This window comes from Aedes albopictus, chromosome 1 (genome assembly GCF_035046485.1).
Source record: "Aedes albopictus strain Foshan chromosome 1, AalbF5, whole genome shotgun sequence".
Lineage (NCBI taxonomy): Eukaryota > Metazoa > Arthropoda > Insecta > Diptera > Culicidae > Aedes > Aedes albopictus.
In genome coordinates, this window is record NC_085136.1 from 140,108,990 (window position 1) to 140,169,937 (window position 60,948).

At 42.7% G+C, this 60,948-nt stretch overlaps 1 protein-coding gene across 1 annotated transcript; it reads left to right on the forward strand.

The window, feature by feature from the left end:
• The first annotated feature begins 44,580 nt into the window (after positions 1–44,580).
• LOC134289564 (uncharacterized) lies at positions 44,581–49,488 on the forward strand. Its single transcript, XM_062855550.1, has 2 exons — positions 44,581–45,088; positions 45,143–49,488. Exons 1-2 carry the CDS (start codon positions 44,581–44,583, stop codon positions 49,486–49,488), a joined length of 4,854 nt encoding a protein of 1,617 aa, XP_062711534.1.
• The last annotated feature ends 11,460 nt before the right edge of the window (positions 49,489–60,948 follow it).

The window sequence follows — 60,948 nt, forward strand, 5'->3', positions numbered from 1 at the left end:
GGAGATTTTTATTTTATAATAACGGTCTGGGGAGCACCGTGAAGGCTGTACTAAATATCAGCTAAGCATACAACTCTTAGCTGGTGGTCTTTTTCATCGATTGACCCGTGGAAGCATGAGGGCTAGATATGTTGGACACTCTCCTTATCGAATCACCGTTTTGCAACCCAATGTCTTTTCCTATACCTCTTCTTTTTCATATTTTGCAGAGAAGATCAACTTTATTAATCGAACCAACACCCCAACTTCTGCAGGGACGACACCCAACTAAACGGAAGCGACTAAACATCCATAATGAGCCCGACGCTTGTGGGAAGTTATCTCTCTTCCTGGAGCGTGACTTTTCTCCCGTGCCTCGCCCACCACCGCTGATGGTGAGTCTTGTCGCGGAAAATAACGCGGTTGATTCAATTTAATGGATTTTCCAGCGTCTCCCCACTACTGCTGCTGCTGTCCACTTTGGTTATACTTTCGCGTGGCATCTTTGGAGCCGGAACGTCCATCCCGCGCGGAAATGCACCGCTGATTTCCTGAATTAATTAGCTGTCAATATTGAGGGGGATAATTATTCATTCACTGTTCCATCGCAAAGTGGCGCCTCGTGTCTTTCGCTTTCTTTCGAGGAAATTGTCTCTTGCGGAGGATTTTTTTTCTCTCTCTGGAAACCCTTCGTTTGCCATTTCGTCTCGATTCAATGAAGGGAAAAACTTTCTGACCCATGACACATTTTAAGACCGAAACATTATTTTCCCTGCAGTGTGGCCCCTGGGATTGGCGGTGGAGATGGGTCGATTAACAAGAAATGCATTACCAAGAGACGAGAGTTTATTCAGAAAACTCATCTCGAAACAGTTCAGTACACAATGCAAGGACGCATGTCAAAGTTTTTCTTTATCGTGTGAATAAGCTCTATACATTCCTCGTTTTATTTTTTCATTCGAAAAGCTTTCAAGCGTTGATTTTTCTTTTCAGAAACTTTTGCCAAATGGTAGCAAAGTCCATTGAATCCATCGTGGAATGCGCCAGAAAAAGGAACGCGAATTGGAGTCAAGTCTATTTCCATTGAAAGACATATTTCCAGAGCATTTCGTCGTCCTCAGCCAATCTAGAAGTATTACAAGCCCCCTCAGTACAATGTAATTAAATGTGGAAATTCTGAAAAGTAACTCAACTGGAACCAATTTCCAGACTCCAGAAACAACCTACAATAGATTATCTTTTCAAGCCGTGGCACTGAACCGTGGCATATGGTCGTTCTCTGTCGTCTTCTGGGGTTTAGTTGGGTACGTTTCATGTTACGAACTACATAAATATAATCGACAAAGGACGAAACTGCCCCTACTGGGTTGATGGTGCACGACGACGACGACAACGACGATGGTGAAGGCGAATGACCGGAAAAATTTTTGGACCATCAATGAGCTGGAAAATGATTACGTTTTATTAGATCGGAGAAAATCGTGTGCAGCGGATGTTCTTGATCCAATACAATGTGCAACTGCTTTACGAAGGTTTCATATCAATGAAATAGTGGAATTTGAACATTTAGTTTTTCATAACTAGAATGTACTAACAGAGAAATGGAATTCGTAGCCAACTGTTAGACGCATCATATTTTATTTATACCGTCTACCCTCGTTGGTTTGACCGCATCTAATCTGAACACTTCTTAATTTGACCCCTGCTTATCTGCACATCGTTCAAACTAAAAAAGGTTCAAACGTCATTCTGCTTATGGAACGGGGTGAAACGGAACGCAGAATCAAAACAAAACTGCAAAAAGGGTTACCATCCGTGTGTTTTTCGATGCCGACAGGGTAACTAGAAGTTTAAATTAAAAATGAACCTCGATGGTTTGCATGAGGTGTCGTTCAAACCAACGGGGGTAGACGGTAACCAACTGTTCGCGCAGAACGTTAACGGTGCAGAGCCCTACCATCATTAACCACTACAATTAATAATCATTAACACAACGTAGACCTAGTTTGACACGTTCTTTTTGTATGTTGTTTTTACGTTAATAAATATGTGAACTATTGTGAATTTAATGTCTTTGCCGTACGAAATAGAGCCATCCATCTACCACTTGCTCGATCACCAACCTTACCCAGAGATAGGAACACTCACTTGTAAGGAGTTACACGCACAAAAAAATCCGTTCCGATATACGTAAATAAGACTGATGTAGCCTTAGTTCACGAGAGTTGACACCATCACAATGACACATATTGCCCATTTTACTGGTATTTCACCAAATTTGCTGGTATGTCTGAAACATACTGAAAAAAACTTGGGTTGGGTAGAAATTTGTTTATGTATGGTGACTTCAATGTTACAGCTGATGGAGCGACATTTCGGCCGAATAGAGACTATTATTTTAGTCTAAGAAAAAAAAGAAGTTTGTGATTCAAGCCTAAATTATTGCAAAAAGTCGGACTCCTGTTTAGATAACGGATTGTGTAACGTCACCAAGATCTAAGATGTGACGCTTATAGAACTAAAAGAGCAAAGAATATCAACGGGTACCAACCAGCACAGAATCCAGGAAACAGTGGAAACCAAGCAACAAGAAGGATGAAGAGGCCTCAGAACACTGAAGCTGAACGAAACGAGGTAAGTAGACGAGCAACTGGATGAAAACAGGAAATCAACAATAGGTGGGACAAGACAGCACGCGCCAGGATCAGGTGGCACCATCCGGGCCGGATGGTGGTCAGGATGACGGAATTGTGGGAATAACATCCTGAGCATTCCAATATGCTCTCCCTATTACACATGGCCGCCCGATAATTATCCTATCTAGCGAGGAGAAAGCTTACGAGGACAACATCAGTGTTTAACAGCCATAGCAAACGTTCGGGTGTGTTTGATTTGCTTCACGGAATAGAGTGTTAAACTTCGATAGTTGTGTTTGGATAATAGCGCGAAACCGAAATTGCCATCCAGAACGCGTATTTCCTACATGTATGACGGCTGATGATTGTGGAGTTCGCAAAAAAAAAAAATGAAATTTTGGTGAAATTTGAACCGATTGTCCATTTTACCCCCAAAGTCTGATTATTTTAAAATAATTTCCATTTTTTTTTTACAAAACTCTTTTTTTCCGGCCAAATATATTTTTCTATGTGGTATTTATTGGCTTAGTGTGTAAAACTTGTGTTTGCGCAACACTACAATACATACAATTGCCCTACTGAGAACCTCACACCCATTGTAATATACATCACACACAATTAGCAGTCAAATAAAGAGTATCAAGTATGCCTCCACCATGGCTGGACGGGAAATAACTGTCGTTTCATTTATTCAACCACAACATAGGAAATATCTCTGGCCGGTATGCCAACAACTTGTAATAATTTGGAAATAACTTACGAGAAAACCTTAGCAATGGTAAGCAGATTTTACATCATTTCCGATTTTTCACATGATTTTTTAAGTTTTTGTCATTTTGAAGAGGTTTAGGGGTATTAGGGGTATAATGGACACCCTAAACCCGGTAAAACATAATATATTATAAGTTGACTTATAACTTAAACTTGTTTCCTACGTCTTTCAATCATTTACAGCAGGTAGAATGTGCACTGTGTCCTCCGGAAAGTAGGGGGTTGGTGTCAGCCCGCAAAAAACATTGTAGCGGAAAATCAGCAACAGAATAATACGAACCGAGACCAACGGCAACGACCCCAGTGAGCAAAAAGGACTTGCGATTGGAAACTCGGTCCGTGGAACTGCCGATCTCTCAACTTCATTGGGAGCACCCGCATACTCGCCGATCTACTGAAGGACCGCGGGTTCGGCATCGTAGCGCTTCAGGAGGTGTGTTGGACAGGATCCATGGTGCGAACGTTTAGAGGTAATCATACCATCTACCAGAGCTGCGGCAACACACGCGAGCTGGGAACAGCTTTCATAGTGATGGGGGATATGCAGAGGCGCGTGATCGGTTGGTGGCCGATCGACGAAAGAATGTGCAGGTTGAGGATCAAGGGCCGATTCTTCAACTTCAGCATAATAAACGTGCACAGCCCACACTCCGGAAGTACAAGGACGCCTTTACGCGCAGCTCGAACGCGAGTACGATTGCTGCCCAAGCCACGACGTCAAGATCATCATAGGAGATTTGAACGCTCAGGTAGGCCAGGAGGAGGAATTCAGACCGACGATTGGTAAGTTCAGCGCCCACCAGCAGGCGAATGAAAACGGCCTACGACTCATTGATTTCGCCGCCTCCAAAAATACGGAATCTCAAATCGACCACGTTCTGATTGACGGACGGCACTTCTCCGACATTATCGACGTCAGGACCTATCGTGGCGCCAACATCGACTCCGACCGCTATCTAGTGATGGTCAAACTGCGCCCAAAACTCTCCGTCATCAACAATGTACGGTACCGGCGACCGCCACGGTACAACCTAGAGCGACTGAAGCAACCGGATGTCGCCTCAGCATACACGCAGAATCTCGAGGCCGCGTTGCCAGACGAGGGCGAGCTCGATGAGGCCCCTCTAGAGGACTGCTGGAGTACAGTGAAAGCTGCCATCAACGACACAGCAGAGAGCACCATCGGGTACATGGAATGGAATCGGCGGAACGAATGGTTCGACGAAGAGTGCAGAACGGTTTTGGAGGAGAAGAACGCAGCGAGGGCGGTAATGCTGCAGCAAGGGAATCGACAGAACGTGGAACGTTACAAACAGAAGCGGAAACAGCAGACCCGCCTCTTTCGGGAGAAAAGGCGCCGCCAGAAAGAAGCGGAGTGTGAAGAAATGGAACTGCTGTGCCGTTCCCAAGAAACACGGAAGTTCTATCAGAAGCTCAACGCATCCCGCAACGGCTTCGTGCCGCGAGCCGAAATATGCAGCGATAAAGACGGAGGCCTCTTGACGGATGGACGTGAGATGATCGAAAGGTAGAAGCAGCACTTCGATCAGCACCTGAACGGCGTGGAGAACGTAGATACGGGAGCCCACGGCAACGGAAGAAACGACGACGCCAGTGCAGCGGAGGACGGAAATGAACCAACTCCCACGCTGAGGGAAGTTAAGGATGCCATTCACCAGCTCAAAACCAACAAAGCAGCTGGTAAGGATGGTATCGCAGCTGAATTCATCAAGATGGGCCCAGAAAAGTTGGCCACCTGTCTGCATCGGCTGATAGTCAGGATCTGGGAAACCGAACTGCTACCGGAGGAGTGAAAGGAAGGGGTTATCTGCCCCATTCACAAGAAAGGCGGCTATTTGGAATGTGAGAACTTCAGGGCGATCACTATTTTGAATGCTGCCTACAAAGTGCTATCCCAGTTCATCTTCCGTCGTCTGTCACCTAAAATTAATGAGTTCGTGAGAAGTTATCAGGCTGGCTTCATCGACGGCCGGTCGACAACGTACCAGATCTTTACCGTACGGCAAATCCTCCAGAAATGCCGTGAGTTTCAAGTCCCAACGCATCACCGGTTCATCGACTTCAAAGCGGCATACGACAGTATCGACCGCGCAGAGCTATGGAGAATCATGGACGAAAACGGATTTCCTGGGAAGCTGACTAGACTGATTTAAGCAACGATGGACGGTGTGTAAAACTGCGTAAGGGTTTTGGGTGAACTATCCGGTTCATTTGAATCTCGCCGGGAACTGAGACAAGGTGATGGACTCTCATACCTATTGTTCAAAATCACTCTGGAAGGCGTGATGCGACGAGCCGGGCTCAACAGCCGGGGAAGCGCGCCCACCTGCCTGAAACGCGAAGCAGCAAAGTTCGGACTGGTGGTAAATGCCTCAAAAATAAAATACATGCTGGTAGGTGGAACCGAACACGACCGGATCCGTCTGGGTAGTAATGTTACGATAGACGGGGATACTTTCGAGGTGGTGGAGGAATTCGTCTACCTCGGATCCTTACTGACGGCTGACAACAACGTGAGCCGTGAAATTCGGAGGTACATCATCAGCGGAAGTCTGGCCTACTACGGGCTCCAGAAGAAACTGCGGTCGAAACAGATTCACCCACGCACCAAATGCACCATGTACAAAACGCTAATAAGACCGGTGGTCCTCTACGGACACGAGACATGGACTATGCTCGAGGAGGACCTGCAAGCACTCGGTGTTTTCGAGCGACGCGTACTAAGGACGATCTCCGGCGGTGTTCAGGAGAACGGTGTGTGGTGGAGAAGGATGAACCACGAGCTCGCTGCACCTTACGGCGCACTCAGCATCCAGAAGGTGACCAAAGCCGGAAGGATACGGTGGGCAGGGCACGTTGCAACAATGCCGGACAATAACCCTGCAAAGCTGGTGTTTGCTACTGATCCGGTTGGCACAAGAAGGCGTGGAGCGCAGAGAGCACGATGGGCGGATCAGGTGAAGCGTGACCTGGCGAGCATTGGCGCGACCGTGGATGGAGAGCGGCAGCCACAAGCCGAGTATTGTGGCGTACTATTGTTGATTGTGTCTTGTCTTAAATGTGATGTTGAACAAATAAATGTAATGTCCTTGAAAAATCTGGCATTTCGTCGAACATAGGGCTAGAAACGCCTTCGCAGTAGTAACGCAGATGTGTTCATCAAACCGAAGCTTGTTAGGGTAAAAGGGTATAATGCGCCCCACCGGGGCAAAACGCCCCTCTTCATTTTCTAGCGATTCAAGCGCTTTTCGCATGCGTGATCGATTAGAAATCTTAAATATTGAAGAATTATTGCCATCAAGCTGGTCCGTTAGTGGATTGGTACAGAAAAGCAATAAAAAAATCAAAAAGTCTGAAATCGAGGCTTTTGGCGTAATATTTTACCTCTTGTGAGCTGACTTCCTTGTAAACGAAGCTAGTTCTGTTCGTTTGTGTTACTTTGTAACTTTTATGCAGTTAAACACTTGATGAAAGGCCCTCCTAGGATAAGCATGTGGTGGAATTATCCCCTGGGACAGTTTTATCACGGGGCTGGACGTTTTTCTTTTGATGGGGCGAATTGCCCCGTTTGTTTTGAAAAGGCAAATTTTGGGACGTTTTCGAAAAACGTTTCAAAGCTTCCCTAGCCACCTCTCCAAAGGCAAAGTTCGCATGCAACACTTCATTAACTTTAGTAACAACGATTTGCAGTGAACAATAGATGGAATATGGCGCCAGTTTCAGATATATTGCCATTTCTGCTTAGGGGGGGGGGGGCATATTATACCTGTTTACCCTATCGATAATAACTCCAAGATCACGGATTGAGTCCACTCGTTCCAAGAGCTCCGATCCGACGAAATAGTCGAATCCAATACGTAGTTGTCGGCGTGAGAATACAACAGACTTGCATTTTTTTACAATTAACTCCATGCCATTTTCCGTGCACCACAAGTTCAGCTCGTTAACATCGTCCTGGAGTGCGCAGCAGTCTAGCATAGACGTTACAATCCTTATAGATTTTCGGCGTAGAGCAGTTTTTGCGATCTAAGTCGGTAACATAGGTCATTTATAAACAAAATGAAAATTAATGGTCCCAGAACGCTACCCTGAGGCACACCAGATGTGATGGAATGCGAGAGTGAGTACCATTGATGTTAACGAACGCTTTTCGCTGCGCAGATATGATCGCAGCCATTCAGCTATCCAGCTAGGAAACTCTAAGTGTTTGAGCTTTGCAATTGCGAGATCATGCGGCACTTTGTCAAACGCTTTGGAAAAGTAAAAATGTATAGCATCTACCTGGCATCGTTCTTCAAGTTCCGACGAGAGAAAGCTGGTGAATGCCATGAAATTCGTAGTGTTCAATCGCTTCTTTACGAATCTGTGCTGGATTTCTGATATCAGTAGTTCGGATGCAGCATACAGAATATTGTGAACCAATCCCTCGAAGACTTTGGCCTAAGATTTATAATTATTGGCAATTTTTACCGATGGATCCAAAACCATAAACGATATGTACTGGTTCCATGTATATGGCTTATGATTTCATAAATTTTCGTCATGATGCCGCAAATTTATAATTATTTGTAATAAACATAAGAAATGTAGCGTCGAAGCTATGTCACGGCAAAATTCGTCATGATATCATGCATAAAAACACACATTTATCGCCCAATCATGACACAGGGAGGGAGGTCTAGCCAATTTTTTTGTATGGACAACAGTCTACGAGGTGGAGGGAGGGAGGCCTGAGATGACCAAATTTTGGTCTACGTGGTTTACGGTTTCGCCTTTCCGTGAAAAGAACAATTGATGTTTGCTCGGATTTATCGAAAAGTCATATTGGCGAAACCACCTCTCAACTACTTGAAATACGCTTCGCATCAGGTCGAAAAGGGTGCTGATGCACATACCGACTAACAATGTTAGGTAGTCGTCGGCAGAACTATAAGTAGGAATCCTGCTATTATTGAGATGCCTCAATAGCGTATCTGCTACGAGATTCCACAGAATTGTAGATAAGACTCCCCCTTGGTGGCATCCACAAACACTCAATTTCCTAACCGCTGCTTGACGCAATGTCGAGAAGAGGTGTCGGTTTTTGAGCATTTGGTAAATCCAATTGAAAATCATTGGATAGATTCCATGACCCCGTGCGGACACCGAAAGGCACGTTGTCAAAGGCACCCTCGATATTTAAGAAAACACCCAAAACAAAATTGCTTTTGAGTGAATGCTTTTTCAATATCGTAAACAATCTTGTGTAAAAGAGTCACAGTGGACAATGCGCTCTGAGCATTCCAGAATAAAAGAGGTCAATCTGATAGGTCTGAAAGGTCTTCGCTTCTTCATACGACGAATGACCCACTGCAGAGTGTCATTCGGCTTTTATAGTCATCAAACTTGCATCGATTACATTTTTATCTTTGTCGACGTTTCGGACCGTTTCAAATGGCCCCTGTGTACCTTATTATATCGGCACCAACATTTCAAAAGGGCGTAACTGATTTTGCAACCAATGTCTTCTCACAGAGCTGTGGGTCGTATTTCATTCATCTCACGCAATTCACATCCATTAATCGAAAGAGGAGGATTTTATCTTTCTATTTGTGCTAGTGGATTGCTCAAGAGGGATGGGATACGCTCCACAGCTGTGTGAGAAGGCATTGGTTGTAAATGCAGTTACGCCCTTTTGAAATGTTGGTGCCGATATGCTTGACTTACTCAACTTTAAATATTGTTTGATAGTTTGAAAAAAGTCTTGTCGACTCATTAAAATAAGAGCAATAACTGGCTAATAAGTTCCACAGAGCCAAGCCCCCTTTGGCATGCAGATTGCACGGGGTAGGTGAAAGTTTCCAGCATTTTTGCTGAAAAGTGCCAAAATTCCGATGGCAAATCTACCATCGTTTTAAATATTATGGAACCAGATCTGTTGAAAACTATGTAGTATATACTTATCGTTTCGCATAACACAGTACAATGCTAAACAGAAGGCAGGAAAGTCCATCATCCTGTCTAGTTCTCGTCAAGATTGGATAGAGCTACACTGCTTCCTCGAAATCTTAACGCAGGTTCAAATTAAGCACAACCCGAGCGTATGCTTCCGCGCTAATCATTTGCCATGAATTATTGGTAACAATGTACTGATGATTACTCCACTTATGTTTCGTTGGGCATAAATCACAAAACACATGTAATATTGTTTCTTGTTCGATTGCATTATGCTCCATTGCTAGTAGGTACACCGCTGGGCGCTCTGTATTCGTCCCCTCCGGGGACAAACCTACTTCAAGTTACCCAACACAAGGTTCCTGCGTTATGAGGGACGGTGCGGCACGCTCTCAGGAGCATTTGAATATTTAATCATCGATGTTAAATTAATCGAAAACTCCCCGTGGAGCCACGGATTCAACTGCATTCCGAAAGGGTTTCATTCCCACGCATCTCAGGCTCCGCATTAGGCCGTCCCTTATTTTGCAAAAATTGGAAATGTTATAAGTTCGTTAGTGGAAAATGATCGTTTTAGCTAAAAAATGATCGTGTCAAAATTTGAAGTCCGTATCTCAAGGCTAAGTGGTCCCTCAAGGGGCCTAAAGGTGTCAAAAATTGTATGGGACCAAAAAAACATGAAATTTTTTTCGACAAAAAAATACGCTAATCTACTGAAACCGGTGATTTTAGGACCCTTAAGGGCCAAAAAAGTGCTTAGAATTGCGATATCTCTACTCGTTTCCGAGTTATTGAACAAAATAGAGTAGGTTTCCTTCGGAATCTAAAAAAAATGGTCAAAAATGCTGATTTTTCGATCGTTTTTTGTCAATATCTTGGAAACGAGTAGAGATATCGCAAATCTAAGCACATTTTTGGCCCTTTAGGGTCCTAAAATCACCAGTTTTAGTGGAATAGCGTATTTGTTTTGTCGAAAAAAAAAATGATGTTTTTTTGATCTCATACAATTTTTGACAACTTCAGGCCCCTTGAGGGACCACTTAGCCTTGAGATACGGACTTCAAATTTTGACACGATCATTTTTTAGCTAAAACGATCATTTTCCACTAACGAACTTATAACATTTCTTATTTTTGCAAAATAAGGGACGGCCTACTCCGCATCCGAGACCGCGCGGTTCGCATGTTGAACACCGCACCGCCGCGATGACGAACACAGCAACTGAACTTCCTCCACCGCCGGAACGCACCGCAACTCGGTGGTTCTCAGCAGCAGGTTATTATTTTGTCATCTTGCGGGATTTTTCGTTCAACGGCTTCAACATTAACAACAAGTACGGTGGTGATGGCAGCCAGCGGAAGCTGGAACAAGAACAGTAGCAACTTTCCCACATACCTACACGAAGGCAGCCACATCCACACGCTTCACAGACAACGAGTAGAGAGTTGTGGAATTTACAAAGCTCAATACAACAACTGCTCCGAGCTTCGGACTTGTTTACAAGCGAGAATGTCGTTTGCTTACCGATCCACCACCCCTGTCTCCATTCTAGGTCCGGGATTCTATAATTTATGCGGATCATTGAGCTCGTGTCGAACCGTTATATCTTCAGAAACTACAAACGGGGTTGGTGGAAGGGGTTGGCGGTCTTATCTGTGGGGACATCTTATCCACTGATTCTCTGGTTTGTTTATCGGTGAACACACGGATGTACGAACCCATCCACTTGCAGCAATATGTATGTCTAAGGCAGCATTCGCTGAGGGTTTCCTGAATCTTAGATAGCAACAGTGCGAGCCCACACCGGAAGGAGGCCGAAACGATGTGTCGATGCATTAATAATAATTACAATGTGATTAATGTTCTATTCTGCCTTCTCCAATGCGTAGTCCCATGGTGGCGTTGATGCATTTTGAAGCATATGTGTGGCACGAGAATACAATTGTTTTGTTGGAGAGATGAATAAAGTAGATGGGTTGGACTGGCAGATGTGTCCACCACTCTGTGTCACCAGTTTAAGTTCATCATTATTGTGCATCCTAGCTTAATCATTCAGATCCTGCTGATCTGAGTCAGCCGCCATAAGATTGCGCCCGTTTGATTTGTACACGGCGGCTGACAGCTCCACCCGGCGGCTGCGAAACAGTTTTAGCCAAGCTGCACACCGTGTACAAATCATACCTGCGCGGTCTGGCGCGATCTCAGGCTGCGCGTTTCGAACGCAACTTGTTGAGAATCTAAGATAAGCGCGACAATATTAGGGTAAATTTCGACGGGGTTATGGCTTAACTCTTTTGACCGGAAAGGGCGTATATGAGCCCACCAGATGTCTGGCTCTTAGAAGCTCATGGCGTCACTGATTCAAACCATTTGGTACGTCTCGCGATGGTGGGCAAGTATTCACAAACCCATCGGCTCCAAAACTGATCCACTAAGTACTATGCCAAACACCAACTGTCCCAAAAACTGCTTCCTGCGTTATTCAACGATGTCGCTGGTTGACTGACGACCCTGATTCCAGACAGTAGAAAGTGCTTTGGCGCCAAGGCTTCTTGATACGCAGATTCCAACAGAATGTAGGTCAGTGGCCAGGAATTGACAACTGATTCTGCGTAGGTGAAAACTGTCTGCAGAACTTCGTCACTTGGTGGTTATGAGTGTTCTGCATTGGCGTTCTAGGACTTTTTCTGGAGGGAGCCAAGGGATGGGGGGGGGGGGGGTAGGGTCTTACGGGTGGCTGACTTGAGATGACTTTTAAGCAGCATGGTCGCCCGATATTTGAACATGCAAATCGGCATTGCAGTTAGATTTCTTCCTAAACTGTAGGATTGTGAAAAATTCCCTCCAGGATTTTTTGCAAAGCTTGCTGCAGTGATTCCGTTATGGATTCCTCCAGAGATTCCTTCAAGAATGCATCTAGAGTTTCCACCAGACATTTGGGGATTTGTCCAGTGATTGTTCCAGTGCTGTTTTCGCGGTTTCCTTCGGGACTTTTTTTTTTCCAGAGATCCTTTAAGTCAGTGATTCCCAAAGTGGGCGAAATCGCCCCCTTGGGGGCGAAAACGACATTAAAGGGGGCGAAAATTTAAAAATTAGAAATTGGGGGGCGAAAAATCCATCAAGGGGGCGATTTTCCACAAACCATTTTATTCAGATCTTGGTTACGAATGCCAGCTAATTTGATAAAGTGTCTTAAATAAAATATAATAATTTAATTGAGAGTGATTTTGTTTTTGCTTTTCTCGTACACTAAGTGTACTGGAAAGGCTATATGTTCACTCCAAAAACGACTTTTTGATAGAAAGCTCGGAGGGTCGAATCACATATACCAATCAACTCAGTTCGACGAATTGAGCAAATGTCTGTATGTGTGTATGTATGTGTATGTGTGTATGTTTTTTTTTTTTTCCTTCTAAACCATAGGGGGATAATCTGCTCAACAGACACCCTAACAGAAGGTTAGGGTAGTGTAGGTCTGACAGGCCGTCTTCTACAACAAAAGTAAAATCCAGGACTACTCTCTCCTCGTACCCACTAAACCATTCCTATGGTCGCCAAACCCTACGTCTCTCCGGAACCACCAAGAAGGTATTGCTTCAGAGAGGGGCTAGTGCACATCGCACCCACAAGGTTAGCTGCGTAGCCTGCAGCAACGAACATCGATGACTCGCTTTGGAGAGTCCATCACGGTAGCATGCTGGCGCTTAGCCAGTTTCCCGAGTGATCCTCGCCACTCCCTTTGTCCTCGGAAGGCGGGCAGGGTCAACCCCGCCCGCGCCCTACTGCTGAGCGGACATCAAGAACTGATGCCCACGTGCAACCCGATCTGACCTGCCCGCAAGGAAGGGTATCACTACCCTTCAGGCCCTATCAGATGCACCCGTAGGTTGCAGACAGCAGGATCTCACCTACCCCGACCCTTGCCGGGGACCCCTTTCCAACCGCGGGCTCGGATCCAACCCAGTAGACCGACGCCACGACAGCACCGCTACCGGGACTTCCTCTCCGCGGCCACTTAATCGTTGTAAGGGTCGATCTCGACCGCAGGGCACCGGTATGACCTACGAAGCCGACTCCGAACCCCTGGACCACCTCTTGTACTGCATCTGGACTAGCCATTCTCCGAGTCCACGCGCCACCTCCTCTGTAGCTCCCAGACGATGTGGGTAATAGCCGTTGAAACGGCGTTCCAGCCAAACTCATCCCTACACATCCTCTGGACCAAGTTGTCCGGAGTTGTGTCTTCCCCGCATGTGGCAAGCATGCGGTCACGCATTGTGCGAAAACGCGGGCACACGAACAAAACGTGTTCCGCCGTTTCCTCTAAACCATTGCACACTGGGCATTCGGGAGAATCCGCATGCCCGAAACGGTGTAGATACTGTCGGAAGCAACCATGACCTGTAAGGACCTGTGTCAGGTGGAATGTGACTTCCCCATGGCGCCTATTAATCCAACTATCTACCCTCGGTATCAACCTATAGGTCCACCTTCCTTTGGTGGAGCTGTCCCACGCGCGCTGCCATTTGACCATAGAGGCCATCCTGACAGTCCTGCGTATGCCTCTTGCGCCGCGCATTTCGAAGCACTCCATGTCCTCACTGATAAGAATGCTGATAGGCACCATACCAGTAATGACGCAGAGAGCGTCGTGTGACACGGTACGGTACGCGCTCGCAACCCTCAGGCACATAAGCCTGTAAGTACTTTCCAGCTTCCGTCGGTAGCATTTAGTACTTAGCGCGGTGCCCCACGCCGGGCCGCCATACCTAAGTATGGATGTAGCAACACTAGCCAGAAGCTTGCGCTTACTGGCGTACACCGCAGAGCTATTGGACATCATCCGGGACAGTGCCGCAATAGCTGTGGAGGCTCTTTTACAGGCATAATCGACGTGGCTACCGAAGGTAAGCTTATCGTCGATCATCACGCCCAAGTGTTTGACGGAGCGCTTTGACAGGATAGTACAGTCTCCTACACTGATCTCCGTCTGCTGCTCCGACTTCAGGTTGTTAACAACCGTCACCTCTGTCTTGTGGTGAGCCAGCTCCAGTTTCCTGGACCGCATCCACGCCTCCACAACCTTGATCGAGTGGTTGGTAGTCAACTTTACCTCCTCGATCGTTTCACCGTAGACTTCGAGCGTAATGTCGTCGGCAAATCCGACAATCACCACTCCCACTGGATACTCTAACCTCAACACCTCGTCGTACATGACATTCCATAACACCGGACCCAGGATGGAACCTTGCGGGACTCCTGAGGTTATGTGAAAGCACTTCCGACCCACCTCCGTGTCGTAGACTAGTACACGATTCTGAAAGTAACTTCCGAGAATCTTGTACAGGTACTCCGGTATCCCCAGACGCAAGAGCGCATCGGCAATAGCAGACCAGCTGGCGCTATTAAACGCATTCCTTACATCCAGAGTCACTACCGCGCAAAAGCGAATTCCCCTCCTCTTAGGCTCGAGTGCTTTCTCGGCGGTTTTTGTAACCGACAAGATAGCGTCTACGGTGGACCTCCCCTTCCGGAAGCCGTACTGGTTACTCGAAAGACCATTTTCGCCCTCGGTGAACCGCAACATTCTATTGAGGATGATCTTTTCGAGCACCTTCCCCGCCGTGTCAATCAAGCATATTGGTCTATATGCCGACGGGTCTCCGGGTGGTTTCCCCGCCTTTGGCAATAGTACCAGGCTCTGCCTCTTCCAAGCTTCTGGGAAAACTCCCTCGTCCAGGCATTTCTGCATAGCAGACCTGAACATCTCGGGAGCCTCTGCAATAGCTACTTTTAAGGCCAGGTTCGGAACTCCGTCCGGACCTGGGGCCTTACCTACGCTAAGGGACTTAGCTACCCCCGCAAGTTCCACATCGGTGACCCTCTCCTCATCGCCAGCCCCAGTCCCCGGCTGTCCTACAAAAGGAGGCCAAGGACTAGGATCATGACGCGGAAAAAGTCCTCCAATGATCCCCTCCAACATCTCTGGAGATTGCTCTGTAGGAGCCATCACACCTCTCGTCTTGGCCATAACGATCCTGTAGGCGTCACCCCACGGGTTCGTATTGGCACTCTGACAGAGACCCTCAAAGCAGGCCTTTTTGCTTGCTCTTATCTCGGTCTTAAGCGCGGCTTTTGCAGCGGCGAACACCACCCGCCGTTCGTTTCGCTCTTCCTCTGATCGTGCTCGCTGCATCCGCCGCCTAGCCCGTAGGCAGGCGCGGCGCAGGTCCGCAATCGCGTCGGTCCACCAGTAAGCCGGTGGCCTCCCATTTCTAGGGTGGACTCGCCTAGGCATGGTCGCATCACACGCACGTGAGAGCACCGCTACCAGCTCGTCGCCGTCTAAACCGATTAAGTTTCGCTCACGGCGGAGCGCCTCCCTAAATACCCCTTCGTCGAAGTATGATGTCTTCCACCTGCGAGGGCTTGGCCTTGGCCTAGCCGCCTCTTCTTCTATCCGCTGTCTGCTGTTATTGTAGTCGATACTGTAGCGAACCGCCAGGTGGTCGCTGTGAGTGTAGCCATCATCTACTCTCCAGTTCGAACTACTTGTTAGGCCAGGACTGCAAAAGGTCACGTCAATAATTGACTCCGCTCCATTCCGACTAAAGGTACTCTTGGTACCGACATTAGCCAAGTCGACATCTAAGATGGCCAGTGTTTCTAGCAGGATCTGACCCCGCTGGTTCGTGAAACGGCTTCCCCATTCCACGGCCCAGGCATTAAAGTCGCCCGCTATTACCACCGGCCTTCGCCCTGTTAGCACGGTCGTTAAGCGGTCCAGCATTTGCGTGAACTGCTCGATCGGCCACCGCGGAGGCGCATAACAGCTACAGAAGAAGACCCCGTTTACTTTGGCGACCACGAAGCCCTCATAGGTAGTAGACACCAACTCCTGAACGGGGTATTTACCCGTCGTCCATATCGCCGCCATTTTTCTGGTCCCATCCGCGACCCAGTTGCCGTTGCCGGCGGGTACTCGGTATGGGTCCGATATGATGGCGATATCCGTCTCCCACTCAGAAACTGCCTGACAAAGCAGTTGCTGAGCCGCATCACAGTGGTTCAGGTTCAGCTGCGTTACCTGCACTGTGATTTGTTGTTCACTGCGGCTTTCTTGAAGGCCGGGCACCTTGGACCACCCATCGGATGTCTGTTGTTCGAGGATTTCCCGGTACAGATCATGCAGATGGGCGGACTCGTGCAGCTTTGGGCCTTATGACCTTCAGCGCCGCATCGCCTGCACAGTTTGCGCCTGTCGGGGCCTTTGCAGTCCCACGACTTGTGTCCTGGTTCCAGACACCTGAAGCAAACCTCTGGTGGCTCGTGGAATGTCAGGTGACATACACACCAACCCACCTTTATGCTCCCTACTTTAACGGACTTTTTGACGTCCGCCACAGGTAGCTGAACCAAAGCTACCTGTGTCCCTGCTGGCCCTTTCCGTAGCTTAACGGCTGCGGCGGCCACCTGCACATCGCACTGTTGCCGCAGTGCCGTGACGAGCTCTTCCACTTCGGTGATCTCATCGATGTCCTTGACCTTCAGAGTCGCCTCATGTGTCAAAGCCCTCACCTGCACACCCTCACCAAGGACCTCTTCTGCCAGCCTCTTATAGGCGGCGCCCTTGTGCTCCTTCTGGCGCTTCAGCTCCAGGATCATCTCGCCCGTACGAGTACGTCTAATACTGCGTACGTCGGCTCCAAGACCCTCAAGCTTGGCGTCGCTTCGCATCATCTTCAAGACGTCCGAGTACTTGGACTGTTCCGTCTTGATGACGATAGCGTCGCCTTTCTCGCGCTTGGCACCTGCCCTCCTACGCCTTGGCTTGGCGTCCTGCGCTACTACCTGCGGATTCGCCTTCTTCTTCTTCCGCTCTACCTTCGTCCAAGGGGGGTCCTCCCCTTGGATCGCCCTACTCTGTATGTGTGTATGTGTGTGTGTATGTGTGTATGTATGTCTGTGTACAAAAAAGGTCACATCACTTTTTTGAACTAAACCTCAACCGATTTTAATGACCAATGGTTCATTCGACGCGGAATGTGGTCCCATTGTTTCCTATTGAAAATGGTTCGGATCGGTCCAGCCGTTCCGGAGTTATGGCCATTTAGGTGTTCCGGACCGGTACCCCAGGAAGGGGCCAGATATGAAAACGCTACAAACCCATTCATGCGACACATCAAACTACGGCATTTTCGATAACTTGATGAAAGGTAAGCAGAAAAATGGTCTCAGACCATATCTGAACCGGTAGTGTCCCGGAGCCGGTTGTCGTGGCACAGTTCTCCCACAAATCTCGTTTCAACATTTCTCGGACTTTATCATAAAACAATATAACTTTCCGTCATAAATTAAACACTTTCTCAGCGTGACACAAAAAACCCGAAACCTCCATCCAAATTCTTTGCCTACCAAAACATGCAGTCAGTAACGAAACCTTTTCCTTGTTTCCATAACCTTCTTAAAGTGCTTCCATATGCGCGCAATAAATTACACGCATATGCAAGACTCGAGTAGTTTACCAAACAACTCTAGCGCGTCGTTCTGCCATTCTTGTTTAACCTACCTACTTCCTATTTTCTGCTGTACTCAAAACTTAGTTCTTAAGTGTCAAGTAAAATAAAATTCATTCCTATTCGTAACTCCACACCGAGTAGTCGCGTTGTGAAGATATATCTCTGTATCCGAAGTCCGACATGCCTCATGGCTGACCGTGACGAGAGATAAGTGATTAAAGTGCGCCTTCGTATAAAATCCATGCGACAGAAGTGCAAAAGTCGTCCAAAAATAATAACCGTCAAAGTGCAGCTTAAGCTATGGGAAACGAATCGTCAACCCCGAAACCGGTGACTCACGAGCAGATCGTGAGTATCATCAACGCCAGCAACGTAAAAGAAAAAGTGCATAGTGAAAAAACCGCCAAATCGGTAGAATTAATCGCATACATTCTACTAACGGTGATATGTGTAGCCACCTTGTTCCTAGTGTATCGACTCATCGTCAAGTACGAGCGAATCAAAAATCAAAGGGTCGTTGATCGGGCAATAAGCCTAAATAACGTCACCACATCTACGGCACCAGCGCATTAATCGAAGAACAAGAACAGACAGTGGACAAAAGTACGCGAACATTTAGACGCTAAACATAGAGGGAGTCAAATTAGTGAAGAGTGAAGAAGAACGATTTAAGTGAACTGACAACATAAGACGAAATGAGTGAAAAGATGAAGACCTGGCTAAGCGTAGCAATTTTGCTAACATCATTAATAGTGGGATACCTTCTGTGGGTATTCCTAAAGGAAGAATTTAGTGACATTTACCTCTTACGATGTTGAACATTTACACAACCAGAACCCGAACATAGTGCAATGCGTGTGTGTCAAACCGCTCGAGAAGCATCGGAAAGGTAGCATTGACCAAGAGCAGACTTATGCCGATGTCAGCTGAAACCGCCGCTCTTCCAGAACCAGCACATGCAGCGAAACAACAGGTGGCGATGGACACTGGCAGTAAACGATAAGTAGAACAAATCTTTATAAATCTCCTAATGTTATGCCGAAAAGGGCCATTATCGAAAAAGTAGGAATTCTACTAAAAATAGAACAGCATTTTAGAAAATCTATAAATCAAAATATTTCCAGTAATACTCTTGACGCACATTTTAATAAGGCTATCAATTTATTCGCTGAAATAGATGAGCTTCTTTTAGAAAACCAAGACGAAATTCCAGATAAAGAATTTTTTACTTTTACTAGACAATCAAGAAACGCAATAGAATATATTAAAGAAAGTGTCCGAGTTAGGAAAGTAACCAAAATTAATAATTTAAAACAAGTGGAAATGGCCACCGAAAATCCTTTTGATGCCAAGCTAGCTGCATCGGTCTTGATGCCATTCGACGGCGATGCCGAAAAACTTTCCGCTTTCATTGACGGTGTAAAATTTTTGAAAAAGGTGTATACCCAAGCACAACACGAAACGTTAAAGCTATTCCTTTTAACGAGAATTTCAGGTAAAGCCCGAGATGCATTACCTAACAATATCCAAGAGACTACTATTGATGCGATGATTGATCTCATCAAATCTGCCTGTGAAAGTAAAACTACTGCAGAACAGATATTGGCAAAAATTAAATCAGTCAAACGCGGATTGTCAAAACAACAATATTGTCAAGAAGTGGAAATTCTTTGCAATAAGCTTACCAATATTTACGTGAGAGAGAATGTTCCTCACGCGACCGCTAAAAAGTTAGCCACCAAAGCAGGTTTGGAAACTTTGATTAACAGTACATCTAACGAGACAGAAAAAATAATACTGCAAGCAGGAACATTTTCGACAATCGAAGAGGCAATCCAGAAAGTAAATGAGCTACCGGATAGTGTCGAGTCCAGTAACAGCATGAATCGTGTATTCCACGTAAATTCAAAAAGAATCATGCAAAAACGACAAACTCAGAACCGAGGGAACTATAATGTTGCTCCTCGTGGTTCCCATCAAAGTAATCAGCGTTACGGATCATACCCGATACGTTTTAATAACAATCAAAGTAGACCGTTCCCAAATAACAACAACTACCGTTACCGAACAGACAACCGTGGTCATGCACGCGGTTATCCGCGACAATTTAACAGAATATATTTTGCTGACAATCAATCGAGCTCACCAATGCAAAACGTTTTTCCCAATCCGCCCCCGGGCGTGCAAAGCCAAGGTCAGCATTTCGCAAACGCTAATACAGTACAACCACCGAATATGACTCAACCAAATCAACCTTTTTTTGGAACAGTAGGGCAGTATACACAATCAATGTAGCTGCCTCCAATTTCATTAATGTGCCAATTAGCGTATCTAATAAAAACTGTTCGTTCCTGGTAGATTCAGGAGCAGACATTTCATTATTGAAAACACGATGTATCTCACGTCCAATATCAATTAATCAAAATAATACTTGCGTTTTACGCGGAATAACACCCGGTGAAGCTACTTGCAGAGGAACAATCAATTGTTTTTCTTATATACAAAATACAGCTGTGAATAGCCTGTTTCATCTGATAGAAGACGATTTCCCGATACCAACTGACGGTATACTGGGAAGAGACTTCCTTACTACATACCGATGTGAAATAAATTACGATACGTGGATTTTAGCAGCATATGTAAATAACATCCGACTTGAAATCCCAATTTGTAATAATCTAAATGGGTCTGCGTGGATACCAGCTAGATCTGAAGTATTTAGATTGATAAACAATTTTAATGTTCATGGAGATGTCATAATTAATTCCGCTGAGCTTGCACCAGGCGTGTTTTGTGCCAACGCCATTGTGAATAGTTCCGCACCTTATGCTAAAATTATAAACACTAATGAATATCCTGTGCAACTTGCAAATTTTAATTTAAAAACTTCCAATCTTAACGACTTTTACATAGCTAAAATTGACTGTAATAATACAGATAGAATCGAAAAATTGAATGCAGAACTAAATTTTAACGATATACCTGCATCCGCCAAACAATCTTTACAACAATTATGTCACGAATACAATGATATATTTAGTTTAAAGGATGATTTATTAACGTGTAACAATTTTTATCAACAAAAAATTAGCCTAAAAGATAAATCACCGGTATACATTAAAAACTACCGGAATGCACAGTGTCACAAGGAAGAAATCTGTCGTCAAGTAGATAATTTAATTGCAAACGATATAATTGAACCTTCGGTGTCTAGTTACAACTCACCATTATTACTTGTTCCCAAGAAGTCAACTACTTCCGAAAAGAAATGGAGATTAGTAGTTGATTTTCGTCAATTGAACAAAAAATTGCTTGCGGATAAATTTCCTCTTCCAAGGATTGACGATATTCTCGATCAACTTGGCAGAGCCAAATATTTTTCGACGCTTGATCTCATGTCAGGTTTTCACCAGATTGAGATCGAGAAAAATTCCAGAGAGTTCACCGCGTTCTCGTTGCAGGAACGTGGACATTTTCAGTATAAAAGATTGCCGTTTGGACTAAATATAAGCCCAAACAGTTTCCAACGAATGATGTCAATAGCACTCAGTGGCTTGAGTCCCGAGTGTGCATTCTTGTACATTGACGATGTTATTGTCGTAGGTTGTTCAATTGAACACCATCTGAAAAACTTGAGGAATGTTTTCGAATGTTTCAGGCAAAGAAACCTGAAACTGAACCCTTCAAAATGTAATTTTTTCAAAGCAGAAGTTACATTTCTAGGTCATAAAATCACTGATAAAGGTATCTTGCCTGATAATTCAAAATTTGATGTAATAAAAAATTACCCACAACCTCAAAACGCAGACCAAGTTCGAAGTTTTGTAGCCATGTGTAATTATTACAGGAGATTTATTCCTGGTTTTGCAAATATTTGTTGTCCTTTGAACAAATTATTAAGAAAAAATACAGTTTTTGTGTGGTCAGAACAATGCAAGTCCGCCTTTGAAACATTAAAGACTATGCTACTTTCACCACAAATATTACAGTATCCAGATTATCAAAAACCATTTATATTGACTACAGACGCATCAGATTTCGCTTGCGGGGCAGTTTTGTCCCAAATGCATGGAAGCAATGATCTACCTGTTTCTTTCGCCAGTCGCGCGTTTACAAAAGGCGAAGCAAATAAGCACATCATTGAGAAAGAATTAGCCGCTATTCACTGGGCTATCATGCATTATCAACCCTACTTATTAGGTCGTAAATTTTTGGTGCGTACTGATCACCGACCGTTAGTTTACCTCTTTGGAATGAAGAACCCTTCTTCAAAGTTGACGCGAATGAGGATTGATCTCGAAGAATTCGACTTTGAAGTAGAGTTCGTCCCAGGTAAAAGTAACGTTGTGGCTGACGCATTGTCTAGAATTAATATTACATCAGATAAATTAAAGTCAATTAACATTTTACAAGTACAGACCAGGTCAATGCTACGCAAACCTTGTTTAGTCAACAATAACATACAAAGCAGAGTACCGGAGCCTGATCAACTCCACGTGTATGAAGCAGTTAGCAATGAACAAATACATAAACAAAAAAAATTGCAATTTTCATTACATCAAAATAAAAATAAATCAACTATGGCAATTCTTCTCGAAAAAAATTTCAAAACGAGTCTAACTCTAGCGTTAGGTCTCACAATTAACAATGTTAACTTGCCAGAAATATTTAAGCTGATTGAAAAGGGTACCCTACAATTAATGAAACAAAATAAAATCGAAAATGAGTGTATTGCTATTTCGACTAGCGATACCATATTTAATTATATAAGTATCAATGATTTCAAAACAATAGGAAATCAAGTTTTGAAAAATATTAAAATTATCATTTATCATCCTCCTAGAAAAATAAACAACCCAAACGAAATTCAAGCTATTTTACAACATTACCATAGTACACCAATCGGAGGTCATGTTGGTATTAACCGATTGTACAAAAAAATGAAAAATTTATATATTTGGTCAAATATGAAATATTTAGTTACTAAATATGTCAAATCCTGCGAAATTTGTAAAAGGAACAAACATTTTTCGTCGGTTCAAAGTAAAATGATAAAAACTTCAACTCCATGCAAATCATTCGACATAGTTGCAATAGATACGATTGGACCATTCACAATGAGTAGCAAAGGAAACAGATACGCAGTTACTATACAATGCGATCTGAGTAAATACGTCATAGCTATACCTGTTCCGGATAAATCAGCTGACACGATTGCCAGAGCAGTAGTGGAAGGATGTATTTTGATATACGGACCAATGAAAGCAATTTGAACAGATCAAGGTACAGAGTACAAAGGTATCTTTGAATCAGTTTGTAAACTGCTCAATATCGATCGCATTCTAGCAACAGCATATCACCCACAAACTTTGGGAGCGTTGGAAAGGAATCACAGATGTTTAAACGAATATCTGAGAATCTTTGTCAACGATCTTAAAGATAATTGGGATGAATGGTTATCTTTTTACTGCTTTAGTTATAATACTACTCCCAACTCGGAACACAATTACAGCCCTTTTGAAATAGTATTTGGAAAGCCCGTAAATACATTTGATCAGATAAATCTAGACCAAATCACTCCTATTTATAACCACGACTCATACGTAAATGAAATAAGATATAAACTACAGCTTATACACAATGAAATCCTAAGAAAAATCGAGAATGTCAAACTATCAAGAACAGAAGAAGCAAATAAAGATGTAACACCAACAAAATTGAGCATTGGAGATAAAGTGTATTTAAAATTGGAAAATAGAAGAAAATTAGATATTGTACAAGATGGTCCCTATATAATAATAGATCTAGACGAATCAAATGCTACTATAAAACATCAAACAACTGCTAATATTTTGAAAGTCCATCGAACAAGATTAATTAAGCAAAAATCCTGAAAAATCAAGAATAACAGAATGCTAAAACGACCGCATAAAGCCTATAATTTGTCTCAAAATTTAGAATGGTTACACCATTCTTCCTAAGGAGGGAGGTGTCGTGGCACAGTTCTCCCACAAATCTCGTTTCAACATTTCTCGGACTTTATCATAAAACAATATAACTTTCCGTCATAAATTAAACACTTTCTCAGCGTGACACAAAAAACCCGAAACCTCCATCCAAATTCTTTGCCTACCAAAACATGCAGTCAGTAACGAAACCTTTTCCTTGTTTCCATAACCTTCTTAAAGTGCTTCCATATGCGCGCAATAAATTACACGCATATGCAAGACTCGAGTAGTTTACCAAACAACTCTAGCGCGTCGTTCTGCCATTCTTGTTTAACCTACCTACTTCCTATTTTCTGCTGTACTCAAAACTTAGTTCTTAAGTGTCAAGTAAAATAAAATTCATTCCTATTCGTAACTCCACACCGAGTAGTCGCGTTGTGAAGATATATCTCTGTATCCGAAGTCCGACATGCCTCACGGTTCCGGGTGTCCCACCGGAAGTGGCCAAACATAAAAGTGCACTAAACCCATGCATGCGGCATATCAAACCGCAGCTTTTTCGATACCCTGATGAACAGTAAGAAGGAATACATTCTCAGACCATATCGGAACCGGTAGTATTCCGGAACCGGTTCCAGATGTCCCGCTAGAGGTGGCCAAGTATAGAAGTTAACCAAACCCATGCATGCGACATATCTAATAGTGGCTTTTTTGACATCCTGATGAAAGGTAAGCAGGAAAATATTCTCCGACCATATTTGAACCGATTGTGTTCCGGAACCGGTTTCGGGTGTCCCGCCGGAAGTGGCCAAATATAAAATTGAACTAAAACCATGCATGTGACATATCAAACCGCGGCTTTTTCGATAACCTGATGAACAGTATGCAGGAAAGCATTCTCAGAACATATCGGAACCAGTAGTGTTCCGAAATCGGTTCCAGATGTCCCGCCAGAGGTGGCCAAGTTTCAAAGTTAACCAATCCCATAGATGCGACATATCAAATAGTGGCTTTTTTGATATCCTGATGAACAGTCTGCAGGAAAATATTCTCAGACCATATGTATCTGAACCGGTGGTGATCCGGAACCGGTTTCGGGTGTCCCGCTGGAAATGGCCAAACAAAAAAGTGAACCAAACCCATGCGACAAATCAAATCGCGGATTTTTAGGTATCTTGATTTGGCAAAAAAAAGTTTCCGGCCATATTTGGAACAACCGGTAGTATTCCTCACCGATTAAGGGTGCCCCATCGGAAGTGGTCAAATGTAAAGGAGAACCAACCCCATAAATAGCTGTTTTGGTAACCTGATGAACGGTTAACAAGAGAAACAATCATAGACCACACTTTGGAAAACCAATACTGTGCCGAAACCGGTTCCAGGTGCTCCGCCGGAAGTGGTCAAATGTAGAACGGAACCAAACGCATGCACACCGCGCATTAAATATCGGCTTTTTAGATGACGCACGCTATGTCTAAACCAACAGATTATAAAAATTGACTGTACATCGGGTTTCTTTCCATAAAACATCAGTATTCAAGCTATATTTTCATTTGCAGAACCTTTCAAAATATTCTATCGGGGAAATTTTGATTTTTCCATCTTTTTGACCGTTTTTCATACAAATTTGCTTGAAATCCTCATTTTCGGTCAATTTCTCTCCCATACAAAATGTATGGAAAAATTTTCACCGATAGAATATTTTAAAACCTTCTGCAAATGAAAATATTGCTTGAATACTGATGTTTTATGGAAAGAAACCCGATGTACATTCATTTTTTATAATCTGCTGGTTCAGACATAGCGTGTGACGCGCAGAACGGTCAGCAAGAAAAGTCTCAGACCACTTTAAGACTACCGGTAGTGTACCGGAACCACTTTCGAGTGTCTCGCCGGAACTGGCGAAATGCACAAATAAGTGTTTGACAGTACATCAAATAGCAGCTTTTTAGAATACACGATGATCGATTCGTAAGAACATAGCCTCAGACCATATTTTAGACAACCGGTAGTGTCCCGAAACCAGTTCTGGGTGTCCCACTGGAAGTGGTCAAATGTAAAAGTGATCTATACCCACCCATGCATGAGATAAATCAAATCGTGTTTTTTTGGGTAACCTAATGAACGTTAGCAATGATATTGCCTCAGACTATATTTGGGAGACCCGGTGTGCTCCGGAACCTGTTCCGGCACCGCATCGAAAGTAACCAAATGTACCATGCAACATATTACATCACGGCTTTTTGAATAACCCGAGGAACGGTTAACTAGAAAATAGGCTCACACCACATTACAGACTACCGGTAGGGATGCACAACCAGCGTTTGGTGCTTCGCCGGAACTACGAAAGTAAATAAAACCAATGCAAGCGATAAATATGTGTAAGAGAACAAAATCTTACAAATTAAACCCACATACAAACAGCCGTCGCACTATACTCACTACCTATCGCTCTTGTTTTCAACGGTCAATAAGATACAGCCCAAATGTTCAGAAAAAAAATTGTGATCTGTGATTGTGTAAAGAGTTATAGCTTAGCTTGTTAGTATAGTCTTGATATTGATCAGCCTCCAGTGTTAGTGAAGGTGCTCAACAAAGTGCTCAAGCAGTCAACTGAGAAGTCTGATATTTTTCAGCCCTGCTTATACGTTGAACATAATGTCGGACTATGTGCCATCAATAAGTTTTAAGTCAATTCAATGATGGCTTTGATAAAATGCTTGCTTTTCTATAAAAATATTCGGATTCAGAAACACTTTGACTTACGTTGCCGGAAAGATTGTGAGAACATGTTCGACGAGAAAGGCACTATCACCACTAAGTGGATTAATTTGGGTTTTTTTTTGACAGTTTTGGTCTCTTTGTCAAGAGAGTGTTTTGTTTTTAGAATTGTCTGAAACTAGGTCGAATAATTCAGCTCGATTGGGAAAATTTTGATGTCATTTACTGATGGGATTCAATAGGCTTAATATTACCCCATGGCGAATAGAACACAGTTACCAAAAAATAGAAAAAGTTTCCCTTCAAGGGGTTTTATTTATTTTCAAAAATATTCATTTTGAAAACCAAATCTTAACTCAAGTGCAACTATTTTTGGAGAAATATTGATTATTTGATTATGTGCTTTTTCTAAGTCATCAGCCATTAAGTGATAGCTATTTTCTGAAATTCGTTTTTTTACACAGCAATATATTCTTTAGTTGTGAATAATTCACAGTTGAAAATTGCGAACTATAAAAACCTCTGATTTGAAATAATAAATCTACTTAATGTACTTAATACTCGAATATATATTTGGAATTTTAGTATTTTATGCAAAAAGTAAACATCTCATACTTTTTGTTATTTGATATTTTAAAAAACGAAGTTATTAAAGAAATTATACTTGTTGATGATCGCATGTTTGCAATCGAGTTTGCATCAATATGATTTGATACATTCTCCATGTTTCAAGAAATACGAAACTTATCTGTTCTTGATTTGTCTCAGGTGTGAATTCAAAAACCGTTCTTAAAGCTTTCATATACATATATCAAGAATTTACCCAAGTTTTTCAAGACTCCTGTATTCTAAGATTTTCTGAGAGAATATTAAACAAAATTTGGGTATTAAAGATTTTATTTCAGATTTCTATTCCTTTCCTTTTTCTTTGATTTTACAAATATCTTGTTATTCGAAGTTGATATCCAAGATGACATTACGTCTGCATATTTAGTAAAATTGCTGAAATTTGTTAAACTACTTGAAAGGTTTTTGTTTAGTTTATTTAAATTTATTACGGAATCTTCTAATTTTCCGTTAAGTTTAAATTGTCGTCAAACTTTTGGAATTTCTGTGAGAAAACCAAGACGTCTTACAAAGCTGAATCCTTAAACCCTACTATGAATCTTACTTCATCAATATTTGAAAATAATTGTATTTTAAAGTCACATAACCTTAAAATTCTCCATAAATATGATTCTGAATGTTATTTATTCACGATTTTATATTATAAATTTAAACTGGAAGTTGAATAAAAATGTAATAAAATTTATTGATGCGTCTCAACATTTTCAAAAAAAATCCAAAAAATACAGTGTAAATAACAAGATTTTGTTCCAGTAACTTACAAAATAGACAGAATGTGTAGATTTTAATGCAATTTTAAAATTTCGAATCTTATTTTAAAAAATTCAAACTTAGGGGGGCGAAAATATTTTTCAACAGCTTCAAGGGGGCGATTGTTTCGACAAGTTTGGGAACCATTGCTTTAAGTTATTTCTTCAGGTATTCCACCAGGGATTTATTTAGCGATTTCTCTATATATTTCTTCCAGAATTCCACTAGAGATAGCTCAAATAATTCCATCTGGATTTTTTTAAGTACCGTGCAGGAATGTCTTACAGAAATTCTTTCTGAAAATTTTACTAGAGATTAATGGAAAAAATAACCAGGAATAGCTTGAAAACTTTGTACGAAAAATCCTTTAGGATGCCATCCAATTATTCCTTTAATATTTTGTCTAGAAATTATTGCAGACATTGATTTCTTCAGATTTTTTATCTTGTGATTCCTACAGAAATTCTTCCAGAAATTCGCTAAGAAAACTCCCCTGTGATTCCCTAAGGGATTTCTCTTGAGATTGCTTCCGGGTTTCCTCATGGGGTTTCTTCAAGAATTCCTCCTAATTCCTTCATTTACTCTCTCTAGATTCACCCGGGAATTCCTTCTGCGATTCTTTCAGGACCAACTTCCGCGAATATTTAAAAAATGCCTGTAAAAACTGTCCATAGATTCTCTGAGGAATTCCTCTTATCATTGCTTCCGAGATTCCTCCTGGGGTTTTTGTCAGGATCGCCTTCAGGAAACTGCTACAGGGATTCCTCCAAGAGTTTCTCTACGTACTTTTTTTTAGGATTCCTTCAGGATTTCCTCAAGAATTTCAGCGATTTCTTGAATACTTCATCCTGGGATTTCTTCAGAAACTTTTTCTGGAATTCCCTCAGAAATTGATCCATGGATGTCTTCCAGGGAATCCTCCCAAAATTCCTTCAGGATTTGTTCCAGAATTCCTTCAGGGATTCGTCTAAAAATTCCTGCAGGAATTCGTCCAAGAATTCCTCTAAACATTCCTTAAGAGATTCCTCTAGGTATCCCTCTTGAGATACTTCAAGGAATTCCTCAAGACATTCCACCAGGGATTCCCCCAGGAATACTTTCAATGATTCTTCCAGGAATACCTGCAGGGATTCTTCCTGAAAGTCCTCCAGAGGTTCCTTTAGAGATTTTTCAAGGATTCCTCTAGGAATTCCACCAGAGATTCCTCCAGGTATTCCTTTGGGGATTCCGCCAGGGATTCTACCTGAAAGATCTCCAGTGATTCTTACAGAAAATCCTCCAGAAATTCTTCCAGGAGTTCTTCTGGAGTTTCTTTGGAAATTCCTACAGCAATTCCAACGAAAATTTCTCCAAAATTCTTCCTGCAGAAATTTCTTCAAGAATTTCTGCAGTTATTCCTCCAGGATTTTTTTCCAGCGATTCCTCTGGGAATTCTTCTAGGGTCTCCTCCATAATTTATCCAGGTATTTCTCTTTAAGGGATTTCTCCAAGGATTCCTACGGAGAATCCTTCAGGAATTATTTCACGGATGCCTCCAGAAATTCCACCAGGATTCCTTCCAGGAACTTACCAGGAATTCCTTCAAAGATTCATCTAAAGATTCTTCCCGAGATTCCTCCAGAAATTCTTCCCATGATTCCTGCAGCAATTCATCCAGACATTCCTCCAGGAATTCCTGGGAATTCCTCTAGGAATTTCTCTAGGTATTTGTTCAGAAATTTCCTAAAAATTCTCTGGAGATTCCTCCAGAATTTCATCCAGAAATTCTTCCAGGGATAGTTCCGTGGAAGTATCCCAAGAAGTCCTCTTGGGATTTCTCCAGCAATTCCTCCTGATATTCTGCCAGGAGTTTGTTCAGAAGTTTCTCCAGGAATTCCTCTTGAGGTTCCTCCGGAAATTGCTTCCTAGATTTCTCCAGGGATTTTTCCAAGATTTTCTCTCGGAATTTCTCAAGAGGACTCCTCTGATTTTTTCCTAGGAATTCTTCCCAGGATTTCTCTAGGGAATCCTCCATAAATTCATTCAAGGATTCCTTCAGGAATTGTCTCAGGGTTTGCATCAGTAATTTATCCAGAAATTTCCACAGTAATTTCTCAAGGATTTTTTTCAGGAATTCCTCGAGGGAATTCTCCTGGTATTCCTGCAAGAATTCCTCTGCAGACTCATTGAGTGATTTTTCAGGAAATTTATCCAGGGAATACTCCAGGAATTCGTCCTGGAATTTCTTCAAGGATGCCTCCAGGAAATCCACCAAATATTCCTTCAGAAATTCATTGAGGGATTTCTCCAAGAATTCCTCTAGTGGTTTCTCCAGGAATTCCTCCAGGTATACTTTCAGAAATTCCTTCAGAAATTTTTCCAGAGATTCATCAGGAATTTGTTTAGACATTTTTTAAGGATTTCCTCCAGAGACTCCTCTAGAAATTTGTCGAGGTATTTGTCTGCAGAAATTTGTCTAGGAATTCCTCCCGGGATTCTGAAGAAATATCTCCAAGGAATCCTCCCATGTTTGCTCTAAGAATTCCTCCAGGAATTCATTCAGGGATTCCTTCAAGTATACTATCAAAAATTCTTCCAGGGATTCCTACAGGGTTTACTCCAGGCATACATGCAGGCATTTCTCTAGGGATATCTACACGAATTCCTTCAGGGATAGCTTCATGAGTTCTTTCAGGGATTGCTCTAGGAACTCCTGTAGTGATTCCTTCAGAAATTCTTCTCTGGATCTTTTCTAAAACTTTTTTGGGGGCTCGGTCAGATTTCAAAAATCCGTTTATCATCTTTTCCAGGGATTCTCCCAAGATTTTTTCCAGAATTACCTGAAGGTTTTTTGAATTACTTGAAGGATTTTTAGAGGAATTCATCCAGCGATTTGTATTAGAATACTTTAAGATAATTTAAGAGAGATACAGAAGTCATGATATTCTTAGAGAAGTCATCCAGGAATTCTTTCACAAATATCTCCGAGAAATCTTTAAGGAGTTCATCCTTAGATTTACACAGGAATCCATCCATGAATTCCTCTAATAGTACTCCCTGCAGCTCCTGCAAAGGAGTTTCTTCAGAAATTTGTCCTGTAATTATTTCAGGAATATATCCTGTTATTCTTTTACAGATGGTTTGGGTCAAAAATAGCTCTAATGCCAAAGGAGGATTAAACATACTAGAAGCGCTTTCAGACATTTCTCCAGGATTTTTTTCAGGAATTCACTCAGAGACGACTCTTCTGGAATTCTTCCAGAGCTTCTTTCCGAAAATTCTCTGGAAAATGCACCACGAATTCCTCTAGGAATTGCTTATTAAATTCCTTCAGACATTTTTTTGGTTTTGAATACATTCCAACTATTTGTCCAGGAATTCCTTCAGGTAAATCCCAGCATTTTTCCAAAAATTTCATCATTTGAGAGTTCTTTGAAAATATTTTTACAAGAATTTCTCCAGGGATTCCCTTTCTGAAATTCTTACAACAATACCCCAGTGGTAGTTTCTTGGCTTTTTCGAGAATGCCTTCGAAAATTCTCCCAAGGGAATTTGTCAGGAGTATAAAAACTGTTTCAAAAGAAATTCCGGCACTTGGGAACAATATAACTGCAGGTTTATTCTTAGAGGAATAGAAATCCAGGCTATTTCAAGATTGCTAATAAGCTTAGGCAAATTGCACACTCAGATTCAATTTCGTTGTTCGGTAACTATTTTGCTGTAAAAATTCGGTAGTGCGAAAAAACTATCGTTTTTCGGTAATTTTGAGACATTTCACAAATGTTCGGTAATATTATTACCAATTGGTTTGTAATTCGATGCTTTGACAGCATCATTTGTTAAAAAAAAACAGCACATAACGGGTGGTCACTAAATAACGGGAATGCTTTGAATGTGCTCTTAAAAATATATGATCTTTAAAAATGGCAATCTGAATTTAACTATCATAAAGGTTTAACAATGTACGTCCATGGAAAATATAAAATTTATGAAAGTTGAACGTAGTAATTTGTACAGTATTTTTTTGCAGTGATGTTGGAGCAACTGCTTTGTACGACTTTTCAGAGTTTACTTTCACGCATTTTCTGCGTCTGTGAAATCGTTGGTCAAAATAAATGGTTTCTCAGCTACCTTTAGCATCTACACACTCAAACAGTAATAAGAAAAAATGGGGATACTGACTTGTTTTTTTTTTGCTTTGGTTGTAGCCTTTTCCCGTAAATGACATTTATAGAAATTTCCAAAAAATGTTTTTTTTTCTGTATCACCAAAACGTGTCGATGTAATTTGTGCACTGCGGTTCATTGTTGAACTTTTTTTGTGCTATTTTTTTTATAACGAACCATTTACATGTTGTTCAATGTGTAAATTTGATTTGATGTAAATATTTGTTATTTAACAAGGCATTCTATTGATTTATCCAGCCCATGTCACAAAAGAAGATTTTATTATGTGAAATGATATCATGCTTATTGGTTTTGCTAGTTTTCCTCTATTTCCTTCAGGATCTGTTTCTTGGGATGCCGAAATGTGGAATTCATTCAAAACCGGGCGGGTTCTAGTTTTATAATGGTTTACTATTAACTTTTTTTACGGTTGTTTTGAGCAATCAGTAGAGCCGTCCAAGGCGTTTTGGTAGTGCTTCCTGTTTCAATGTCGTTTTCTGCAGAACAGAATAAGTTGACACAAAATAAAAAATACGCTGACTTTGTGGATAGATAGACAATGGTTTTGTCTAAAAAATGTTTACTCTATGGACGCTTCTATTGTTTTTAATCAGCTGCTAAAAGCATTCCCGTTATTTAGTGGCCACCCGTTACAGTAAATTCGAACAATTACAGCCAGGTATTTTTTTACGCGGTTTTGATTTACGCGGCCGCGTAAATGAAAACTCCATACAAAAAAAAAAAAAAAATTCATCGTCTTATTTTTGCATGATTTGTCGAGAAATGGTGAGACTTTTTATACGCGATTTTTTGAAATTTGAACTGAGTTTTTTTTACGCGGTACGTATCCCCCGCGTAAAAAAAGCCTGACTGTACCGTATACTTGTAAGATACCCTACCGAAAAGCTTGTAAAACACAGCTCACTTTACAGAAATTCCGTAAAGCTGCCAGTAACATTTGCGAAGTGTCAAACTTCTTAAAGTCAAAATTTTCGTTTCGGTTTATGTAGGGTACATTTACATACATTTATTTGTTCCACATCATTAAGACAAGACATAATCAACAATAGTACGCCACAATACTCGGTTTGTGGCTGCCGCTCTCCATCCTCGGTCACGCCCAATGCTCGCCAAGTCACGCTCCACCTGGTCCGCCCATCGTGCTCTCTGCACTCCACGCCTTCTTGTGCCAACCGGATCCGTTGCAAACACCAGCTTTGCAGGGTTGTTGTCCGGCATTCTTGCAACATGCCCTGCCCACCGTATCCTTCCGGCTTTGGCCACCTTCTGGATGCTGGGTTCGCCGTAAAGTGCAGCGAGCTCGTGGTTCATCCTTCTCCGCCACACACCGTTCTCCTGCACACCGCCGAAGATCGTTCTTAGCACGCGTCGCTACTCCGAGTGCTTGTAGGTCCTCCTCGAGCATGGTCCATGTCTCGTGCCCGTAGAGGATTACCGGTCTTATTAACGTTTTGTACATGGTGCATTTGGTGCGTGGGTGAATCTTTTTCGACCGCAGTTTCTTCTGGAGCCCGTAGTAGGCCCGACTTCCGCTGATGATGCGCCTCCGAATTTCACGGCTCACGTTGTTGTCAGCCGTCAGTAAGGATCCGAGGTAGACGAATTCCTCCACCACCTCGAAAGTATCCCCGTCTATCGTAACATTACTACCCAGACGGATCCGGTCGTGTTCGGTTCCGCCTACCAGCATGTACTTTGTTTTTGAGGCATTCACCACCAGTCCGATCTTTGCTGCTTCGCGTTTCAGGCGGGTGTACAGTTCTGCCACCGTTCCAAATGTTCTAACGATAATGTCCATGTCGTCCGCAAAGCACACAAATTGACCGGATTTTGTGAAAATCGTTCCCCGGCTGTTGAGCCCGGCTCGTCGCATCACACCTTCCAGCGCGATGTTGAAGAGTAGACAGGAGAGTCCATCGTTGCTGTAATCAGTCTAGTCAGCTTCCCAGGAAAGCCGTTTTCGTCCATGATTCTCCATAGCTCTGCGCGGTCGATACTATCGTATGCCGCTTTGAAGTCGATGAACAGGTGGTGCGTTGGGACCTGGTATTCACGGCATTTCTGGAGGATTTGCCGTACGGTAAAGATCTGGTCCGTTGTCGACCGGCCGTCGATGAAGCCGGCTTGATAACTTCCCACGAACTCATTTGTTTTAGGTGACAGACGACGGAAGATGATCTGGGATAGCACTTTGTAGGCAGCATTCAAAATAGTGATCGCCCTGAAGTTCTCACATTCCAAATAGCCGCCTTTCTTGTGAATGGGGCAGATTACCCCTTCCTTCCACTCCTCCGGTAGCTGTTCGGTTTCCCAGATCCTGACTATCAGCCGATGCAGACAGGTGGCCAACTTTTCTGGGCCCATCTTGATGAGTTCAGCTGCGATACCATCCTTACCAGTTGCTTTGTTGGTTTTGAGCTGGTGAATGGCATCCTTAACTTCCCTCAGCGTGGGAGTTGGTTCATTTCCGTCCTCCGCTGCACTGGCGTCGTCGCTCCTTCCGTTGCCGTGGGCTCCCGTGCCTACGTTCTCCATGCCGTTCAGGTGCTGATCGAAGTGCTGCTTCCGCATTTCGATCACCTCACGTCCGTCCGTCAAGAGGCCTCCGTCTTTATCCCTGCATATTTCGGCTCGCGGCACGAAGCCGTTGCGGGATGCGTTGAGTTTCTGATAGAACTTCCGTGTTTCTTGGGAACGGCACAGCAGTTCCATTTCTTCACACTCCGCTTCTTCCAGGCGGCGCTTTTTCTCCCGAAAGAGGCGGGTCTGCTGTTTCCGCTTCTGTTTATAACGTTCCACGTTCTGTCGAGTCCCTTGCTGCAGCATTACCGCCCTCGCTGCGTTCTTCTCCTCCAAAACCGTTCTGCACTCTTCGTCGAACCATTCGTTTCGTCGATTCCGTTCCACGTACCCGATGGTGCTCTCGGCTGCGTCGTTGATGGCTGCTTTCACTGTACTCCAGCAGTCCTCTAGAGGGGCCTCATCGAGCTCGCCCTCGTCTGGCAACGCGGCTTCGAGATTCTGCGCGTATGCTGAGGCGACATCCGGTTGCTTCAGTCGCTCTAGGTTGTACCGTGGCGGTCGCCGGTACCGTACATTGTTGATGACGGAGAGTTTTGGGCGCAGTTTGACCATCACCAGATAGTGGTCGGTGTCGATATTGGCGCCACGATAGGTCCTGACGTCGATAATGTCGGAGAAGTGCCGTCCGTCAATCAGAACGTGGTCGATTTGAGATTCCGTCTGCTGTGGTGATCTCCAGGTGTAACGATAAGGGAGGCTGTGTTGGAAAAAGGTGCTACGTATGGCCATATTTTTGGAGGCGGCGAAATCAATGAGTCGTAGGCCGTTTTCGTTCGTTTGCTGGTGGGCGCTAAACTTACCAATCGTCGGTCTGAATTCCTCCTCCTGGCCTACCTGAGCGTTCAAATCTCCTATGATGATCTTGACGTCGTGGCTTGGGCAGCGGTCGGTCGTACTCGCGTTCGAGCTGCGCGTAAAATGCGTCCTTGTCATCATCAGTACTTCCGGAGTGTGGGCTGTGCACGTTTATTATGCTGAAGTTGAAGAATCGGCCCTTGATCCTCAACCTGCACATTCTTTCGTCGATCGGCCACCAACCGATCACGCGCCTCTGCATATCCCCCATCACTATGAAAGCTGTTCCCAGCTCGCGTGTGTTGCCGCAGCTCTGGTAGATGGTATGATTACCTCTAAACGTTCGCACCATGGATCCTGTCCAACACACCTCCTGCAGCGCTACGATGCCGAACCCGCGGTCCTTCAGTAGATCGGCGAGTATGCGGGTGCTCCCAATGAAGTTGAGAGATCTGCAGTTCCACGTACCGAGTTTCCAATCGCAAGTCCTTTTTGTTCGCTGGGGTCGTTGCCGTTGGTCTCGGTTCGTATTATTCTGTTGCTGATTTTCCGTTACAATGGGTTTTTACGGCTGGCTCGTAGGGCCTGACACCAACCCCCTACTTTCCGGAGGACCATAGTGCACAGTTGAGCTTAGAGTCCTTCCCTGGCACTCGGACGTAGATCAGCCGCCCCTAACATGGGGATCAGACGCTGTTGTGAGCCGCTCCTCCTGGAGAACAGACGCTCAGGTTTGCCGAAGCAAACCCCCCCTTCCCTGTCAGCCTACGACCAAAGGTCCCACCGGGGTTGGTTACCCGATCTTCCCTAAGGTTGCTCATAGTTTCCGGCCGGTACCGCGTGGAGGTAGGGATAGGAGTTGCTGGGCAGAGGCTAGTGGATAACAATGGGATCTGAATTGCGCAGCATACCCAGCCTTTACCGTGACGTTTATGTAGGGTAGTGATATCTAAAAACCTCTGACCCCAAACTTTTAGTCAAGTGCAATTTGAGATCGTATTAAGCAGGGCCCTGTATTTGCAGACAACTGTTGTTCCATATAAGTCATGAAAAATATCTAAGGGTGGAGGGCTGAATTCTAGACGGAGCCCCACCCGGAGCGGCCGAGCCGTGTGCTGGACGGAGACCTATTTTAGGTCCAACAAAAGAGGTCCTGAGCGGTATCTTCCCCAAAGCACAGCCTAGCTCCTGCTAGGAAAAGGGGGGGGGGGGGTTAATGGTTCTTAAACCAGTTTTCACTACTGCACTAATTACACATCCACAGCACACGGACGCCTGTTAGCAATAGCTGCCTATTTTGGGCAATGGCCGTTCAAGTTCCAATTTTCCCACATTCCGCCATTCTACCCATTCTTACTAAAGTCATTCGTACAGCCATGTCTTACTATTGGTAGCATACGAATGCGTTTGCAGCGGTACTGGACCCTTTCACTACTGTGGTAATTTCCTACTGTTTTTACACAAGAAACGTGAAGGGTCCGACAAACAACACATAATTAAAAACAAAAATCAACAATCTGTAACCAAACGGTTACAAATCCTCGGATAGATTCCTGGAGAAATTTATCGGAGAAATCCCCGAAGCAATTTCTTGAGCAATCACTAGAGGATCTTCTGGAGCAAATCTCCAAAAATTCCTTTTAGGATCTTTCCAATAATTCCTCCGGAGATTTCTCCAGGAATTGCACCGGATATTCCTCCAGGAGTTTCTCCGGAGATTCCTCCGGGGCTTCCTCCAGGAATTTCTCCGGAGGTTCCTCCAGGAATTTCTCTCGAGATTCCTCCAGAAATTACTGCAGGAATCTTTGGGGAAACTCCTGGAGGAATCTCCGGAGGAACTCCTGGAGGAATCTCCGGTGGAATTCCTGGAGAAATCTCCGGAGGAATTTCTGGAGGAATTCCGGTAGGAATTTCTGGAGGAATTCTGGGAGGAATTTCTGGAGAAATTTCTCGAGGAATCTTTAGAGGAAATATTGGAGAAATTTCAAGGAGGTATTTCTGAAGGAATCTCCGGAGGAGTTGAATGAGGAATCTCTACAATATTTTTGGAGGGATCTCCGGAGGAATTCCTGGAGGAATCTTCGGAGGAGAACCTGGACGAAACTTCGGAAGAGTTCCCGGAAAAATAAGCAAAGATAAACCGGAGGATCCCCCAAAGAAATTCCTGAAGGAATCCTCAGAGGAATTCCTGGAAAAATTGGCGGAGATAATCCGGGAGGAATTTTCGGAGGAATTCCTGGAGGAATCCTCGGAAGAATTCCTGGAGGAATCCTCGGAGGAATTCCTGAAGGAACCCTCGGAGGAATTCCTGGAGGAATCCTCGGAGAAATTTCTGGAGGAATCCTTGGAGGAATTCCTGGAAGAATCTCCGGAGGAATTACGGGAGGAATTTCTGGAGGAATTTCTGGAGGAATTCTGGGAGGAATTTCTGGAGGAATCTCCGAAGAAACCTCCGGAGGATTTTTAGGAGGATCTTTTGGAGAAATCTCCGGAAGGTTTTCCCCGAGGAATTTCAAAAAAAAAAAAAAATCTCCGGAGGAGTTCCTGCAGGAATCTCCATAGAAATTTCTTGATGAATCTTTGGAGGAATTATTGGAGAAATCTCAGGAGGAATTTCTGGAGAAATGTCCGGAGGAGTAAGAATCTCCGGAGGAATTCCTGGAGGAATCTTTGGAGGAATTATTGGAGAAATCTTCCAATGCATTCCTGGAGAAGTCCTAGAAGGAATTCTTGGAATGATCCCGGAAGGAATTTCTGCGGGAATCTGTGAATAAATATCTGAGTGAACCCCGGAAAGAAATACTACAGAAATCCCTCATGGAAGGATGTTTTGTAGAACTTATAATGAAAATCTCAGACATTTTAAGACAATCCCCGGCGAACTCCTGGTGGATTTTCTGATGGAGCACCTGGAAGAATTTCAAGAGAATTTTCTGCGAAATCTCAAAGAAAAACCTTCGAACGGAATGCCAGAAGATTCATCACAAAGAATCCTTCGTGGATCTTCATTCAATTCCCTGTGAAGCTTTGTCCCAGTATTTCTTCAAGAACTCCAAGAAGTAATTGTCAGAGACCCAGCAGAATTCCTCCCACCGTAGTGCGAATCCGTAGTCTGGGTTTTCTCCAGAAGCCCACCCAAAAGTTATATCAATTAATCATTTTCCCCACACGCGCGCGAAAAAGTAGAAATTCAATAACATTTCCTGAGGAAACGAACGAAATTTCGTCAAGTCCAAATCGTAAACAACCTGGTGCCCTTTTCTTTCATATCCTTCTCACAGCATCATTTCGTTAAAATGCTGTCAGTTAAACAAATGTCAAAATTACTTACGGAAAAAGGAGGAATTTTACTTGAGCGCTCTACTTGGGAGCAGGAAACTAAGCTTCACAGAGGGCACTACGGGGCAACAGGGGTGAGCAAACATGAAACTTAAACATAAATGTCAAATATTAACATTATGCGGAATGGCATTATATAAAGGAATCCCGCAGGAGGGATTTTCCTTCTCTTCTTGATCGTGATCCTTGAAAGTAGTAGAAATAAGCGCGCGAAGATCAGATAACTTTTGAGAGGTTAGAAACCTAAAGTGCCTCAGTTTGGTGAAATTCTTTTTAATTTATGTGTTATTTCTTTTCTAATAATCTAGGATCCGTACAAAAGTCAAGTGTTAAAATGTGTTAATACATCACTTTGTAAAATTGCTAAAATATGTGTTAAAAATAAGTGTTAGTACGCTTAGTGTAATTTTTTTAAAAGGAGTATAAAAAAAATAATCAGTATTAAAATTTATAGTTAAATTACGACATTGAACAAAGAGAAAAAAACAAACAAACGAGAACAAACAGTTAGAACAAAAACACAAAACGGGTAAATGCAAGTTCTAAGATCAATACTACGGATAGAGGTTAGGTATAGTGACGTCACCGGGTATTGATCTATGGTGGTCAGGTCCATTGTAAAGGGCCTTTTTCTTTATGTGCTTGTGTTTCTTCGATAGTGTAGTGCTTTTCTGGATGTTTCCTGGAAGAACGCTTGTGCCTTGCAGGCCGAAACCCGTTTTGCTCTGACACCAGCAGAGAGGTCCCGTCAGATCTGTAAACCGGCCATGCAAGACTTGGCCCGCCATCGCCCCGTTACATACAGACGCCATCTTCCAAACCACCAGGCCTCGACTTTAGTGGATCATAATCCGACTACAAGAACGAATCCTGTAGAGTGTAGACCAAATCCTTGATGCCGTGAGCTAGCGAGTTACAAACGCTTGAGGAGAACCTGTACGAGCCACAAACCGCCTTGTTGCCATCATGTTCCGGTAACTCGTTCCTCCGATACTGTTGCAGACCCCTTGGCTCCGGTGCCATGTGAACCCCAAGCAGTCATGGTGACAGATGTCAAATTAGTAGTTAGGGTGACAGGTGACATTTAGAATCAAACTGTCACGTAGAATGATTCGTGAAATTGAAGTTGTAGCTAGCAGCAGATATGTCGTAAAGATTTCTAAATTAAAACATTCAATTAGTGTTCTGTGGGTGAATCAAATTGATTCGGACACTACGTTGTAAGTAGCCACTATACTATGAATCGGACATGAATTAATAAAGTAAATATGTTGCAGCTTTAGCACTACTCAACCAAAAAAGGCGAGTTGCTAAAAATCCGAAATCACCAACAGGTACATTGGCTATTTTCCAGTGGGGTGGATATGTAATACCGTAGAGAAGTAGAAGAAGAATCGATAATATAGTTTTTACTTGAGTAAAACATAATTATATCGAATAAGAATAGGTTTTTCTAGAAAAATTTGATATCTCAATATTCGCAGAGATAGCTAGAGTGCATCTAAATGTCAATAAACCAATATAGTACATCAGAAAACAGCTCACAGCGTACTATCTTTGGCAGCATTCTTGATATTCAACGCTAACGTATATGACAATGATCGCAGCCACTTGCATCAATATGCATGCATGCATTTCCAATTTGAATACAAATATGTATTTACAATATCCATAAGTAAATGCAGCACACGAAAGCTTCTTAATGCGATACGCAAGCCACTTCCGATGGAAGCAGGGATCATCTGCTGCACCCCACCACCAGGAATGGTAACTGAAAAAGTACTGTTTATTTCCTCATATTTTTCTTCTACCTATTTCAATGTTGGGAAGACGGCAGTTGCTGTTATTGTTTCATTCGTAGATTATAGATTTTCGGGGGTGAAGTCATCCAGTCCTCGTCGTCTACCGGGAACGACTCCCGCCGCAATATTGCCGGTCGCCAAATTGGAAATATATTCCTACTGCAATGCTGATCTACTACTCAGTTGTTTTGCTTGTTTTCTTTTTCGGTCGCTACATGGTTGCGAACCAAACCATCCTGCACACGGGGCACGAGGACAACCAAAATCAATTTCCCCAGAGAATGGGATTCTTCGGTTGGACGGGCATCAGACTTTCCGTTTCACGGGAAGGAACAAAACGAGAGAAGTAAATTAATTACACCTGGGAAATTATATTCCAGCCAAATAAGTAGTAGCCGGCCGGCTAAGAACCCATCTAAATTTCAGAAGCACACTCTCTGCCAAATTGTCGTAACCCTATCTTTATTCATCGATTCAGGTGAAAGCTGATAATTTTCTCACACTGGGATGTCGCTGCCCAAAGTGGATGGACTTCGTGAATAATTGAATCATTATGAGGTACATCGTACCTACATGGGTAGGGTAATTCATGTATTTTGGACAGGCTGAGGACAACGTTGAACAAATCGTCCCCTAGCTTTCTTAGAAAGCAATGGATTATTTTGCAAAGTTACCAATACGCTTATATTATGATTGTACTTTGCGTTCCTAATGACAAAAACCTTAACCAAAGCATTTTAAGCTGAGAAAATCACAATTTCCGATCGCCTGTATGAATCGCATTTTGAACACCGAATATATGTTTTGGACACCCTCAGGTATATATAATTTGGACAGGGCAATTATCTCAACGTTTAGCCATGAATACTGCTAGATCATGGAAGTAGCATAAATTAACAAATAGTTTCTTACAAATAATCAAATTTCTCCGCTTAACAGGCATCTATTTTAATAACTACTAGCTGGCCCGGCAAACTTTGTCTTGCCGTCTTGTGGAGGTTTGACAACTGTTAGGCTCAAAATAGCACCGCACTCTAGATTGATTTCAATTCGATCGTGCCCAGGTCATAAAAAATCAGCATTTGGTCTATTTACTTACATTTTTAGTTCTTTTCCTAACTTTTTTTTACTAATAAACACAGCCACCATGAATACGAATCAAACCATGCAAGAGTCAACCTGATCGGTCGAGCCGTTCGTGAGTTTTGTTGCCTCAAAGGAACTTTAAACTCATTTTTATATATATAGATTACAGTTTTTGTTGAAATCTAGGAAATATCGCCAGACCCACAGAATACGCCTCCAAGTATGCAATCGCATAGCATCCCCATGTAGTTCGTCAGATGACCAAAATATATTAACAGTAGAAACCAAGTAATGTATTTTGGACACCTCCTATTTTAAGCGTTCTAGATGAATGTTAAGAGATTGGCTGCCTAATGCTTCTTTATTAAACATTTTTCATTGCAAAAAGGCTTTTAAATTTCTTACAATTATTAATGTAACCATTTTGAGGTGAATATTGTAAGTGACTATGAAGTGTGTGTCGTCTTGCATATCTGTGTATTTGAGGGGTTTTAGAGAAATAATTTACATTTTCGATAATTTTGAAGTAAATTCTCAATTGTTAAGCGAATTTTCAACGTAAGTCATCAAAATAGGGTCTATTTGATCCAATAATCGATATTGAGAAGTATCTACTTTTATTAGCTCTCTGGAACAAGGCATACATCGCCGTGCATGTCCAAATTATATTTTTTACCCTACTATTGAACAGAATTAAAGCTCAGGGACTCTTGTTGTTACTGACTGGAAAGAAATCCGACAACTCCGATTAAACTGAGAACCTCCAGAAAAATGACAATTCACACAGTTAAGAAACCAGAATTCACAAATAAAATATCACACTTAACCCTTTGAAGCCGGATTTTTTCCAAGCGTTTATAGAGTTTTTTTCTACGTATTTCTGTGGTTTTGGTGTTCAACAGCATAAAAAGGATAGAATATGATGTAGACTATTTTTTTCTGGACATCCTAGGTAATCCAAATTGTTCTTGAGTTGAGATCCCAAAGTCTACGGGTGTAACGGTAACTTCTCTCATTATACAACGCTATGGTTTACATTCTATCATGTGCAGTAAGTCTTCTGGAGGTTCAATAGACACTATCAGATATGTTGTGATATTCTAGGTCATCCAAACAGTTCTTGAATTTAGATCAAAAGTCTACAGGTGTAACATTAACTTCTATCATTATACAAAGCTACGATTTGTATTCTATCCTGGCCAGTAAATCTTCTAAAACTTCAATAGATAGTATCAGATCAGTCGGACTATCCTAGGTCATTCAAACTGTTCTTGAATTTAGATTCTAAAGTCTACGGGTGTAACAGTAACTTCTTTCATTAACCTTCCGTAACTCGCGCGGTTGACTACCTGCGTCAGCACCACGCTAATGCTGAGTACAAAAAGCGAGATTTTTTCAACGTGTTGTACAAAATACAACAGCACGATCGTTCGAGGGTTAAACAAAGCTACTATTTGTGTGCTATCAAGTCCAGTAAGTCTTCCGAAAGTTCAAAAGACAGTATTGGATCAGTTAGGATATTCTAGTTTATCCAAACTGTTCTTAAGTTTACATCCCAAAGTTTACGGGTGTAACGGTTACTTCTTTCATTATACAAAGCTACGATTGTCATTGTATCATATCCAGTAAGTTGTCTGAAAGCTCAATAGACAGTATCAGATATGTTGGGATATCCTAGATCATCCAAACCATTCATGAGATAACATCCTAAAGTCTACGGTTATAACGGTAACTTTTTCCATTATACAAAGCTACGATTTGTAATATATCATTTCCAGTGAATTTTCTAAATGTTCAATCGACATTATCAGATAAGCAGGTGTCATCCAAACTATTATGTTGCGTACAGCTTTAGTACGCTTGATGCTGAGTGGAACTGGTAACCCTGATTCACGAGTGGAAAGTATGAACGGCCGCGCGAAAGCCGACGGCAGCGATAATTGTATGACTCGTCAGTGTCGTTTAGTTCGTGAGGAAGAATGGAACAGCACTCCGGTTAGGAGATTCGTCTGTCCCGTGAACATTTACTACACTGTAAGGTAAAATACGTGATATGTAAAAATGTAATAATAATTTAATAAATTTGCAGTATTGGAGCTGCCTGAAGTAGAAGCTGCTACCGATGTGTGGTTTTTATTCTGTGACAAGTCGTCCTAACATATTATGATGTTTAAAATTTAGCATCCACAGCAATTGCAGTTTCTGTTTTGGCAATATAGAGTCACACAACATTACCAATCGTAATGATTGTATCTGTTAGATAATAAATCGAACTCCTACTGTACTATGCAATATTTCATCCATCGAGCCACTTCCCTAGCGCATTGTTCTTTTTTGATCGTTGTCAATCATACGTTTTTTCATGAAATACACACGTTAACCGATCGTTGAAGCAATCGCATGTGTTTTTCAGTCCGCGGTAAATCCGAAAAGTTTTTTGATTACTAGTTTAGTTTTCCCCCTCGAATTCGACCGCGACCGATCGGAAGAATCAATTCTGGCTACAAAAGGTGCTAGAACCGTTTTTGCATCACCCACCCACGTTAGCAGCCCGCTAGATCTGCTGCTTCTAGCTGACTACCCGTCCGAAGGTAAGGTGCTGAGGCCTGCCCCGTTTTCGACCCGTCCCGTCAGCGTCTGGTGCTAGGAATAGACACGGCCAACCCTTGTCACCCCGTCACACCACCCGTCGCCCATCATTCTGGTGCCGTGACCAGGATTTCTGGTCTTCCCGTTCCCGAACACGTGCACAACATAACCTCACTTCGAGTTGCTCTTGTTTGCACTTGCGTCCGGAGGTTTCTTCAGTTGTTGGTTCCAAACCACAAACCATACAAGGCCTCTAAACAAGAGGTACCAGCCGTGCTGCGTAGTGATCGACGACGTTTATAAGTGGCTCCGGGATGGCCGATGAAAAGCGCTTGAAGGCCAAGGAGGCGAAACGGCGGAATGCAATCGACGTCTTCAAACGAATGGACCTGTTCCTCGCCGGCTACGTCCCAGAGCAACATCAACGTGAGGTTGCCCCCCGCTTGGATCGTTTGGAGAAAGTATGGGAGATATTTGAGATTGTGCAGGACGAATGTGAAGAGCTGGATGATGCGGAGGAATCTGTGAAGACAAACCTCGAGCTACGTGGTCAAGTAGAAGCGCTATACTTTCGTGTGAAGGCAGGTCTCATAGCGAAAATGCCAGCTAAACCGCCGGCTCCAGCAAATCCCGGACCTTCGTCAGCGCCAGTCGCTCCGTCGCCTCTGGCCAACGTTAAGTTACCCACCATATCACTCCCCGAGTTTGATGGCGATTTTAATACCTGGTTGACCTTCCACGACACCTTTCTATCGATGATTCATTCATCAACGGAAATTTCCCAGGTGCAGAAATTTCATTATCTGCGAGCCGCTTTGAAGGGTGAAGCGGCCAACGCAATCCAGTAGATTACGATAACGGCCAACAATTACGCAGTCGCTTGGGACACACTGGTCAACCGGTACTCCAACAAGGCCATCCTCCGGAAAAAGCACATTCGTGCCCTCCTCAAGTACCCTAAAATTTCGAACAACAATGTGGATGCTCTTCACAAGGTCGTCGACGAGTTTCAGCGCCATACAAAAGTGCTGGAGCAGCTTGGGGAGCCGGTGGATCAGTTTAGCTCAATTTTGATCGAGCTTCTGGAGGACAAGCTAGATGACGCTTCGCTGACTGCTTGGGAAGAATCAGTCGCCGTTGATCCCCACCCGACTTACAATAAGATGGTCGACTTCCTGCAGAAACGAGCTCGCATATTGGAGACAATAGCCATCAATCGACCGCAGCATTCGGTCCCGAAACCTTCGAACCATGTTTCCTTTTCGAAGAAAGCGAACCAGCCCCGGGTAAGCACAATCGCGGCCGCTGAAATCCCGTCCAAGACATTCCCGATTTGTCCTGCCTGCGATAAACAGAAGCACTCGATTTTCGACTGCTCTGTCTTCAACGGCCTAGATACAAAAGGGCGTTTGAAGGTCGTTTCCGATAAGAAGCTGTGCAGCAATTGTTTCCGCAGTGATCATTTTTCCCGCAATTGCCGCTCCAAATTCAACTGCAAGCACTGCTCTAGACGACATCATTCGATGATCCATCCAGGACCGTTCGAGGCTACCACTGAAGGTAGCAACACGCCCAGTACGGATGCAACTCCGTGTACTTCTACAGTTACCACAGCAGTGGTGGCAGCCCCCGCTCCAGAGATTGTATCCACGGTGAAGTCCTCCAACGCCAACGTTCTTCTCACGACTGTGGTACTGATCGTCGTCGACGTCTACTGTCAAGAGCACATTGCTCGCGCTATGTTGGACACCGGTTCGCAGCCCAACGCAATCAGCGAGCGCCTGTGTCAGCAGTTGCACCTCCCCCGCAAGGTTGTTAACGTGCCGATTGCCGGAGTTGACAGCATCGTCACCAATGCAAAACACGAAGTACGTGCAGAAATTCGATCTCGTGTGGCCAACTTCAACGAATCACTGGATTTCCTGGTTCTGCGAAAGGTGACCCGTGACTCGCCATCTGTTTCGTTCTCCACCGCTCAGTGGACACTTCCCGAAGGTCTAGCCCTGGCTGATCCCGACTTCCACACTTCTCGAAGAGTGGATATGATCATTGGCGCAGCCCACTTTTATTCATTCCTGCGCGATGGACGATTCCGTCTACAAAGCCCTGGCCCATTACTAGTCGAGACGGTATTCGGCTGGATAGTGTCCGGAATGTTTGAGGAAATCGGTGGTACGACTTCGCGACCCACAGTTACGTGTCATGCGGCGACCGTGGCTTCCCTAGGCGAGCAGCTAGAGCGTTTTTGGCAAGTGGAAGAACTTCACAGTTCGAACTACTCCATCGACGAACAAAGGTGCGAAGATTACTATCGCGCGACCGTCTCCCGTGACTCAACTGGCCGATACGTAGTGCGTATGCCAAAGCACTCCAACCACGAAGAGCTGATTGGAGCATCGAAGCCGGCCGCATTACGCCGTTTCAAGCTGTTGGAACGGAGACTCTCTAAGGACGACAATCTGAAGACCCAGTACCACGATTTCATCAGGGAGTACATTTCGCTTGGGCACATGATACCGGTTCTACTGAACGAGGAAGACGACCCGAAGGCTTGCTACCTCCCACATCACCCCGTCCTGAAGGAGTCAAGCTCCACGACGAAAGTTAGAGTCGTCTTTGATGGATCTGCGAAGACGAGCTCTGGGCATTCTTTGAACGATTCTTTGTTAGTTGGACCTGTCGTCCAAGACGATCTGTTCAGTCTCGTTCTCCGATTTCGGAAGTTTCCGATCGCTTTGGTGGCTGACATCGAGAAGATGTACCGCCAGATTACAATGCACGAACACGACCGTCCGTTGCAAAGAATTCTGTGGCGGTTTGACGAGTCCCAGCCGCTTCAGACATTCGAATTGAGCACCGTAACTTACGGTCTGGCCCCGTCTTCCTTCCTCGCTACGCGAACTCTTCTGCAGCTAGTTGAGGATGAAGGAACCCCGTTCCCGAAAGCAAGCAAAGCAATAAGGAAAAACACCTACGTGGATGATTTCCTCGGCGGAGCCGACAGCATCGTTGACGCCATCCAGCTTCGCGAGGAACTTGATGAACTGCTACAAAAGGGTGGATTCCGTCTTCGTAAATGGTGTTCGAATTCACTTCCTGTTCTAGCTGGACTTCCTCCAGAACTTCTCGGAACGCAGTCATCACTGAGGTTCGATCCTGGCGAAATCACAAAGACCTTGGGAATTCGTTGGGACCTCGAGGCGGATGTTTTTCGTTTCGATGTTTCAATTGCTGTAAATAACCAGCCAGCTACGAAGCGCAGCATTCTGTCTGCCATTGCGCAGTTGTACGACCCCCTCGGAATCATCGCTCCCGTTATTGTACAGGCCAAAATGCTGATGCAACACCTGTGGCTTTTGGCATTGGATTGGGATGACATAGTATCACCTGATCTGCAACGGAAATGGCGTCAATTCTGCGATCAACTTCCCAGCCTCTCCAACTTCTGCATTGGCAGATTTGCGTTCGCTCCTGACTACTGCTTTGCGGAGCTGCACTGTTTTGCTGACGCTTCGGAAGTAGGCTATGGCGCATGTATATACATCCGCTCCGAAGACCGCGAAGGACGTGTCCAGGTGAGTTTGCTCGCGTCCAAATCAAAGGTTGCCCCCCTGAAGCCGTTGAGTATCCCACGTCTGGAGCTTTGTGCCGCTCTTCTCGCATCCCGATTACACGAAAAGATTATCGCCGCATTCGACATGGAATTCTCTGGAAGCTATTTCTGGTCTGATTCCACCATTGTTATCCAGTGGCTGAAAGCTCCTCCGCGGACGTGGCAGACGTTCGTGGCAAATCTTGTCGCCGAAATTCAGACCCTCTCCCACGGTTCGCATTGGCAGCATATTTCCGGCAACGAAAACCCTGCGGATATGATCTCGCGAGGAATGTCCGCAAATGATTTGGTCAGCAGTGATCTTTGGAAACGAGGCCCCACTTGGTTGCGGGAGGATAAGTCGAAATGGCCTGTACAACCTGCTCTGGAGAGCAAGTTTACCATCGAAGAGCTGGAGGCGAAGAAGCCTTCAATTCTGACTACCCAATTAATTTCGCCGAACCCGTTGTTCGAGAGATTTTCGTCTTTTCAAACCCTTGTTTCCGCTGTTGGATACTGCTTTCGTTTCTACAACAATGCCCGTAACCGGGAGCCGAAAGTTTCCAGCACAGTGCTCTCCGTCGTCGAATTGCACAATGCCAAATTAGCCCTCGTAAAGCTTGTTCAAAGTGAGACGTTCCCCGAAGAATTGCAGCGGTTGAAGAAAGGACAGATGGTGTCTAGCAAATCCACACTCCGTCTGCTAAGCCCGTTCATCGACGCAGACGGCGTGATCCGCGTTGGTGGCCGGTTACGGCTTTCCGACGAACCCTACAGTGTGAAACACCAAATCGTCATTCCTGGTTTCCACCCCTTCACGCAACTGCTGTTGAAGCATCACCACCGCAAACTCGTTCATGGAGGCATTTCGATGACCTTGTCGGTGGTCCGCGATGAATTCTGGCCACTAAATGGCCGAAAGGCAGTTCGTAGTGCCATACGAAAGTGCTACAGATGCAGCCGAGCTAACCCTCAACCCATCCAGCAGCCGATTGGTCAGTTACCGATCGCCCGAGTGACCGCCAACGAAGCTTTCGCTTGCACTGGTGTAGATTATTGCGGCCCTATCTTCCTCAAGCCAACTCATCGTAAAGCCGCTTCTCGCAAATCCTATATTTGCATATTCGTCTGCATGAGCACCAAGGCGGTCCACTTGGAGCTCGTGAGTGACCTGAGCACGGCCGCATTTCTGATGGCACTTGACCGTTTCGTGTGGAGGAGGAATAAGCCGCAACACCTGTACTCGGATAACGGGACAAATTTCGTCGGGGCGAAGAACGAATTGCACGCCCTCTACTCTATGCTTCAACCAGGTTCCGACAACGATAAGATCGCCAAGCACCTCGCAGAAGACAACATTCAGTGGCACCTAATACCGCCTCGCGCTCCCAATTTCGGTGGCCTCTGGGAGGCTGCGGTAAAAGTCGCCAAAACGCACCTCGTGCGTCAACTCGGATCTGCCCTGTTGTCGTTTGAGGAGCTTTCGACTGTGCTCATCAAAATTGAGGGGTGCATGAATTCTCGCCCACTGCTACCTCTCTCTAGTGACCCAAATGATCTCGGTGCTCTGACTCCGGCGCACTTCTTAGTGAAGAACATGATTCGTCCTCTCCCAGAAACGGATGTCTGAAGTGTGCCGTTCAATCGCCTCAGCCAATATCAAGCTCTTCAGAAGTATTCCCAGCTCTTTTGGCACCGGTGGCGGAATGAATACTTGAAGGAGCTTAACTTGCAGTACCGAACCAACCCGAAGCAGTATCAGCTCAACGTCGGCGACCTCGTCATCGTGAAGGATGAATGTCTTCCTCCTGCTCGCTGGCCGTTGGCCCGCATCCTTGAGCTTCACCCAGGACCAGACGGAGTAACCCGGGTCGTGAGTCTTCGCACACAAACAGGAACATCGAAGCGAGCAGTTTGTAAAATTTGCCCAGTAGAGTGTACTGTAGAAAAGTAAGTTATGTTTCGCAAATAGTTTGCAAAAGGTGGCCGGTGTAATGTTAGATAATAAATCGAACTCCTACTGTACTATGCAATATTTCATCCATCGAGCCACTTCCCTAGCGCATTGTTCTTTTTTGATCGTTGTCAATCATACGTTTTTTCATGAAATACACACGTTAACCGATCGTTGAAGCAATCGCATGTGTTTTTCAGTCCGCGGTAAATCCGAAAAGTTTTTTGATTACTAGTTTAGTTTTCCCCCTCGAATTCGACCGCGACCGATCGGAAGAATCAATTCTGGCTACAAAAGGTGCTAGAACCGTTTTTGCATCACCCACCCACGTTAGCAGCCCGCTAGATCTGCTGCTTCTAGCTGACTACCCGTCCGAAGGTAAGGTGCTGAGGCCTGCCCCGTTTTCGACCCGTCCCGTCAGCGTCTGGTGCTAGGAATAGACACGGCCAACCCTTGTCACCCCGTCACACCACCCGTCGCCCATCAGTATCTATTTCATTTCCTTAACGTTAATTACAATTATAATCAAACAGAATCAACACTCGGTTCGTTGTCCTCGGCCGCGTCCCAATTTAGGTTTGTATTCGAGATGCGGTTTCATCATATTTTCACCTTTGCCGGAAGTTCTCGGTTGTAGGAAAGTTCAGTAATACTGAAATATCTCAAAAGTATTTTGGAATGGCTTCGAGTTTCACAAAAGCTCACGGATCTGGGTTGGATAGACTAACTGGTTAACGTAACTTTTTGTAGCACAAATAATGACTACAACGAATGCAGATTTCAAAAAATGTGTTTCATAAAAGTTTGAGCAACCCCTAATCTTTCAAAGGTGCAGAACAATGCTTACTAGTCTTTGCAGAATATTAATAAATATGTTTCATTATTCAGTGTAACAGACTAGCATTGCAAGTGTAAATATAAAGTTGTGTACTTCATGAAAGATGGGATGACCTAAAATATCACAAAACTATCATGAAGTGATCCTTGAGAGTTACTAGGTTCATGGATCCTATTTGGTTGTGCAACGTTACTATCTAAAACGAAATCACTTCATGTTACAGTTGTTTTTTTTTTCTACTAAGCTCTGTAACAGGAAGGATGGCCCATAATATCCCAAAAATATATAACAAGTTCCTCGAACTACTTTGGTAAATACAGTGGATTATGTGATACTACTTAACGTAGGGGCAAAAGCTATTATCACTAGTGTAGACCTGAAGATATAGTCTCCGAAGTAGTTCCAGATCTCAAAACTGTTTTAGAATGACTCATGAAATGCCAGGGGGATTACATATTACAGTCGGATGTGAAATGTTACAGTTAATTGTGAGAATAACTACTGTTACTGTCAAGAGCTGAACTTCAGGGCAGTGTGGACGACCCTTAATGTCCCAATGGTTTATAATAATATATAGTAGGCTTCAGGTTGGTCCAGTAACCACGGTTTATAAAGCAACGTTACTCAGTACCGTAAAACGGGGTATCATTGATCAGCGGTGTAACATTGATCGATTTGACCGACCTCATGAAATGTTCAAGCAAGCATTTTAAATTGAATCAGTTTCTCCTATCGAATGGTATATCATAATATGCTACCATTTAGCTATTAAATGACATGAAATTCATGAAAATTTAATTTCATAAACATTGAAATAAATCGATTTTTCCATAACTGTGTTTCATATCGCAATGAAATCCATTGTCAAACATTCGTGCTTGGCGTGAATACTAGATACAATATGAGGTTCGAGGGCCCATATAGCCGAGGCGGTAAACGCACGGGTATTCAGCATGACCATGCTGAGGGTGACGGGTTCGATTCCCGGTCGGTCCAGGATCTTTTCGTAAAGGAAATTTCCTTGACTTCCTTGGGCATAGAGTATCTTCGTGCCTGCCACACGATATACGCATGCAAAATGGTCATTGGCAGAGGAAGCTCTCAGTTAATAACTGTGGAAGTGCTCATAGAACACTGCAGCTGAGCAGCAGGCTTTGTCCCAGTGAGGACGTTACGCCAAGAAGAGAGAGAGAGAGAGAGAGAGATGAGGTTCGAAATCACTGTATTACTTCAATATGATATCCTAGAAATGGGTTTAATAACCGAAACTTCTATGAAAATGATATTTTTCAATAAACTATACGAATTATTAAAAGCAGAGTATCAATTCCTTAAGCCTTTGCCTACATTTAGGCGTTATACGCGATTTGTAGGATTTTAATCCTAAAATATATCAAAAAGTACATACCTCATATTCGAAATCAGCGACCCCGAATTTAGTAAGAAAGGGTATTTTCAACACAAACAAACATTGATCACTGACATGATCAATGTTACCCCAAATCAACAAAATCAAAAATTAGATTGAAAAACCTGTTTAAACATGTTTTAAAGTTTTACAATACTTTTTCGAGTAGCTTAACACATACTCAGAGGGCCAGTACTTGTTTTAAAAATATAAAACATTGAACTTTTGCTTAAACAAGAGAATTATTCAAGAAAGATCGAAAATTCTGATCAATGTTACCCCGGATTACGGTATATCAGATATGGCTGCTATTACGCGTGTAAACCTGAAGTTTCAAATTCCTAGATAGTTTGGCTGACCTCTGTAGTGTCTCTAAATGACATTTGAGATTTAAGAGCTTCACGGATCACAGTAGATTGTGCAATGTTAAGCACGGCGAAAACACTTACAATTTTTGTTGTAGATTTGAAGGACTTTACTACAGGACAGTTTGGAAAGGCGCAGTATCATAACGTCCGAGGCCATAATGTCTCAGGGCTTTATGGCGCATTTTTTCGGGGCATAACGCCCAAACATGCAAGTATTCCACGAGGTCCAAGGAAAGAAGGCACATAGGATATTATGACGCACCTAAACTTTTGGACGTTATTTCGCAAAAAAAAAACGCGACTTAACGACCGGGACAGTATGGCCTCGGACGTTGTGATCCGGCCCCTTTGGAACACCTAGAACATCTCAGAATATAAAACACCTTTTGATATTCTTGACGCGTAAAGCGTAAAGCCATTGATAAAATTGGTAGTTCGTCTGGTCTTGACAATGTAAATCTACAGGTGCTAAAAGATTCGCTAGAAATCACTCGAGAACACTTACTTGGAATAATTAATGACTCACTTGAGCAGGGAAAATTTTCTAGGAGTTGGAAGCAATCAACTGTTATTCCGATACCTAAAGTATCTGGTACAATAAAAGCCGAAGGATATAGACCTATTAATATGCTACCTATATATGAGAAAGTGTTGGAAATTATAGTAAAAGATCAGTTACTTGTGTACTTAAATGAGGAAAAAAATTTAATAGACGAACAATCAGGGATTAGACAACATCATTCATGTGAATCTGCGCTTAATTTATTGTTGTATAAATGGAAACGAATGATTGAAGAGAAGAAAACGATTGTTGTTCTGTTTTTAGATCTTAAACGTGCGTTTGAAACTATCTCTCGCCCGGAAATGCTGAATACTTTGAGTAAATATGGCATTATTATTATTAATTTATTAATGACACTTTACACCAGGGTGCATTCGTGTCCTTTGGATTTGTAACATTACAAAACATCATTCAATTTTATTTTATTACTTTTTCTTTTTGACCTAGTGTTATGTACTTTCCATTCGGAATCAGATATTGGGCAATCCTCATTGCATGCACGCTTTGAATCGTTTTCTATTTTGCCATCAGCTTCAGAAGACAACCGCCGCTTCCCGGGTTCTATTGTGCTCGCTGGATGATCGTCGCCGTTGTCAGTGTGCTCGTTGTCGGCATCGGACTCGCTCGCATTAGATCCACTGCTCTGGTTCGCTGGTGGCTTAGCAGCAACGTGTTGTGTGTGTAGGATATCGTCAGTTTTGGTCTGCTCATTAGTGGAGGTTGATGGTGTTTGGAGTTTTTGTTGTTTGTCGCCTCGTGCCGAACGATCGCTTGGAAATCGGATGAGTGTACTGTAGTTCTCCACCACAATACAAGACGGTATTGATTTCTCCAACCGCATTTGCACCACTCGCACACCGTTTGGTACGCCCGGGAAAAAGTTCTTCCATACTTCGTTCTGAACAGAGATAACCTTACCGTACTGTTGCAAGTGATTAGAGATAACGGAGTTTGATAGTTGTGGTGGTAGATCGAGGATCCTAACGGTGGTAGTTGGACCATCGACGTAGATAGGGATATTGTATATTGCCCCTTGATGTGTAAACGAATGCCGCAAATGATGCTGCTTGTGTAGTCGTGCAGCTACGCCTGCGTCGTTCATTTCAATGAAGACGCAGTTTTTGAGATTATGCACCTGAATATTTCTGACGTCGGCCATGTCAAGTTCGATGAATTCCTTGAGAAACTCCTCCACCTTCTCTAAGGAAGGTCGCTTCGGCAGACCACTGAAGTCTACGACGAGGGTATTCTTCCTATAGGACGACATTTTGCACAGAATGCAAAATTCGTTCACAATAGGAATCACGAAACAGGTCAAGGAAACTTGTACTGTGTAGAAACACGTCTATTGCACACGGGCAGCGGCTGTCAACTGAAAATATGGCATGAGAGGAAACGTTCTCAAGTGGTTTCAGTCTTTTGTATCTGATCGCACGCAAATTTGTCAGTATGGAAATTCCACTTCGTTGCCGTTACCACTTGGTGTTCCACAGGGTAGCGTGTTAGGACCTCTCCTATTTATTTTGTACATAAATGACATGAAGAAGGTCATTAAACATTGTGATGTTAATTTATTTGCTGACGATACAGTGATTTTTGTTGCAGAAAAAAATGCAGAGGCAGCTAGCAGAAAATTGAGAGAAGATATTAAATTATTGGATACATGGTTAAAAGTGAAAAAAACTTAAATTAAATGTTCAGAAAACTAAGACAATGATTATAAGTAATAAGAAGCAGCTAAATTATGCAGATTTAAAAATTTATATTGAAGGAATTGAAATTGAGAGAGTAGAGGTCTTTAAGTACCTCGGGGTCCTAATTGACCAAAAATTGACATTCAAAGCACAAATCGACAATGTGATTAAAAAGATAGCGAAAAAGTACGGCATGCTAGTTCGATTGAGTAGTCAAATGACGTTTTGGAGTAAAATATTTGTGTATAAAACTTTGGTGGCACCACATATTGATTATTGTTCCTCAGTGATATTTTTAGCTAGTGCTATAAATCAAAAAAGATTGCAAAGATTGCAAAACAAGTTTATGAGGTTTATTTTGAGCTGCCACAGGTATACACCCATAAGAGTTATGTTGGACACATTTCAATGGCTTTCAGTCAAATAACGAATAGTTTTTAATGTATTGACAATAATCTTTAAATTGATCTATAATCTCTTGCCGGAATACTTGACAAATATTATTTTGCGTGGACGAAACATACATAATTACTCAACTAGACGAGGTGATGATTTACGTGTTGTACCATTTCCTATGACAAGTACGCAAAAATCTATTTATTTTAGTGGAATAAGAATATTTAATGAATTGCCAATTGAAATAAGAACTATGAGAAGTGTTCCTGAGGTGGAGGTGGATTAAAGAACGATTTAGACAATAAGATTTATTAATGTTCGAAGAAGATGAATTTGTTTGTATGTGTTTAGATAATAAGATGAATTCAGTAACAAATTTTGAAAACGACGTATAATCAATGGTGTAGCATTGATTATACGTCGTTTTCAAAATTTGTTACTGAATTTATGTTTTATTGTAAATTATCAAATGATAAATAAATGGATTATTATTTTGAATACCGAAAACGAAATTCCGAAAACGATCCGGGTCGCAGAACTACGATGCAGTTGCCTGTTTGGCGCCACTTTTACTCTGATTGTGTGATCATGCGGTTAATTTTAATGTAGATATCCAAATTTTTTTCACTTCTGTGCTCAAGTTATCGCTAATCAGATATATTAGAGCCTATTTAGATTAAAGGAAGAATACATTTAGTAATTTTTATGTTTTATTGTAAATTATGACTTATAGGAAATAGATGGGAAAAAATTTAAACATTTAAATATCACATTTTATGACGTCGTATTAAGTTTCAATATATTGTTGAGAAACGTTAAAAAATTCATTCAAATCGGTTCACTGGTTTTCAAGATATGACAGTTCAAACATAATGCTAATAATGTATAACTTTTTACATAGACGTCGGATCACTTTGCGGTCTTCGACAAAGTTGTTTGACATATAGTCACCTACAATATTACCAAAGGGTTTGATCATTGAACGCTTACAGCGCCACCTAGCGGCAAAATTCAAAAACTTCACATTTCTACATACATTTGGCCAAGTTTTCCCATACAAACTTCAAGCGTTTTGAGCGCCCCCTTAGGCTTAATCGATTTTGCTCAAATTTCGAACGTAGCTTCTGGGAGTACAAAACTACTGATTCTGGAGGTAAGACTTAGCATTTTTCGAAATTTTTGTTTTTCATATAAGTGTGGGCCACCTTTGCCAGCATGCTATTGTTATTGTTATTGTTTATTTTAACTTGAAATTTAGAAAGAGGGAAAAACCCCTTTGAGTGATTTCGACATTTCAAAAACGAAATCTTTCTCGAAGAGGCACAAAACCTCTTTATCTTTTCAAATAACATTATAAAAATAACTTAAAACTAAAGGCTCACACGGCAGTGAACCATAACGGAGCCGCTATCTTGAAAGAGGACAGCATGCCAAATCGTAAAACGAGTCTCCGGAAATCCAGAAATCCTAATGGGGGAGGATGAGGGGTCAGGGGGTAATCAGAAACGAATCTTCAAGGCTGAAAATAAAGAATACCAAAAAAAAGGAAACAGTATCAAACAAAGTAGACAATCTCATTTAGAAATTTGAACAAAAGTTTCAATATATGTTCATTTCTTAAGCCCAAAATATCCCGTATAGATACAGGAATTGGAAAACCTGCTGCAATTGGGCTATCAAATAATATCTTCCTCGGTGCAATAAACCGAGAACAATTAATTATAATGTGATCAATGTCTTCATACGATAAGCCACATTCGCATAAGTTTGAATCTACAATGTTGATACGATACAAATGGCTATTACAAATATAATGATTGGATATCAATCTCGAAAAAGCACAAATGAAATTTTTACTCCCAGATACATTTTTAAACCAAGGAAAATTATTCACCTTGGGACATATTGAATGACACCATCGCCCTTTATCACTAGAATTCCAATTGATTTGCCAAGCATTTAGAGAATAATTTCTCAGATTGGGAAAATATTCAGAAGGAAATATATCACGATGATAAATTTGTCCACGCATAACCCCAAATTTTGCCAATAAATCCGCCTGTTCATTGCCATAAATGTTACAATGAGCAGGAATCCAAACAAATTTAATAACAAATCCTTCATAATGCAAATCAAATAATATTTTTTTCAACATCAACAAGATATGATGTGATTTAAAATTGAATTTGATAGTATTCAAAGCACTAAGACAACTGAAACTGTCAGAGCATATTATATAAAAATTGGGCGGACAATCTTTGATAATGTTACAAGTAAAATACAAAGCAATGAGTTTTGCTATGAAAACAGAACACGGAGATGTAATTTATAAAAATGAGCTGAAAATAAGTTATTTTTTTATTCTTGAATCACTTAACCTAATTAACAGCTCTATTGTCCACCAGGGCACTGCGTGAGCGATTCCAACTGGAAGCTGTACGTACACTTTGTACAGCGCCTAAATGTATTCTATTTCTAATTGTACTACATCGAACTGGTAGCCGTTGCGCTGCTTTCACTTTCTACCCTATCATGGTAGAATGATGAGCTCGAGGATGTTGATGTGTGGCTGTTGCTTGTTCCTGTTCCAGTCCGATTGGGGGTCCATTATGGGTTTGCCGTTCACCGATGTCCAAGTATCCGGGTTCATTTGAGCCATGGGCTCAGAAGAGGGTCAGTGTCAGTTGCTCTCAGGGGAAAGAGCAACTGATTAAAGTGCCGGGGCTGGGTTCGAACCCATGACCATCTGCTTATGAAGCAAACGTGTAGCCACTACGCCACGGGCCCCGGCAAAAAAAAAAAAAAAAATAAGTTATATATTCCAAAACCTGCGGTGCCATCAATTAGATCCCGAGCAGAGGAGAATACCAAACTAATAACTATCAAATCACATAATATGTTTTTATATCTTGTTTTGTTATTATTAACTTATCAAGGCATTTGTTTTCCATAACTTGTTTTGTTCGACAATCTTATTTTGTTATGCTCAAGCTATTGATATAGATCCATAAAATAATATTTTAATCATATGTTTTGTTATGAAACAAATTTAGTTATTATTATACTATTGAGAGTGTACAAATATTTAATAAACAATTGCACAACAATAACAAGTTTTGAAATTCAAACTACATCATTCGAGATTTTGTTTACAGCACATTGTTTACAGCATACCGTGTGTATAACCTAACTAGTTCCTCTAATTGGCTTCGTTAGTAGTGTTGAGATAATTCAATATTCTGAATCTGCATATCGCACTAAGCCGAAAACCAAACTTTCATGCATTCTGTTGGCCGGGAACCTCTTTAAAAATCATTTTGAAGTTTGTATGGGAGTGATTCATCGAATCAACCCTCGTCACATTTTGTACTGGGCGGAGCTGTCAAACAGTTTCCCAGCTGTCAAAGGGTATTTCTATTCTATTCTATTCTAGTTATTTTATAAATCCTGCAATCCTCAGCTGATTTTAGTAGCTTAACGGATAAACACCTGGCGGACGATCGTCACCGATTCACACTGTAAGTGAACACCAGGAACAGGAAAATACCACTTTCATACTGAACCATAGCACAAGCAGCAGAACCATACGAAGTCCTATCACATATCGCACAAATAAAAAACGGATCTGATCACAATTAGCCCGAATACTTGCTGTCGGAAGGCGTAGCGCCACCAGCAGTTTCACATTTCAACCGGCCGAATCGAAAATACACGTGGAATCGAGCAAAACGTGACAGGACGAGAAAACGCAGCCGTACGCGCACTCGGCATGCTGCGATCTTCAGCTGTCAAAGGGTGTTTTCAAAAAAAAAACTCTCTGAAATTGGTTTTAGGAGCCAAAATAAAGTTCAATAAATCTGAAAAAAAATCATAGTGGCCCAGAAAAAGGTGTTCTTTCGTATGAAATAAAAAAAAAATCAATATATTTTTCAAAATTCAAAAACTCAATTGGGACTGAACGAGCTTTTCAGTTTATTATTATATTATAAACACTTCGATTATTATGACCGGTTTTATGTCCCTTTTTTAGTATTAAGTTACGTATATTCGTAGCTATTTCTTATAAATTCGATATAGTAGACTTCAGAATATTGTTTGATGAGTTTGTACTTCATCACAAATAATAAGACATATTTGTTTTTTATTTCGTGATTAGGATTAAGTGCCCCACACAATGCATACATTTGCGTGTGCGTGACTGACAGTAGTTTGACAGTTTTCCCATGGGAATTTTTGTATAGGGTTAGATACTGTACGTACTCATCGTGTGCCAATTAGGTATACAATTGATTTCGTTACAGCGGCAAGTGCCAAAAATGGGTACACCTGCCCTAATGACACAAGACCCTAGCATTATATCTTACTTTGTTATTAGTTTGATATCATAACTAATTTTACTTTCGGATTGTTATCAATAACTTTATAATAACAACATTTGTTATTGAAATATTTCCCAAATTCATTGTTATTATGATGTTATCGAACTAACAAAACATATTATTACATTGGTCTTCCAGGAACATTTTTTTGTTGTGATTTTTGTTATTTTGCCGCTTATGACAGCCAAGTTTATAACACAATTTGTTATGCTAATAACATGAAAATAACTTATTTCATTACTCAGTTATTTTGCCAAAATAACACATTTTGTTATGCTGTTGTTATTCCCTTCTGCTCGGGGAGAGCCATCTGTAAAATACATTTGTGTAGGGTTGAATCCATCAAATTCACGTTTAAGTATTAAATTTGCTAATTTCGAATGTTCAAGCTTTGGTATTTGTCGCAATTCATAAAATAAGGACAAGTCAATTAATGGTTCATATGTATGTATGTTTAATTTGAAATCATAAAACCCATTCGAATGCACATGTAAAAGAAGCGCCAGCATGCTACCGTGATGGACTCTTCAAAGCGAGTTCGTTGCTGCAGGCTACGCAGCTAACCTTGAGGATGCGATGTGCACTAGCCCCTCTCTGAAGCAATGTCTCTTGGTGGTTCCGGAGAGACGAAAGGTTTGGTGACCATTGGAATGTGTTTAGTGGTTCGAGGAGAGAGTAGTCCTGGCTTTTACTTTTTTTAGAAGACTGCCTTAACCACACACTTCCCGAACCTTCCTGCTCGGGTGTCTGTTGAGCAGATTCTCTCCCAATTGGTTTAGGAGGAAAAAAGACACAGGCTAGTGATCTCAATTGGTTCTTAATTGCGCGAAATACGTAGCCTGTACCGTGCCGTGCAAAGTTCTTCAACTAGTTACCCACTAGTGGCTCAAAAGGTGGTGCCATTAAATTGAGTACAAAATAATGGTTGTTTAGCTTGTAAGTCTTGTAGTATATCATCCATAAAGCCCTCACCATTGAGATATGCACTCGGAAGGTGAGTGAAAAAGAATCGCGCTTCAGATGCAGTCCTCATACAGGGGAAAGTTTTGTAACTGATTTGATTGTAATTTAATTGTATCACGAGTCACGTGAGGTTTGGCCTTAACTATACCACTTGATGAATTGTATCAAAAGAAGCACTTTTGTCGTCGTCGATTTGGTTGTTTGATTATTGCGCCAAAGTCAGTAAACATCCAACCAAGCAGCAAGCATGTGCGTTTGGTTGGAAATATACACCTGGTCAGCCGGCGGTTAGCAGCGTCACCCGCCACAATGGACAACTCTGTTGGAAGTTGGCTTGGCGATGGGCGACTGGCGGCGTGGTGGCTGGCGCTGAAGGCGGTAGTTCGGAACGGATTCGGTAGTTCATCCGCAGGTCCTCCTTTCCACATCCACGTGTAGCTACGCTTCCTACACAGCTCGAATTATTCCACCGGGGGAAATCGCTTTTGAATTGAAGCTGAATGTGACAGTTAATTAATTGAATTAGCA

What these genes read in the sequence shown, in the direction of transcription:
- LOC134289564 (XM_062855550.1), top strand. Translation starts at nt 44,581, where the DNA reads ATGGCCGATGAAAAGCGCTTGAAGGCCAAGGAGGCGAAACGGCGGAAT. An exon ending in TCTGCGAGCCGCTTTGAAGG is followed by an intron (nt 45,089 to 45,142) that starts GTGAAGCGGCCA and finishes ACAATTACGCAG; the next exon opens with TCGCTTGGGACACACTGGTC.